Source organism: Varroa jacobsoni, unplaced genomic scaffold, assembly GCF_002532875.2.
Source record: "Varroa jacobsoni isolate VJ856 unplaced genomic scaffold, vjacob_1.0 scaffold_352, whole genome shotgun sequence".
Lineage (NCBI taxonomy): Eukaryota > Metazoa > Arthropoda > Arachnida > Mesostigmata > Varroidae > Varroa > Varroa jacobsoni.
The window spans coordinates 233,302-305,390 of record NW_019213254.1 but is presented as its reverse complement, the minus strand read 5'-3'; the positions used below and the strand labels follow the sequence as shown (position 1 = coordinate 305,390).

The 72,089-nt window shown below is 42.5% G+C and overlaps 1 long non-coding RNA gene across 16 annotated transcripts; it reads right to left on the bottom strand.

Annotated features, from left to right (window-relative positions):
* Window positions 1-25,919: 25,919 nt before the first annotated feature.
* On the bottom strand, window positions 25,920-64,728 carry LOC111259620 (uncharacterized). Of its 16 annotated transcripts, XR_015310668.1 has the most exons (7): window positions 63,621-63,943; window positions 63,054-63,481; window positions 58,730-60,886; window positions 52,303-52,428; window positions 47,728-47,910; window positions 46,852-46,957; window positions 25,920-27,036 (listed from the first exon to the last, which is right to left on the bottom strand). It is a non-coding gene; the product is annotated as an uncharacterized LOC111259620 (long non-coding RNA). The 16 variants fall into 16 exon arrangements; XR_015310666.1 differs by lacking the exons at window positions 63,054-63,481; window positions 63,621-63,943 and adding an exon at window positions 63,959-64,728; XR_002679734.2 differs by lacking the exons at window positions 58,730-60,886; window positions 63,054-63,481; window positions 63,621-63,943 and adding exons at window positions 63,959-64,047; window positions 64,238-64,728 and having other exon boundaries at window positions 47,732-47,910.
* Between the last annotated feature and the right edge of the window lie 7,361 nt (window positions 64,729-72,089).

The window sequence follows — 72,089 nt, the reverse complement described above, 5'->3', positions numbered from 1 at the left end:
ATTATGTTCGGAATCGAGTCGGTGTCGTCTCCTAGCTATTTGTGTAGTAACGAGCAGCAGCGCGCATGTGTAACACCTGATACAGATACTTTGATACCATATCTCAATATCAGCAAAATTCTTTAAAAATATTACTCAATGAAATATTAAGTGTGAAAATGCCAACATTTGAAAGTGTTTGTCGGGATCAACTAGAATAGAGAAAATAGTTATTTTTTCTAAACGTCTCGTTTTTTTGATTAAATGATTTTTAATTATACCAAAAAAGACGAAGATCATTAGAGCCGTTTCCAAGGTGATCGGCATATACATACATACACACGTATAAACACTTAGGCATTAGAAAGAATGAAGTACATCAGCCGATTTCGGCCTATAATTTTTCTGCTGTTAATACTATTGTAATTATTATCGCATTTTACGAATACATGTACATCCCACTAAATGCATCTGATTTGACCATTGCGTTACGGCTAAGGTAGCTAATAGGCAGCAGAAAGCAAAAGTCCGCATCAGTATTCAAAGACCCATATGGCTGCTGCTGTCCAGACTATAAATACAAATAAACAATGTGTGGATACAACAGGGTAATAGAGTGGTCAAAAGTTCCTTAGGGATGTAATGGCACAAACGGTATGGATGGAAATGAAGCGAAGTGCGTGAGTGCTATCAATTGCTTCAATTGCCATCTTGTTCTTGTCCGACTGCTCTAAGAGGTTCTATGCCTTCAGAAGGGAGACATTCTGCGGCAGGGCCTGGCGCTTTGCAGAACAATTCCACTCACTACTATCTATCCGCTCCGTTCTTTCGTCCCCTTTAGTCACTTCCCTTTTTGTAGCAGAGCTTCTTTCTGCTTTCCAGGACGAAACATAGATACATAGATAGTGTCCTGTGGGAATCCTTCAGACTGCTAAAGACGACGCCTGAGCAGCAATGCCTTTTTCTTTTCTTTAGCATTTGGCTTTCTCGGCGCCCGCCCCATCAGCGTCATCGTCAATAGCAGCATCGATAGCAGACAAGTAGCGATGGACACTACAGCCCTTGGGCATTGGGCTGTCGTAGCGTTCACCGCCACTGAAGCCATCGTTGGGAAGTTTGGCTGGCGCTCGTTTCTGCCATCCCAAATCGACGGAGCGACGCCTCGACTGGGCCCGTCGCCCACGGCTGGCCTGTGGCACTATCGCCACCACGGAGACACAGGAGCAGCGACTGTGGCGGTAAGGGCGCCCAGTAGCAAATCGAAACCACTCAGTGGCTTCTTCACCAACAGCTTCTCCCACTTCTCTTCGTTCTTCTTTCTTGTCGGGTAAATCGTCGTCCATTTCTTTGCTGACTACTCACCATGCTGGTAACTCCGCTGCTGCTGCTGCTGCTGTCTTTGTTACTCTATCTTTGTTCATCGTAACAGAAAAGGCGAGTAGCTCTTCTCGGCTTCTTCTTTCTCCTTATCCCATCCTACCCGCCGTTTATCTTCGATTTCCTTGCCCTGGATTCCTCATGGCTCCTATACCACTTTGTTTTCGTCTACATATGTGTCTATCTAAAGTAGACATGTATATGTATGTTCCTTCGCAGCGCTACCTCCCTTAATTTCGGTTTTCCTCAGTCGGCTTTTACCCTTTTATTTGCGAGACGGTCAGTGATAACAGGAGAACAGGCACCAACCACAAATGAGCGTACAAAAAACTGAATTGTATTATCCAACACATCCTACCTACGAGACGAAGCCGTTTGCCTTTCATGCAGGAAAAGCCGGCTTTTTGACGCAGGACACGCATATGTGAATTGGTATATTTATTGGACTGAATTGGCAAGCGACGATTTGGAAAACAGTGCTTATTCCGGAGCGCGTTTATTGGATTGGCCTCTTTTACTTTTCCAATCTTCCCTGTGCACCTTCCTTGATAGGCGCAAAGAAAGAGATGGAGCCAGCGCAAAAGAAAGCGATACTGCAAGCATCTATTAAGAAAGGCAGCGAAAAAGCAGATAGCTCTTTAGCCGTTGCAAAGGCCGTCGAGATCCCAAAACGCTATTTGACGTTTCTCCTCCTGCTACTGAGGTGGCGATGTCGCCAATACGTTTTGAGTCTTCGAAACGGCCGCCATGTGCTACTGTTGGTCCCCCTCTGCAAGACTCTCAACACCTGTCCGGCTGCTACGACTCCTACCCAGGGCTAAAGGTTTACGCGCTCTCCACCTTTCGTGCCAACTATTGGTTAGAAAGAATGGCTTGGGGCGTTAGCGGCAGGTCATTTCTTGGTCTGTAGTAGCTATGCCTCTTCAATAGATGCCGGCTGGCGTCAAGCGAACAAACTGAAGCTGAGTTACCGTTTCAACCGAAACAACCGATCGGAGCAGTGATGGCGATAATCCCCTTAGAATGGTAGAATTCTTCCAAATTGAGGAAATCCGTCGTCCCGAATCCAAACTTTAGTAGAAACGTGGTTGTGGCTTTCTTCTGTAAAAAAAGAAAGACAGAAAGAGTAAATTAGAAAGCGAGAAAGAAATATTACTTAACCATGCTTTTATCAGTCTGTTTGTAAGTGTTGGAACCAGTACACAAGTAGATCTTGCGTCAGGCGTCAAGCAGGTGGTCATTTTATAATACATTTAAGAACTTATGCAGTATTAATGCTCCAATATATCCCCATTCCTTATGATTATCGCTATCCTCTATTGTGAGTCGCCGTTGGGCCACGTGCTTAACAAGCTTGAATATTGTATACTTGGTTTTCTTTTGCTCTTCTTCTCTAATAATCTTTCGTGTTTTTCTGACCTCTGACGCTTTCTCAGAGAGCAAATAATAAATAACGTCTGCCATAAGTACTTATTTCCGGGTTTCCTGCTGAGACTTTTATGGGAAAAAACGACTACAATTAAAGGGTCATAAACCTTACCTTCCCGGTCTGATGAACGATGCCGGCCTTCCAAATTTTACCCAGGTTTTACTGTAAATGGCCCAGCGAAAAATATACTTCTTGCAGTAGAGTGAAAAATCTCTTTCAACGTAACGTGCGGTGTTTCAGACAGTTGGAATCCATATAGATAATTGCACTTGATTTTTTCTATTGCGTTTCAACGCTACCCTGCTATAGTTATAATTGAGAAGCCAGCTCATGGTTATATCGCTAAACTACCTTTACTGGCTAACTTGAAGAGGTAACCTCTTTTTTTAAGTTTTTTTGTAAGTTTTTATTGCAATAATTGTAAAACAGCGGGTTTGCAAGTATTATTTACTATAACGAGCCTCTATGTTAAGCAAATTATCACTGTTATAGCTGTTCTAATGGTTCGACTCAGAACAACGTTAGTCACTTACGATTCACGTACCTATGAACTATATCAGGTTAAGCGTGAAAATCGCTTATTTTTGAGCACTTGAAAACGAACTTCGACTTAAATTAAAAAAAAAATAGCAATCGGCAGTTTAGAAATCAAAATGAAATAGCAAAACGAGCGAAGCGCGAAATTGACACAGGTGAGGTTTAGAAAATGGAAGGCTTTAAATCAAAGGCTGGTGGACAATGGCCAGAGACTGTCATACTAACATTATATACATTTTAGGATACGGTGCTTAGCATTTGTGGTTTTGGACGGGTAAAAAACGACGCTTGAGTCGTATTGCTTCCTTTTCGTCTCTCCTCTACAGTACATACGGCGTCCTATTAACCACCTTTCCTTCGCTATTTTCGAATATTCGCCCTCGTCCTGTTGAAGTCCTTTGCTACGTCTCCGTTCAGCAATGTTGCTAGTTGAAGAACATAATTATTAGAGGGCTTCATCGAAAGATATCAATACCGGACAATGGGGCTATCGAACCACCAGTGTCAATGTAGCGGTGCCTCTGCTACTTCGTTCGAGTGCGCGTTTTTGTTCACCCCAGTAGCAGCAGTAGTAGCCGTAGCAGCCGTCTTGACTGACTAATGGCAGTAGCAGCAGGCAGCAGTAAACGCGACAAGGCAAAAGGCAAGTATAGGATTAATTGATTCTCCGATAATTAATTGGCTTAACAGTTGTCGGACCCTCAGTAGAACGCCGAAGTGTAAGTCTTTAGCTGCTGTCGCAAGCAGAAGCGTCAGAACCGGTACGCTAACAGACCCACTTGGTGTACCAGCGATAATATCAAAGGCTCGGTTCTTCTTTGAGTCCTTCGGCACGGACCATCACGTCAGTAACATGGTAAGAACGGAAGCAGGAGCTGTAGAATCTGACACTACCAGCAGCTTAAGGTCACAAAACTGCTCATAGCCTTGGAGACGAACGGAGCCATCAAGCTTGGTTTTCCTCTCGCTTTCTTCCGCTATTCGCGGAGAGTATCGTCACTGTCCTTTTGATGATGGCCGAAAGCCAGCAGGCGACGGGACTATGGAAAAATGGGGATTGTCGGACGTCGTTCATTGAAATCAATGAATGCTGCTGCTCCAGCTACACCTACATTCAGCCAAGAGGGCTGGCATTCACCCTGCCACCTTGAGCTATTCCAGCACGAAAACCGCTAGGCATTCTCCATACGGACGGATAGTGATACATTGTGGTGTATGGGAAATTTCTTCCACTGGTAACTGGGGTAGTTGAAAATGGCCGGCTGCGACTTATCGAGAAGGACAAAGAGTAGCTTGCGAAAAGACGCAGAAATGGATGCTTGAATAGGGCGAACGCAAATAATTCCCGGAAAAAATGATGTATTCTTCTGATGTGATGACGACGACAATGAGCGTGGATAAAAAGCTGAGAAGATAAAAGTACGTTAAAGGAGTTACCTCAGACCGATCGATAACTATATGTGTTATTTGAGGTATAATTTTTAGGGTAAATAAGCGCCGAAAAAGGATAGCGAAGGAATCGGTATGAACTTTTCACTATAGCAACAGAATCAAAGCGATAATTTACATACAAGGATACTTATCTATGATAATTACAATATTCATTATGTCTGAATGCTGCGAAGGAACTCAGAAGCTTTGAGAAAATTATACAGTAAGACCTTTGTGTATACGGTTGCCACCCTGCAATAAAAATATTGAAAAATGCAAAATATATTAATCCTCTACGTTTTGACCTGGAGCCTATTATTTGAAACCCAAGAAGGTCTACCTATACAACTAAGTGGAATGCACAAGCTGTGAGTGGCTATCTTAACATACTTCATGGTTAATTCTGATGATCGTCGACAAGACATCGAGGGTCAGCCAAGATCCAGTGATTCTTTTGCTTACATTGCCCTTCCCCTCAACAGTATTGTCATTACCCCCCTCCCTTATCATTTTGTCCGCGTTCACCATTTCACAACCTTGTTTTATTTTGATCTATTCTTCGCGTCTTCTCCTCCTACGCTGCCTTCAGTGGAACGAAGGTTGTCCTTTACGGAAGGAAGTTAATAAGCGTTGTGCCAGTTCCAGAAAATTTGAGAGGACTAAGACAAGGTGGCCATGCAGCGAGGAACTGTTGGACCTACGCGACTTCGGTAGCGAGCCCTTGTCAAACGTAGCGATCGGTCTTCTTTCTTCACTGCTGTCGTTCTTATTAGCATAACTACCATTGCTAACGTTTCTAAGCTTGCTTAGATCGGTTGCGCAAACGAAGGCAGCCGAGCAAAACCGAAGTGCTACTCTCACTGAGTGAGTTCTCACACAGTGAGAACGCGCTGTCACCATCCAAGAGAAAATACCGCACTCTGTCTGATCGCTCGGGTATTTCCTCAATTGCCGAGTATGGCAACTGAGGAAAACCGTTCGGTTGCCATACTCGGGACGAAAAGAGCAACAATCCATTATAATTAGCCATCACTTAATGTATATACACAAGTAAACCCCTCAAGAGCACTACAGGCAAGATATTTCTATCGCAGTAGTCATGTCACTGAATTAGTTGAACTAATTAGAGTGTTAAGCTACTACTAGGAAAAAAGTTTTGAAAAGAGGTTTTATAGGCAATCAGTTTTCTTGTGTCAGAAGGGTAAATTATACTACGTTCAATATTTTATCGAAAGTGAGCGGCGCCATAAGTATTAAAACGACTTAAGGAAAATTGACTTAAATATTCGGTCAATTATTATGGAATGGTAAACAGCAACGCAGAATCCTAAGAACGATACTAGCTCTGAATGTGGATCCTTGAGACATTCAGGTAAGGTCCTGCCCGTCTGGTAGTAAATCCAATGCTTTTAATTAGAAAGCTTCCTGTTTCGACTGTGATCTTATGGGTTCTGGATAAGGTTAATTCTGTTAAGTTTTTAGTTTACTCAACAATGCTTAGTCCTCTTTTAATGGTAGAGAAAAAGACTGTAAGCCAGGAAAAGCTAGCAAGGATTTAAAAGGAAGGAATTGGTTGATTCGAGTTTATGAGAGGGCTCAGACGACTCACATTTTAGAAAAGACGGGTGGTTAGTTTAAAAAATTTACCATTACATGGGAAATCCTCGACCTGTTGTTTGGCCGTACTTATTTTTACGTCAATGATTCGGTAGCTTTCTTAGCAGCAGGCCGCTACAACGATCACTAATTTATGACTGGTAATAAGGGACAACGATTGCGATCCAGGCAACATGCAGAATTAATATATAATAAAATATTATATACGTTTGAATATCTACTATTGTATATTCGATCTCTGAACAAATGTTTTCTGGCTTCATTCAGCCCGTATTTAGTTTTGCATGTACCTAAAACTTCACTAAAGTCCGTATAGAAGTCCCGCTGTCGCGTGCTTCTCATTTTTGGTAGCACTATCGCTTGGACTCATTGCACACATCCTTTTACCACGAGTGTTCATTCATCTCAATTGTTGTAAACAAGAGACAAAGTCTAATTGCGACAGTGTAATGCCACGTGTAAGCTTTGTTGTTCTAGATGTTGCTGTTAGATGCGTTTATAAAACAAAAAGATTTAAGAACTAACATTGTCATAATGTGGGTGCTGCGACCATTACTGTGACTAACGACGTATGACCTGACCCACCAAGCACGAGTTTACACGATTCATGATAAATGCATCTGCTGATTTAGGTATGGGCGGTTGAGGAGGAGAAGAATGATGGCCGGGTGCCTCATAAAGGGGAATGGGTCATGGTGTTGCAATTTCCGTCATTAAAAGGCTGGGCCGGAAGTAGGATACGATTGTCATTTGAATTGGCGGCCGTGGAGCTCTAGGATACAAGACAGTCGTCTCTTCCCTGGATGATCGTTACAACAGCTACCCCCAGAACAACGTTGGTTGCAACCTAGGGGACAATGGAATTGGATGCACGATATATTGTTCCTCTGAAAGGTCTTTTTAATCGTTCAGACAATTCGTTATATTTATCGTACTCTCTACGCCAGATAGATGGAACACTTTTGATCTCAATTTGTAGACCGGCAATCAAACGAGAATGTAGAAGAGGTGGCACGATAAACTTTTCAGTGGTTGGACGAAATCAAACGTTTGATAAATCTACGCAGCAGTGCAGTGGTATGTAGTCATGTGGAGCAGTATACGTTCTTAAACATTTACATCGCAGTGTTATCTAGAAGAAAAAAAAAATGAGAAAATACATGGCTGACTTGAAAGCAGTCATATTTGATAAAAGCCCGCGTAGTATCAGAGATCTGGGTCACGGAGATGCAGGTCACCGCGTTAAACGGGTTCTCTACTTTCTGATAGGCTTACATATTACACTATGCTAACATCTTAGCTTGATACCGCATGCAATTATCCGCCGATATTTCTTATACAAAATTATCTCTTCGCGTTTCAGAATGTGTACATTTATATGGTTCTATATCATATGAATGTACACGGTTTCATCATGCCGCAACCCTTATGTTTAAGACCCCTAGATGGAGTCTCGTGCTTATCTTCAGATGAAGAATTTCTAGTCTTCGGTGTTTGTCCGGCTTCTTTTAAAATTTTGACACATAGAAATGAAAGACCCGCCGGCCATTTGCCTGTCCTGTGCTTAATTGGCTAACGACATGATAATGTCCTCTCTTATCTTCCTAAACGTAGCTTCCAATCCGCTGTTAGCGGTGGTCTTCGGTACGCAACTACTCTCAAATAGCGTTTCTTTAGCTGCTGAAAAAGCCGTGAAATGAAGCAGAAGGAAGAAAGTCAAGGGACTCGACCACATCGGGCGTATATGGGTAGCCGCGGATGGCCACCGCCTCGGTTACGAATTTTCTCGAGTGTCGTCTGTTGTGTTCTTCAATTGTGGCGTTGTACCTCCCTGTTTCACGCCACAAGGCTTACAGTGTACTTTGCAGCAGCCGTTACAAGGCGATGTGCCCACAACATCAAAAACCGGCAAGCACATCCATCGTCTGTGCTGTAGTTATTGCCTTCTGAAAAGCCCACTGCATCAGCTCAGCATACGGGCAGAATCCACCGGATAGTCGAATGGCAAGCAAAGTCAAGGTAATATCGCTACGATGAAAAAGGAGAGAAAGAAAGAGCTGAGAAAAGATCTCAAATTAGATTTCGGCAGCGAGGACCGCCGCGGGGCTACGGAGCAGAGAGCAACGGAACATCTTTTCCAATGTCTGGGGAACTATATTATGACTAGTAGCTTCGTAAAACTGTATTTTATAGGAAAACAAATGACGTTCGTTTTTCATAGCTACAATAGATCTTTGGTCTGCGTGCATGGAATTTTCGTGTTGGAGGTTATCTTTGTTTTCCAATAGTGAGGCAAAGTCAAAGCTATTTTTGCCTCGGCAGGACGTGCATTAGTAGCGCACATATGCACGTGTAGGCGTATAATAATAAAAATAATAATGTTGTATATACTAGTATACTGATCCAACCCTATGCATTGTAATATTATAATAACGTTTGTACAAAGATATGTAATAATTTGTTTTATTTACAGGTTTGAAGGTAAAGTACTACATCAATTGGCACGTGCTCAACCAGATTAGATTAGTAGTATAATATATCATATTAATCTTCTCAAGAGTGAAAACAATAGACAATTAGAAACGAACGAGAACTTGACTTCAGTCATCCAGTGTGAACATATTGAGCACGTCTTGTATCCACTGCGTGATATGCATAGTCTTCCATCATCCCTATGCTCTCTATCTACGTAATTTATATGTAAAAGGAGCAGTTTGCCCGTCAGGATGAGCCGATGTTATTGCTCGTCGCCGTTGTGTATATGAAAAGTCGCATTGGTGAAAATAGAATCGCCATAACAGGCTATTGGCGTAGAGGCAAAAATTATTGCAAATTATTTCTATGTTGCATCTGTGATAGCTTTCATTCATTTTTGCATGGTACGCCAGTTCCTGCCGTTAAGTGTGTGTCTATGTGGATGTCGTTATGTTGCTGCTTTTTATATTATGTAGCTGATCTTGTCGTCGGCAGTGATGACAGTATTGTCTACCTTTCTACAATATTCTTGCCCTGCTCGGCCACACTGCCCTGTGGCCATCAGAATGTATGTATAGAGCGCGAACAGGTCAAGGTGGTTATACTTCCTTTTCTATTCGTCCATTTCCCCCGCCGCCTCACCCGTCCTCATTTTTTCTTCGGTTTTGAAACCCATTGGTAGCGGCCAGCTCCATTGAAAAGCCAATGTAAATTATCCAAAATGTTTCTTTGCCCGTGTGTCGTGACGGTAGTCGTTTATTTTCTCACTAAGTCACGCATAGCGTCGAAGCACAGCCCCGCTTCATCGAGTTCGCGTCGCGAACCCGCGAACTTTTTGCTGCTAGCTGCCTGCTTGTTGCCATTCCCTGTCCCGTCCATTCCCGTACCGTTAGACAGTAGCCTTCGCGTTTTGTCATAGTCCTTCCCAGTGCTCCTTTCCACCGTCGACAGTGGTGCTGCTGGCGGAGAACCAAACAGAGCAAGCTTGTCCCAACTTTCCTATTCTCGAGGGCAGCAGCAATAGCAGGTCTCGTTCTGCTTGTGCTGTCGTAGTTGGGACGGATAAAAGGCGCGTCTGCCTGCTTCACTGGCGGCTGACAGGAAAAGTGGATGGACGAGGCCTAGATGGGTGACCTGGTCGATTCTCCAATTCGAGGCATTGGGACAAAAAGAAAGCAAAGACAGAGAAGGAGACCGATGCAACGAAAACGAAAAGGCAAACCTCCACTCACAGTCACGAACTAGCATTTCCTGCGCTGCTGCCATGACCACTTTTGCTGCTACTGTTGCCATTGTAGTTCTGCCTACTGTAAAGGTGTAGTCCTGGGACAAGCAAAAAACCAGTTTGCATCTTGTCCCCTGGCGTTTTAGAACCAAAAGCGAGGCTAGGGACAGTCAAGAACTCTGCAAAACACGAAGGACAGGAAGTCGAAAAGCAGAGAGGCCATACTTAGGGGTGTAGCATGACAACTACATGATTTTCATCTAGTCTTTTTACGTCTTAGTAGCTCAATACACCTTTTTTATTTCTCTCGATGTCCTCCATGTGGTATGGCAATCGAGTCTATACGACTTAGCACACTTCAGAGAGAAGACAAATTTTGAAACAAGGTTGTTAACTCTTGACTCTTGAAACTCATGTCAAAGATCGTATGCAGTGAGATGATTCTCGTGGATCTACGTGGCTAAATATAAAGCTAATGAATCGATCGACAGCGCAGCACTTATACAGATAATCCCCCCCCCCCCCCGCACGTATTGGAAACCCCATACGTACACCAGCGGGACATTACCATATACATGTGTCTTATTTCACACTAGGAAAATATATGTTATATATAATGCTGTGACTATTAATGAACTTTAACCGCCTGAAGCAATGGAAAACGCAAAATGTGGCGAAGGCGCTCTCCGAGCAGAGATGTAAACCACTATAGCTACCATATAGAACCTTATAATCGATTCAATCCACTTGTAACTGACGCTGTTGTTGTTATTTTCTTGAGTTTAATATTATTTTGGCTTCACTTAATGGATCAGCTTATTTCGTCGCTTTCCACTCGATGCACCCGTACCCTGCGTTCATCGATATTTTATGCTGGGTCTGTTTTTTGCTTCTATTTATAATTAATCCGAGGCTTGACAGGTCTAGAAGTCTGTATCACGGGCAAGCAATGAGCTATAAGCGACTACTTTACTGCCTTGTCTATCTAGAGTGATTCAAGATTATCTTCAAAATCGATCAAAATTGCCAAAAGAGTTGGTAGACATGGTTTGTCGCTTCATAGCATCAAACAATTGAATCAAACATGAAAATACTGAATACGTATTTGTGTTTTTTATGTTAATGTATTTTCAAACATACCTTGTTGATAGAAAATTTCCTTACATTAGGCCTGCAGTGTTACTTAAAATGGTTCATACACTTTACCGTTACCTGGCTACTTATAAGTTAATTAGGATTTCATTTTTTTTTACATGTGTTTATCTATCCAGATATCAATCCTAGAGTAAGGATACCGCTCACCGTTTGTTTCCCAATTTGATAAAAAAAAATAACACTTCCCAACATAATAACATTCTGTGTAAAATCCTTTAAGGTTATGCACTTACGTTTCAAATATACACATCTGCAAAAATAGAATCTATTTGCGTTTTATTACGAAGATTATACAATTGAAGATCATTAAATCACGAATGTATACATTTATTTACATATGTACGCAAAAAAATGCTAAGTAATTAAAGCGACCTTGCAGTCTCCAGCAAAAAGATCAAATCAAGTCGGAGCTAGCTGATTTCTCTCAGGCTTTCTCGTCCTACATTGAAGGTGACATATACAAATACACAAAATGATTCTTCACACAAATAAGTTTCTAGCGCAAAACCCCCTATATCTGTAATAATCTTTTTGTCGTTGTTGTTGTTGTTTGTGTGTATACAGAGTTATAACGAGGAGAATAAGAAACGAAATTGGGGAAGAAAAACTGTTTCGAATAGGCTCTGTGAGTGTAAAATGTCTGCGCCGCGTACGACAGATATTGCAGCTAGCTCTGGGGAAATAGTGCCATGACCTCAGCTCTAGAAGGGTAGTTATGGGGGCTTATGACGTGGAAAGACGCAGAAATATAGGGTACACAAGTGACGTTACTGTTGCATCGCCGGTGTTTGTTATGGCTGAGACGGTGGTTACACATATACAGCAACGGTGTCATCTTAGACGCAACTGGACAAAGAAAATCGACTCACTTTCAACAGGTCGCTCTCAGTGCAGCTTATACTTCTCACAGGCCAAATCGGCCCTAGTCATCAGCATGGACACTGATTAAGCAGTCGACAAACTAAACGACGAATAGAATCAGTCAATAGAAGCGAGCTACGATTGTAATGCAGTGAATAGATGTCGCGGTCAATTGGTGACTATGGGTCTCCGTTTATCGGTTTCGTCAGTGCACCGTCTGTTGCTAACGGCAACGACAACGATTCTAACCCACTACCACACGGCCGAATTAACCTCCGCAAATACCGCAGCAGCACCAATGCTAATAGCTACGAAAGCAGAGGCGTCGCCACTCTGGGCCAACGCAGCGTGTCTTGTTGTGTATTAATGGAAAGTAGCACCGCATTCCACGAGCCAGTTCCAACTGCCACCGTTCCCCTACGCAGGCGGTGGGAGTTTAGGGGAAAGAGCAACCATTTAGGACAGCGGTATGGCGTGATCGGTGAAAATGAGGAGCCGCAAGCGAGTCGCACAGGCCAGAAGATATAGAGCAAACTAGGAAGGACCGGAAAGGAAGGAACCACATCAGGACCTAACAAGCATGGACAAACTTATGAGCAGTTTAGCTCATGCGAAGCTCGCGCCGTAAAACGTCATTCATATGCAGAGCCCGGAACAAGATGATTACGTCGTTGTCGAATGAGGTAAGGAAGAAATCAGCGGGGACGTAGTAACGAGAATGCAGTTAACATTTTGCTTCCTTTTTTATTTTCCTATTAATATATAAAAGCCAATGGCAGCCACAACACAGACAGAAAGAAGCACCTTGGTTGCGGACAACACAAGTTGCAGACCGTTAATCGTTCGGTTCGGACGGATTTAAAATAAATGAAGTGTATGAGTAATACTTTGAGGCAAGAAAAAATATTTTAAAAATCAAAATTTAACTGAACCTAGAATAGTTTAGCTAAGCTGAACTTTTTTCTTAGAAAGCCCTTAAAGAATTAATTTAGAAGGTATGTTTAAAACTGAGAAATTTGCAAATTTCTACTCTGGAGTGTAGGCATAAGCTGTAGAAGAATCCACACATGAACAGTTTTCATTAAAATAAAACCTGGATATAATAAAGACAGTCATAAGTATAGCCTGTATTAATAATTAGCTTATAACTAGTCACAGTACCACGAGCTCTATACGTTGACATGCTATCCAGTAGTCCCTGAAAATGGCGACACTAACGATTTAAGCAAATTATGCGGAATAACAATACGGACTCATGTGCTAACACATAAGCGTACCACATTGTACGCAGGAGTAGGATGTTATTATGAATAAGCGGACCCTCAAGCTAAAGCAATGTTGAAGCAATATTCTTTTTTACAATTGGGACCATATATCAGATAATACCATATTCTCTACTTGGCTGACTCCAGCTGAGCTTCCCCTTATCGTTTATATATCGTTCCTATATATACGTTCACTCTATATACGGCAGTCAACTAGAAGCCAGCTGAAGGTAACGTCACCGAAGCCAGCCGAACCCTAATTTCAATCGTACTGCAACTTAACTGTGCGCCTTTTTGTGAGCCTATCCGATTTGTCTAGCGAAGAGCGCCGATGAATACGAATTTCGAGAAAACACGAAGACTGGTTGGCGGCGGGCGCAGTATACGATAGCTTCATTTGACTAGGCAAGTAGACTCTAAGTGCGCTGGATCTAGCCGACTGATTGGCAGTATCTGCGGCCGGCCTGGTAAGCGTCTCCTTTTCAAGTCTAAAAGTTTTTTCCGACAGGGAGCTCTTACGCTTGCTCGATACTGCCAATAGTAGCTAGAGCCGCCTTATTCGGCGGGTTACGTCCGGCCTTAGGTTCGTAGTAGTGGTGACAGTGGTCCGTGGATTCAAAGCGGTTTACAACGACGGAGCCCACGCCGACATCCGACTTAATGATACTACGATGGCTTCTTAAACGCTGCGCTTCACCCCCCGTGAGATCGCCGTTCACCCAACCACTCTTTGCGGTTGCTGGCTTTACTCTCGCCATTTCCTTTCTACGTGGTCTTTTCGTACGAACTCGCCTTCTTCTTCTAGGTTTACCACGTGTCGCCAGAGAGCTAGTTGTGTGGCCCTCATTGCAGCAACGGCAGTACAGGACTGCCCGGTGAAAGCCGAAAAAAGAGCAACGAAAGAAAAAAAAATACTTGAAGACAGGGCTTGACACGTCGACGAGGGGAATGTCGAAGTTGCGCGACAATTTGAATCAACAGAGGAAAGAAAGGGAAAAGGAGGAAAGGGAACTCGGGAAAGAAGAGAGAGCTTGCTATCAGAGGGCGAATGTTGGGCGACGATAATCACGCTAGCGGCGATGGCGGTGAGAACAGGGAAATTTGCCCGCTCTCGATGTTCTACTCTACCATATAAAGAGATAAAAATGGAAAGATGGGGTAGACCGAACGATACCAATTTTGATACGAGTGAAAAGCATGGAAAAAGCAAGAAGATAGACGAGTGAATGAGGGAGACAGTTTCACACACACACATGCATACACACGGAGCAGGAGAAAGTGAGGGGGCCTGCGAGATTCCATTGAGGGGGCGATTGTGTCGGCAAAAAAGATAAAATGCGTCTTTGGCGATTCACGCGCGCGAACGCTCAAATTTGGTAATGGCTTCGGAAGGCAACAATGGGAAACTTGAAGCAAAGCAGAGCATCATTCTCAGTTATCCGTTTGAAGTAAAAAAATATATAGGAAGTTCAAAGAAATAATGGCTCATTAATTACGGCGAATAGTTTACTATTTGAAGAGTCATTTGTCAATCTCTCAAAAAATATTTGCTTTTGTAATAATTAAGAATATGGTCAGATATTTCTCAATGATCTCAGAATTTCACTAGCATTATTATAGGCTGCTTAAAATGCATGTATATTAAACATGCAAAGCGTGAGCTTTTCTCATTATGAGATAATCGAGTTTTCCAGGATAAAGTTTTATCATTAATCTTGTAAGTGCAGCCGTCTTTCAACATCTTTCATATTCTCCATTTTGGTGGGCCTTCACGCAATTTTCACATAAAAGGAAAAATCAAATCTTTGCTTCACACTAACCATAGGGAGTCTAGCAAAGCCATCACACTTTTGTTCACTCTATTTAACAGTCTACAGACCCTTCGAGTAAACTCAACTATCGCCATTAAGCCATACTCTACAACATATCTAACTATACCAGTGAGCCGTTGATCTAATTGTACCAATTTGCATCACTGATATCGATCCAATTCAATTGGGCAACTGTATATCGTTATGAAGACGTACCTAGTACGTTCCGTTGCCGGATATGTACGTCTGTATATAGTGCCACTCAGTCACTCAAGCAGACATATGCACCGATGGGACGGGTTTCAATTGTGCTCTGATACCCATTCAGCTGGCAGGATGAAGCAAAGGGACTGAGATGTTCTCTTGGCACAATGCATTTTTTTTAAATAATTAAATGTTTGCTTTCAGACCACACAGATAGAAACTAGCCATCATCTCTTCCACCTGGGCGGCCACAAAACGATTAGACGATGGATTAAAGTGACATGAAGTGCGGGAAGTCGTCTCGGATGATACCCGACATCACGCATGATGACGGCACGTGACTTAACTGAAATGCCCAGTCGAAACGGTTTTCGTCTCCGAGCAGCAAATATCAGCTGTGTCGTTAATGTCTCGTAGTTACGGACATTTAGCCTTTTACTTGTTCAATGCTTCAAGGTTTAAAGGACGGGTACAAATCCGACCGGGGTTTTGTGGCATATCAGCGCCAGTTCTGAAAATTGTGGCGTGTTCCACATCCGTACGACAGAACACATATAGGAACACAGACACATAGCAGCAATTTCGGGATCTGAGGTTGATGTCGACTACAGCCTCCGTTGGCGCCCACGGACCCGACGGTTATGACAGCAACTTGCGCGAAGTCACGTCGTCACCATAACTCACGCTTAAACAAGCCAAGTCGCGCTTTGGCGTTACGTCGGCTCCATAGACTACCATTCCTTCTCGCAACTGTCCAAATTTGCCCCTATGGTTCACCACTACCGGCACTTCTGTGTCTTACCACCTACCACGAACAGATGTTTGTGGTCCCTTCTTTTTTTTTGGCGCAGTCGTCTTGCAATACGACGACCAACAAGAAAAAGAAAGCCAGCAAGCATATGCCCGAGAGAACAGTTAAATTCGTGAATAGATAAGAGTAGCTCTATAGCATAGGAAGGGCGACGAATTACCAAGCAAATGCCATTTTGAGTTAGAAACATACATTCAAAATACACGAATGCTGAAATGATAAGCTTGCTTGGCTTTTCATGGCTGATATAATGCTATCGTAGGGTAGCACCGACCGTGACAGCCAGCTATGGTCTATAATTTGGTTACGGTACGACAGTAGCAATGACACAAGTCCTTAATCGAAAATATAGTAAACCTTATGAGTCAGTTTGGCTATCACCAATCTATCAAAACTTAGGAAAAATAGTCAGCGTTGCATATCGCGTATCACGTCCTAGACTTACCAGTCTCTAACAACTTCTGTGTTCTCTTTCGCCCGATCGTCCATAGTTCAGTGTTTGCTGTTTGTCTGTTTCCCTCTAAGCAAGCGTGACATGCTCTGCTTTTTTTCGTAGGACTAGTCCTATTTAGTTAGGCCTTACCGCCCTGAGCTAACCCTTTTAAAGGCAACAATTAAAATATTATTCAAGCCAAGAAGTACAGTGGTTTAATAGCTCGAAAAAAAGCATTTTGTCATATTCTAAGCTGACCAAGCGAAAACAACCGCTAGGTGAACTATAACAGTAAAGAAACTTCGATATAATCTTCTATGAACAAAATATTTCGAAATTCTACCGCTTTAATAATAACAGATACATGTTATCGGACATGTTTACTCATAACATTAGTTGATAGCTAAATGAGTGTTTACACATGTAGATTCTTGACCATAATCTTTTATAACTGATTTATAGATTCTCCGCACAGACGACCTTTATATGTTAACGAAGTGAACGTAATCACGCTAGTAATGGGTGCTTTACCATAATGTTATCGCAATCTTAGAAGACATGTAATTTCGACGTTTTTAAGTGGAAAGCCGGAAAGATATCATGTGGAAGTAAGCAACTTCCATACGTTATAGATATTGCTTTACCCAATGTGCGCTGGCAAATGCTTAAGGAGTAAGACCTTACGTTACAAGCGAGTAGAACTTGTTTCTCTGTTGGCAGTGGAAGCTCAAAACAAACAAGTCCGAAATAGGCTACATATTACACTGATAGATTTCTCAGTTTTTAACTCCACGATCCATCTGCTCGCACGAGTGTTGGGTAAGTTGAGGGAAGACATTGATTGATTCAATCCTAAAAGATTATGTATTTCCTACGGCAGGACAAACTTCATAAGCGTAAAATATGACTTAAAAATCTCTTCCTAATGGCTATTAATACCGAAAGTGCGTATTTTATATGAGAAAATCCAGATCCACTATGAGTTCCCTTTCTGATATGAAAAGACGAAGTAGTCCTCACACTAAACAGGAAAGAAATAAAGAAACTGCACACGAAATAGCTAACGCTATCCTCTGCAAGTGACGACTCTTAATAATTCCAGGTACTGCGTCAGGTAAATTTGTTGCTAACTTTCTTCTGTCTAACTCAGCCTATTGAGGGACATCTGTTACTGGCTTCAGCCTACCGAAAACTAAAATAAACGGTGGATTTTTATACAAACGTGGGTTTGGCCACATTGTTGTGCGTGTGCACATTGTAAAGGCCAACGCTGCATCATTTTAAGGCCTTGTAGTACTGCGGGTTTCTATTCTCACGGTACCTATGTACGTAGTTGTACAAAAAAAAGGGAGTCATCTGTGTGTACGTGTCTTTCTACAAGGCCTAATTCATGTCTGTGATTCTTCATCTGTGTGTCTGTGTGTGTGCATGTGAGTGTTAACGTTGTTAAGCAAAGTTAACGTTCAGAGTGCAACTCGACAACTTTGTATCTGGCCTGGTTGGCCTGCCTGTACTATTTCTAGTTGCTTTTCCTCCCTGTTCTCGTTCCCAAAGTTAATCCGCCAGATGCAAGCGAGAAAGAATTACATCATGTCGATATGAAAGTTGTCTGGCTTGGCCTAGCGTTAATTTCATACGTGTGTCTGATGAGCAAGGGGGAGAAGGGTAACGATCGAATGAAACAGTATTGGGAATCGCTATAGCAGTAGAATACGCGTGATTGATAAATTATTACCAGGGCAGCCGACAGTATATTATCAGGCAGGTCTATAGTCAAAGGAGTTTAGCAAAAGAAGAGGAAAGGACCATTGCATACGGTGCTGCTGTTATTGTCGACACCAGCATCGGCATAAATGCTAGTGCTACTGCGCTGCAAAACGTTATAGCCAGGAGAATAAGGTCAACAATCGAATCGTGATACAAGAGGTAAAATGATATATTTGTGAGATTTATGAAGAGAGTCTCTTCACAGTTAGGGGTTGTGATTTTAGATTTTTCAATGTAGCAGGAAGTACATAAGTTACCTTTGTTACCGAAGCAGCCCATTACCAATTTGTCATATATATATATATATATATATTAATAAAAAGAGACTTTTGTCTGTAATTGCCTCGTAAACTGATTTTTTAACTTGCTACAACTGCTTTTACCCTGCGCTTGAGATGGAAGTAATTGGATGATTTTTCCGGCGGTAACTTTCTCTTACCTACAGAGCGTAAGTTTCAATTAGACTAGTTGTCCATTTCGGAAAATTACTATCAACTTACTTAATTATATTCTTTGATTGTAAAGCGTGGTTGTGGGATACCTTCGATGAGATGGTTAAACAGTTGTTAATTGCATTTTCTAAATACACCGTATTCATTTTATACGCTGCACGGTGTGCATAACATAATATTACAGGAAATTCGCTATTTATATATATACATCCGGCTAGTGTATGTCTATTCGATGCAGGAATGTGCACCTATTAATCCTTCTGTAGAGAATCGTTATTGGTACTCCCGATTTTTAGAACTAGAAATGATCTTAGTATACCTATATTAGAGAAAACTTTAATTTGTTCGTGTTGCTGTATATTGCTACACAGCTTTGACAATTTCGAATTGCCAAACTGAGGTACTGCAATAGAAAAAAAGATTTCATGATATATCCGTTGGGTAGAGTGTCTACTGCAAAATGAAGATTTAAGCTTAAACTGAACCGTTGATTGGCACTCGACAAACTACTACTAATTTCGTACACTGCCTTTACAGGACAATTTATCAATCTGCTTGTCCGAAGAAGTGGTGCACTTAAGAAAAAGGCAATACCGAAATCTTTCAGGGATGCGTGAGCAAGGCACATGTGTATTGGTTGTAGCAAGAGCATGGGCGTCTTTGCGACTTGTATTCCTTCCTGTCTTGTGCTTGTATCGCTGAAGGATTCCTTGCCCGTTCCGGCCCTCAAAAAATGTCAAGCTTTATTGAAGTTGACGTTTAAAAATTTAATGTCGTCCCTCGCTACAACAGCAGGAAGATACAAAATTCAACGGATTCCGCCTGAGTGGAGGCTGAGACTGACGAAACGAGAAAGCGCGAGACAAAAGCAGCAGAATGACGAACGAAGGCACTAGTCTAGAAATGTACAAGGCCACGGTAGAACTGACGATCCTTTCCTTATCTTGTCGAAAAGCATAGAGGCTTTAAGGAAAGGAACACCCCCTGCTACATTAACGAGACAAAAAAGACGAGAAGACTACTGCTACCGGCTACATCAATTACGATGAGCTAAAAGTCATAAGTCGAGAGTAGGACCATTGTGCGTGACGGCAAAAGCAGTCAGAGCGACAATCAGGCAAATAGGCCAGCGTTATATCCTACAATCTTGATTTGGAATCGATAACATTACAAGAATAGAGCCATCAGATACCGCGTAAGTGCTCTCATGCCGAACGACTTTTATGGAAACTTTCAAGGAAAGCATGTTACGCCAGAATGGCAGTGGCATCAATTCACGTGAATGATATTATGCCCCCCCACTACAGTATATAGGTGCTCACTCTGATTGTTTCTATATAGTACATTTCTGTTTGTGCTTGTTACGTGGCGCATCTGAGAGTACTAAATCGAATACAACCGTTGTAACGAACTTAAGTAGTATATGAGAATTCTAAGTTAAAAGTATTTAAATAGAGCGCGATTATATATTAAGTATCAGGGCTTGAAATTGATAGCCCTGCGGAGAGAAGTAATGTGAAATGATCAGGGTTGCTATGCAATTATGCCGGTATTTGTCAGATAAGGCATTGGCTGGTTCATTTAAGAAGTTCAGCTTCTTCCACAGTATCCGGTAATTCCGGTTCGTTAGTTATTTGAAATTTAAGTGATGTACACACCATTTGCATATATAATATTTAGTAATTGTTCTATACACCTTAGTTAACTACCAACCTCAAGAACACTGCATAGGTTACTGGCCTGATTAAAGAATTGCATTAGTCTATTGTTAAATATATAGATAGCTAAAGATTAGATATACGTTGTACATGCTATTATCTTTACAACGAAAGGCTCTTATTTAATGTGGCATTCCTTGTACCGTTTTCTAATACGTCTAACGAAATATGCACACGAGGTACAGGTTTCTTGTCCCTCGTCCGACGACCCTCAATAGAGAACTAGGCGACGTGGTCAACACGTACGGAGCCGTGATAATAAAAATTGCAACAATGATGACCGCTCGTTGCCCAAGTCGGCGACAGGACGTTTAGATAAACTAGTATGTAGAAATTGGGCGTTACTTGGCCAAATTTATCAAGCTCGTATAATCTGTGGATCTAGTATCCTGCTAATTGAGATTACTAGAACACAGAAAAAACGTCCACGCCCATCATGTTACTGTCTGATAGGTGTTCCCTTGGGACCTATTTTACGGGTACCATATGCCTATTTCACTTACTGTGCAAATGCCTACATAAGCGATTTAAAATTGACAGTAGATGTTGTTAATGCCATCACAGCTATCGAACTTCGTAGGAATCAAAGCAAAAACAGTGTTATCAATCGGTGTATTTTATGTAAGCAAGAAGACTACTGTATAATCGAGAAAGCTACTTTCCTAAAATAAAATACCACAGAAATACAGGGTGATCCTAGGGATTTAAGGCCTGCTCGAATGGTGCCGTTTATCATAGCTGACACCTGTTACTGCTGGCACTAGGGGATTACGAGTTGTGTAACGGAACTGCAAACTCACAACGGCAGAAGGCAGCTCCTTATTTTTGCAATTTGAGCGAAAACCAGCTATTACCTAACTGTTCGTGCCAGACCAATCTTTACTAAGATAATCAACTCTTTAGATTATTTCTACTCAATTGTTTGCAGTGTTGTAAATTAGCATACAATTGCAGAAGGAGTGGAAGCAGGTTCCAGCACGGAATGGCGACAAATCCAAACTGACAGAGGAATAACAATGTGGATCTGAAGGTTAATCGACGTTCTCGAAACGTGCATTTTTGACGATCATGCTGCTTTTATTAAGTTGTTAGAGAGAAAGTTCGATGTATGTAGCAACATTTTTTATCATGCTTGGTTCACGAAGACCTCAAGGCACGCATCGTATGTTCTAACGGTCAGGCGGATGCTTACCGAGGATTTTAGAACTAAGAAAGACATTCGTTCGATGTATTTTGCTCCTCAGTTCTCTCAAGCATGAAAAAGCAGCCTGTCTTTGATTTCTCTATGATAAATAAATACCTAATCGATACGGAAATGGGCTGTAAGTCATCTACAAAAATGATCGCTGCCTCGCTCATAATCTAGAGAATGAATATATTTCGGCCGATTTCCGCGGTCTGAGTGTGGGTTCTAGTGAAAAAGACATCATTCCAGCATTTCCACTTCTTTCAAAAGGGAAACGTATCAACAGAAAACTTACTTTGTATATCCCACAAATCGTTATGTTAGCTAAAGTGTCTAACGGGGAAAGCATAAGCCCTCTAGCAAGCTGGTAAAGTGACTCAGTCAGCTAATACGGGACTAACTGCTTGAACACACGAACACATTCTGAAACGAGTACGTATGGCCGTCGTACTGACCAAACTTAAATTCGCTGAATTATCACGCATGGAGCATGAACGGGCAAAAACCAACAAGTTCAATAGGACAGCATCGATTCGTCTACTCAAATATATATACTGACACTGTATAATATCACACCTGATCGGAAATGACCCGTTGGCACAAGTCTCGGTGTATTCAATCTGTTTCCTTAATTACACCGACGACCTATCTGTGTGAAATTTGTACACCATTAGCCTTTCTTGTTCTTATAACCCGATCTTGGGCCTTTTCGCAGCAAACTTTATGTTGAAAAAGCTTCCTTTCATTAAGCATCCTTCCGGCACTCTGGAAGCCCACATATGACGTAACCATGCGCAAGTAGTAATTTTGCCGCAATGCTACCACAACTATATGGGATATATTCACCTTAATACTATTGATAGGACCTTATGATATCGAGTGTATATCGTCGAACAAAGTATTTCTTTGAATCATACCCCATTAAAGCCATGTGCAATGCTGCCGTCAAGGTTCGTGTCATCGACATGCTAAGATTCGATGCACGATATGTGGAAGCACACACGTGGAGTGAGCATTCCCTAGAATCTGAGACCGTTCTTAGAGCCCGTCGTGCGTACGCAACGAGCGGGCGAGAAGAATCACTGGAACACTTTTTTTTTTTTTATCATGTAAAGGTTTAAGTAGCATGGATGGCAGCAAAGTAAATAAATGACACCTGGTATGAGAGGTATGTTGGTGCATTATCGCCAGATTGGGACCTTACAAAGATATCAGCGATAGTTTGACGTTTAAGACGCTGAGCTGATTTGGCTGTGCTGTTGTACATGTACAATTACTTTTCATCCCTACTTCTCATTCGAACTTAAGAGTGGCAATTGACTTATACTTACAGCGCTTCATGTAACCGAAGAGCGCTGAATGCTACCAAAATCGTCTGCGTACGTCCGATCAAATACTGAGAACTGGAAACAAACCGACGTCCGACTAATTCGGGAAAATCCATTCGTACAAGTTAAGGTAAAGTGCGCTTCATGAGAGATTTTTACAACGATTATTTTCCTCGACGCTCGCTTAACGAGCCCTAAAGTTTACTATCAAGCGCTGCAGTTGTAGTACTGAATAAATCTATGAAGCTAAGGCTATTTTGGCAGTGAATTCCGCACAGCATACATCCAGCTATTCGACTGGATGGGGAAACAGGATTCATTTTATTTTCATAATCGTTTTATTCATCGCGATTTTTCAAATAAATAATCAACGGAAACCGTTGTTCTCATAGTTCGTTTCAAGTAATACTGGTCTATGAATGTGTGTGGTGAATTTGGGCTTATGACAACTAGCGTGTATGGTCAAAGCAGGGTCCCTGTAATACACAACAGGAACAAGACGCTCTACGGGTTCAACTGACGAATCGTCTTTCCAACAACCCGCGTCTTCCACACTCCTTGCGTATAGATGCTTATTTTACAACAGTGTATACCGAGCCCACACGCAGTCGTCAAAGCACTCTATCTAGCATCGCATTCTCTCTTCCTGCATCATGCCTTATCGAAACGTTCTCGCTAATCATTTCGATTCGGGAATTTAGCTTATAGAACGTAATTATTTCGCGCTACCTACACTCGCACACAGATGATTCGGGTTACCCAGTTTCGTCCTTTCCTTTCTATAGATTTATCCAATCCTTCTTTGGTTTTGGCACATTCCACCCAGTTCCTGTACTGCCACATTTATGGCCTAATTATAATGTCATTAATTACCCTAAACGTCTGTCCTCTACGCCCGTTGTAGTGAGTGCGAAACCATTATAGTACACTCATAGACGCTGAATGAGCGCCAAGAAGCTAGGTTTTACTGTTGGATCGGGCCGAAGATCTAAGCATCACGTTGGGCCGCATGGTCTGAAGGAGAAGCAAATAAGGTTGTCAATTACGAGAAAGCCGCTTGATATAAGGTATGCGTATGACATTAATTTTTCTCATTATTTTAACATAGAGAACCGTGAAATAAAAGACAGGGGCTGTGGGAATTGAAATTTTGCGTATATTTTTATGATCCCTTCGGTTAAGCGGCGTGCAGTAAACGTTGTCGCCTATGGTGTTTCGGGAATTGATCGAGCCGCGTATCGCACACAGTTCAGCATAAGGGGAGCCTAGGCAACTATGTATGCTTGTGAGTCATTATCTAAACATTTCCATATTAAGAAATTACCTGAAATGTATTTAATTGCCGTTCTATATGATCTGAGAATGTATTGGTAGAGCCTATATCTATTGAAAAAGTATTCAATATACATTCATATAATAGATGAGTTGTTATGCTTAATTAACCGAAATTGGATGAATCAGGTCGTGAACTGCTTATATGGAAGGTATCTATATGTAATAAATATAAGCAGTACGGGTGCTGGTCTGAGAAGTTTATCGAAAGAACGAATTGATTCATCATTTCAAACACGTATCTGTTAATGTATGAACGTGTAATTACGTATCAGTGATCTTTATTACTTGCCAACCCAGCGGAAACACGGGTGGCAAAAGCAAAATACTTACCTCCGTATACACAGTAGATAGCGTGCCCGCGTAGAACCTGCTAAAACTAAAGCCATTAATGTTCACTTTATGCAGAACTAGTTCTATATAGCTATACTGGTGGCGTTGGCTGAACGTCGTAATACATGTCCATCAACGTATACCAATTTCAAATACCGCTTAACTGTAATCCACCAGCAGATTGCAGCAGCTGATTAATAAACTTTTTTGTTTTTCTCAATTTAAGAACAGTACGGCTGGCATACATAACGTTTTATAAATATAAAAACAGTTCTTTGTTATTGTCCTTATTATTTATCAACGTCAGTCGATAGCACGATGCAGCTTGCTCTATTGTCACTTGAGAAACACGAGTGAAGACAAATTCAGATGCAGATTGTTCTTCAATGGCCGTCGAAAGTGTCTAGTGGTTGGAGACGATCAACACTGCATAGGACTACGACATGCAACAACCGAATATTGTTTGGCAACGACATAGTGGCCTCAGATACAGGACTTTGTTTAGGTCCACCCTTGTGATTCTTAAGCATAAATTACAGGCTGTTGGAGATGAGGTCTATTGTTACGGAAGCCATTAGATAAACATTTCTTCTTTAGATGTACATTTCAGGGAAACGCTTGTCATAACGTATCCAGATGGTCCAGCCACCATCGTCCAAAATGGCTTGAGAGAGGTGCTTTGTTATCTTAACCAGCAGCTTTTCTTTCTTTTTGTTAACATATATATATATATATATATATATAGGAATAGAATGAAAAGCTGTATAAGCTCAAATTTGTTCGACTATGCCGCATTTTAAAACCGCACAAGTTACGTTCGTAAAGCGCTAAAGCGTTCGCCAGTTTTTTTTTCAGCGTAGTTGAACACGGGTTTTCTCAGACCAAGATTAGAAAAGAGGGCCGGATATTTATCTGAATAGGACTGCATTGGATGGGAAACGTATACTGGAGCCCCTAGTTTCTTAGACAAGCTGAATTAACAACCGATCACAAGTCGGCACAGGTAGATTAGATACCTTAAAAGCTATATATGCTTGAATTTATCCAATAAACTAACCGATAAAACTACCTTCAGTAATGAACATTAGCTTCCAGTGTACTTAGCTGCCCCGTGCACGGCAATACTATCAGATACCCCATGAATATCTCGGAGCAGACGGTACGTAACACAACTATAAGAAGAAAACGCGATCGCCACTGGTAGAGACCTTTATACACACTTTCAAAAGCAATAATCTGCCAAAATATCATCAGCAAAACATTATAGCACGCATGGCTCGAATTTAGAAATATTTCGCTATTCCGCCAGTTGCCTTAAGTGCATTTAGGTACGCCGCGTTTTTATTTAAGGATTAAAATAGCTAACATTACGTACATCTTATCTTATGAAAATGAACGTCCTCTAAATTCTGTAGAATATTCTCTACGGTGTTGCGTTTACCGAAAAATACTTACTTTCAGATTTTTGTTTGAAAGATCTTGTCTCCTAGATAGAGCATAAACATTTAACAACGCAACATCTTAAGTTTTGTCTAGATTTAACGGTAAGTTACATTAAAGTGCACATCTTATAGGTGTTTTCTTAAGGTTTATACCTGGTTCCAGTTTCGAACATTTTAGACAAATAAATTATATGTACGCACGTTTTTTTTTTCTAAATGACCCATCGTATCGTTGAATCATGAACTAAGAAATTTAATGATAGATCAAATGTAATTACATTCTGCGTATGCTTTGCCCATCTAGTAATTAAGTATCATGATTTGATGCATCAGCTGCAATTCTACATGGGTTTTTGGTGTCATCAATGGAGTAACGCAGAAAACAGAAAAATGTAAGACAACAATAAATAACGATGTCGTAAAGTTGAGGCACGAAAAGAAACGTGCAGTGATGCTGATAATGGTCATGATAGTGACAAGTTGGTCGTCGGCTTGCCGGTGTTAAGACGTACAGGGTGTAACAGTTCGGAAAGAAATTATCCTAAACGTGGGATGAATGACGTCGAAGTTAGAAGCTGATTGGGCTAACGCAGCTGCCGTATGGCAGCACAAGGCGGAGGAGTCAGTTGTTTCCTTACGAAGGTGATCGTAGTGCACCCCTAACGCTCAACGATACGAACAACGGCGCGGCGGCGGAGCTGTCGCCCCATCCCCGCCTTCTCTTACCACCTTCTACAACGCTTCTGGCTCTTCTACTGCTACCGCTGCGCGACCATCTCACCTGGTGGGGGTAATCATTATTCATGAGCAGAGTGTTAGCGGAGTTGTACTTTTAGTGCACTGGGAGCGTTGAGGATAGGCGGCGTGTCTGAAAGAGCGTAGGAGAAGGCAATTGCAATTAGATTGCCGCTAGACTCGTCTTCTTCTTCGTCTGCTTCTCCTTCTTAATATGCGTCTTTTGCTCGTTCTTACCCTCTGTCTCTTTCCCTCCCTGCTCTTTGGGGGTCGTTATTGACTAGGTGACAAAGACGGTCGTGAACTGCTGCGGTCTTCAGCGATGCATTCCCCAATAAAATGAACCCGGTATAAAAAAAAAAAAGAAAAAAACGAGATCGTGCCGAACGCACCTGGCTTCGACGCTCATAAGAAAAGCCCTTAGCACCTCTACCATCATAAGACAGTGCACCAGAACGAACTATTACTAGCTAAATAAGGCCCATTGCATCGGACAGTTTTGTCACAATTTGCCGTGCGATGCAGTGAATATTGCGCGTAAATAGAGAGGTTTATTGCCTCTTTTGTTATTATTGAACCTAGAAGCACCATTCACCTGCTTTTATCCTTATATAGGTATGCATCGCCTAATCCAAATCTTTTTCTAATTACTAGATGCAACTATACCTTTCGACCTTAGGGTCACAATTGGTCGAGCAGTACCTAGGCGCAGCCGTTATCGCCAGGGTCTAAATCAGCGTTCAATGAGAACCGCGTTTCACGTAACTATGCACCAAAATAATTATATATGTTACGGTATATAAGTTTCTCTTTATGATAGTGAAAAAAAAAGCTGGTTTTTTTTGTTCTACGAGCATCACTACTTAACGATTCAAAAAAAGCCAGGACGACAAGTTCGGAGCCTACTTCCGTTCAGATGATCAGTCACTCAACACAAGAACGACCCTTTCTTAACTCAACAGCGCTGTTAGTAAACATGAATCTAAACCTTCTCTGATATTCGCACACTCTTGTTATATGTACACTCTCGCGTTTAGGGCTCTAGCCGAGCGAAAGCATCCGAATACCTATATACAAATGTGCTTTTGGAGAACACCTGAAAACATGTGATATCTTGATCCATCCTTGACCGAATCTGGTTCCCTTGTTCCTTTCAGAGATCGATACTATATTATTTATTTGATTGCAACATTTTATAGACCTAATTTTCCAAATCGGTCTTGTTATTATAGATCATTACTCTTGGCAGATGTTAGGTATACAGGAAGAGATGTGAAAAAATGGGCCTAGTAGGCCTGTCTTTGGTCTCAGGCAGTGATCTGTCGCTTTCGCGTGCACACATCCTTCTTTAAGTTCGATTGCCATAGCGGCCACACCTATAGCCACAACCGTTTCCATGGAGTATGGTTGAGTAGCTCGTAATGCCATACATAAGCAGCTCTTTCTTGGTACGCGAGCGGTAGCGGCGTTCCTCACCCGTTTTCGTAGAATGTCAGCTGGGTACTGTTTCCGGCTTGCGAGCCAGAACGGTTTGAATCCCGTCAGATTCCACAGTAGATACTAACCCTTGCCAGAACCACGTCACGCTTCTACTCTTAGCCGCGCATTACCACAGCAATAAAACGATTTTGCAAGGTCTGTCGTGCAATTGGCTAAGTCGCAATCTACCGTTTGTGTAACCGCTACATCAATCATTGATATTGAACTCGAAAGTATTTATCATCTATCTGAGGCAGTTGTGCGCACAGTGGAGGTAGGCTGCATCTGCGTTGTTAATTGGGCCAATGCCTGTCAGGGTGGAAGGTTGTGCTCGGATTGAAACAAGGGTTTGAAGATGGAGACACGTTGTCTGTGTACCATTGAGGGTGAGTCGCTTTGCACGCCATTGTTCTTTAACCAAATGGAAGCATTCCGGGCCAGTGGAATTCAGTTCTGCTTTTAGCGTTCGTGGGAGAGAGAAAGGGAGCTAGCAACCGAACCGCCTTTAGCCGCTGCTACTCGAGGGCAAGGCACTAGGGGCCGATGCCAAGATATGATGAATGAGTCAAGTTGTGTCTGAGACGATTCAAACGCGAAACAGTGCCCTAGAACTATCGATATTTCCCGCCATGAGTTTGATAGACAGAAACTGTGTAATGCGCTTCGTGCAAATACAACGACGACGCTAGCTAACCGAAGTTAACCTAACAGCACTCGACAAAGCACAGGATAGAGCTAGTTCTTGACTAATAATATCTACGGGTTACGTGACCGCGTAATATCTGATTGTAAAAATATTTGTAATCAGGTTTCTGTTCAGTTTGCTGCTTCTGCCGCCTTCTGACGCGTCCGATTATGGAATTCGGAGGAAAATCTCCGTAACTACTTTCCCCTCTCCCGCTCACTGTTTCATTGTATCGAGCTTCGTTTGCCACTGTCTGCGCAAAGTGTTCTCTTTTATGAACTTCCAAGGTTAAAAACTTGGCGTATATGCACTAGCGGACATATACTGAGCATTTTATTGACACTCACATCAAGCACATATGGCAGAACCTGCCAGACGATAGCAGACTATAGCGGCGTGTTGGTTATCCTAGCCCACCGGTTTGCCTGAATGACATCTGGTGAACTTTGACTGCAGGCCAAAACAGGGTCAAAGGCCCTTTTCCGATGTTCGTGCTTGGCGAACTGTGCCCTTCTTGGAAAGGAGTTGGAGGCAGTAACCGCTCGACGCTCATGATTGATTCTCAAATGATGGATCAATGCAAATACCAACTCCTTCTGCTACCATAGATTTTCGTCTAACGATAGCCGGGTGACGTCAATAGTAATTTGACGCATCGTCTTAGGCTTTCGATATTTCCATAACCTCCAGAATCTCGGAACCGTATTGAACGTTATCCGGATCGTAGCAAAAAACTGCGAACCGACGAATATACTAGTTATAGACAGGTCTGATTAGACAAAAAGATATATTAGCTATGTATGGCGCGGATGCCGCCGACACAATCCTATAAGGTCTGCTTACACTGGGATTGCATTTGTTTTGAGTTTAGCGTGGTTGACAGTGAATTTTTCATTGATTTAATGATGATTTTAAAAATGTATCGCTTTCCTAGTGATTTTAGCCGCAGATGAAATTTTAAAAACTTCGACCAGATCCAGTAGAAATGAGACAACTAGAAAATATGTTTAGATGTTCTTACGAGAAAGTAGCTTGAGATATTGCTATTCATCCATTGCAGTGGCGGTGACAAAGTACTAATTTATACGTTCAATAGATACGCTTAGCTAAGCGTGGCTAATAACTCCTCTAGTTAACCAATTTGGTGCGCCACCAGTTATCAAGCTTATTTCTCAACAAAACCAAATACCGTTTTATGACAATGTTTAACCTACTGCAACTTATAAGAGCAGCATTCTAAGTTATAACTACTATTAGACTTCATAGAATAACTGATTGTCTCGGGCTCTTGACCTCGTCGATGACTTAACCAGTAGCTGAAACCGAAGTGGCCTGAATGCGGTACGCTACAACAGTGCATCTAGGTTTGACAACACAGATACGTGTTGTGTCGCGGACATAAATCTCATTATTTTCTTCAAGTTAGCTCTGGGAATTAAAAACTTTGCCCCTGAACTAGCTCACTCTGTGGCTAGTCCATTTACAATGAAATCACAAATGTGCTTACGTTGTAGTATAATTTTATAGGCGGGTCACAGCACTATTTGCTTCGGTGGAGTTCGTCAATCCTAAGCTTATCTACCTAAGTCCTAAGCAAAAAAGGCAACTCCGCTACTGAAATTGCTGTTTTCCAGTCGGCTTCCGAATAGGCCTACCACGTTAAGCATGCATTTAGCTCCATAGCTGATATCATTGACCGCTCACTTGGTTTACCCCGTTTTGCCTGCCTTCCGTCCTAGGATGCCACCGTTTTACCCGGTGACCCATCTTGAGGTGTCCAGAAGTTGTGCAAAGGCGGATCTACGGAACAAATGCTGTTTCTGCTTTTGAGTGTACTTTGCATCCGATTCCGAACCGCCCCACAGTGTCGCTTGGTACATCAATAAAATTTTGAGTTTAGTAAAAAGGCAATCTGTCGAGATAGGTCAAAGCGTCGCCGTCTCAATGCAGTCTCACATGTTCCACCAGCGACATGCCATCGTTGAGGTGGACAGTGTAATATCGCTGAGAGGGCCAATCATTGCTGGCAGACAGACTGTTCCAAATCTTAAACATGGACGCAAAGAAGATGTTTTATGGACATGAAGGAGCCCCACTCACGGTGTATGATAAATAAGCGATATATCTTCTACAAATGAACGCGGTACAAACTTGATTGAATGGATTTTTCTAGCTTCGCTCATATCAAAGCAATCAGGTTAATTCAATAGAGAAAAATTAGCACTTATTTACGTTATTGCATTGCATACAAACTGCATCAAATTCCCACCTCCCGACAGATTCAATAGGCGCAGTATACGACAGCGAACAAAAAAAAAAACAGTGCTCTCTATCTTCCAACCAACGATAACGAATTAAAAATAATATAATCTCTCTGTAAGAGTAAGGTAAACGCTGAGCGTTAAAATCATGATTGTATCTATTATGCCCTATGCCGTCGGAAGGTATTGCGCACTGAATTTTTAATAGTATATTGCAGGGATTTTTATGTAATTTGTTTTTACATAGAAAAGAAATGTTCCGCTATACAAGCTAATAACGGCCAATTTCGTTGAGAAAACGATTTATCTTATCTTCATGTTCTTGGTTACAAATGATATGCGCAAACAAAACAATTTACATAGACTGTAATCTGAGATTAAATCGGATGTGAATACCATTAAAATAACAATACCAACGAATATGGTTTAACTTAAAAAAGTATCTTGTTATCGGTCTTAGCTTACGGTCGAGACGAGCCGACATATAGCCATGTATTTCAATGTATTACTTATCTATAGATCATACTCGTTTAAGCGTCGTCAGAACGCTAAAACAAGTCCCTGGCTTTAACTATACTTTTAATCTGTCTCTGTCGAAGCCTCTTCATCCACAATTACAGCCACATGTAATAACCCGATCAACGCAAAAGCTAAGCGTCCACTACCCTAATTGTTACTTTTCTATAGTTGGTCATTCTTTGTTGTAAAGGTCTTTCTAGAAATCCCCTACAAATATTCTCGGTGAGCTTCAGCTGAAAATGTTGTGTCGGAAACCCTTCAGCGTGTAAAGGTTGCAGCAATGCGTCGTGGTATGTGGAATCACAGAGGGAAACATCCTCGTTACTGGCTTTTTGAGAAACAAAATTCGTGTACCATATATTATCTAGTTTCGATGCTACTTCGACTTCTGCCATTTGCCAAAGTAAAGCAATACTCTAGTAGTGGAAGTTACCGTTGCTAAGAAACCTTGAAACGACCGGTGCCCATTGCTCAGCTTTGAATTCAGCAGCGGTTTTGCCAACTTGCATTCACTAGTAAGTAACGTACATATGCATTGGTCTGATGGATTCATCATTCCAATTTGCGCATTTTCAATGACCCTTCTCAGCAAGATGAAATGTTCCGTATAATCACTCGACTTGTAGCTTAATGGCGTGCCGCATGGGCCGGTGGCCTTGACGCCGGTCAAACATCAAAGCCGTGTTTACGGGATTGTTCGTTGTCGTTCGCGTAGTAACAAGACCTCATTACGCATACGTATCAAAAAAAAAAGATTAAAAAAAAAAGAGCACATCGACGTTTGTAGTGTTTCTCATCCACATTGAAAGGTGAGTTCACACAAGCTCCCGTAAGAAATTGCCTTTTTCAACTGAACTTTACCGTAAAACATATGGTAGCTGTATGCCTTTGTAAATGAACGTTTCGCTTACACTAGCTGCCGCAATACAGCTGCCCCACAGAATACATACGACACCTTCGAATGATATGGCTGTCTCTATTCGGCAACTATTTTATCTTACTTCATAATATATATGTGCTTACAACGTTTTTTTTTTTTTTCGTTTCATAAAGTAATCTTCTCGAACAATATACGACTCAATGTTGTTTGGTTACTCTTGACAAAGCGTTATTCGCGAAGTGATGTCGAAGCTATGCGTGAGGTGTGCAAACCAGTTGTAGCTTTCCCGGCTTAGCTCCGTTACTCTACGTGTGTGTCGATGAGTGTATGGTACGTGGTGCGCTTACCGCTTTAACGGCAATGCATCTTTCTTTCGATGGCTGTTGCTCGCTATTGTCGACTCTCCTACTAACTAGCTAATTAGTGAGACGAAGTAAGCAGCAGGCCTTGGAGCAGGCTCCCCGGGCCCAAGTTGGCCGAAAAGATGAGACGGTAGAGAATGGTGGTATTACAGGGAAAGAAAAATCAAGGTAAGAGCCAGGCCATTGGACTACTGTCGTACAAGAAAGAGACCAGCAAAGGAGGAGAAACAGGAAGCGACTTAGCAGAACAGTAAAGGATAGTACCGCCGACGAGAAGGCCGCGGTGGAGCAGGACGAGTCCGTTGGCTACCTGATTGCTACTGGCGGTCGTCCCAGGCGTACTAGTAACACGGTGAAAAGTCTTAGGAAATACGACGAAGAGCAATCGAGGGATTGAGCTTGGCCTTTAACTAGGTAGGAAAGGTGAAAAAAATAGTTCAACAAAACGAGAGAAGGGCTGGAGGGAGATGTGCTGCCATCTTCTTGGCTTGCGCATCTGCAGGGAGGACGACGACGAGGAGAAGAGGCCATCACTGGAGACGGAAGACGAAAGGAGCAAGTAAAAGCAATACAAACAGTAGGAACTTAACAATGAGTGGACACTGTTCTATATACCTCGCTTTGCTGAAAGCGACCCAGAGTTAGAAACGTGCACTGGCTACTACTTCGTCCCCCAAGATGGATGAGCATAAATCAGAACAGGATGGAAACGAAATCTGGAAAGTCAACGCGTCAACTGGCCGAGCATGGTATAAAAAAGCGAAGTTTGGCAGCAAGTACTTGGCCTCAAGGATTACCTGTTCTTTGCATAGCGGGCGGCAGAGAGAAACGAGGCAGACGAGTGATAGGGCAGTGGAGGAGAGAGAAAGAAAATGGACGAAGGAAGACTAAAAAACCTGTAGAAGAGGAAGCAGGCGAAACGATCTAGGTGAGTTAGGACTGACACTTGAATTCTTCCGAGCAACGGGGAGCGTAGTTATGCAGAATAGAGCGACCGCAATCTGATTGAAAGAAATCGTCTCAGCTTGGAGCTATTATGTATAGATGGGGTTTTTTGCGATCGATTATCTTCATGATTACAGTAAAACATAAACTAACAAAATTAAATAAATTTGAACGTCAGCTACAACATATAACTTTTGGCTGTTCGGACATCACAGAAACTTCGCAGGTATCGTTAGACTGCAGTGGATCAAGGTCCTAGGCTGGTGCAGTTCACCTTACATACTAAAAATCCTAGCACGCACAGGGGGGCTCTTTTATCTTTTGGCAAAAGGATAAGCCAAGCAAATTCAAGTTAAATCAAGTCGCATGTTTAGTCACTATCGGCAAAGCTGTTTTCATTTCTTCTTCTTACACGTCTGGCTATTGTGCACGGGCTTAATTATTTTTTAGTGGTATACTTACCCACGGAGAAGTGACATTGATCCTTTCGTTATTTAGCATGCTTCTCGTCTTCTAGAGAAGAGCAGATAGTGCAAATTAACTGATTTGCTCCCTTACCGTCGTTTTCAACTTATTATGATTATTGAGTATGGAAGTTCTGTCGGTGTATGCAGAGCTTCACTGTAGCTATAGGCTATATTCCCCTTCTAGGACTACTGCCGGCAGAAGGCTGTCAGTGGAAACCTCCGTCGTCAACGATTATCGCTAGTCTCGGCTGTGTTTGGCAGGTCGGAAGCACGTATGGTGACGTAACGTTGTATTCACCGTCTTTTCCTTCACTAGCGCCGGCAAAGAAATAGGACGAGAAGCGGAGCCAAATCAGGTCGAGCTGACTACTGCTGTGTCTTATGTTCTTATTCGGTATGATAATATTAACTTGAGTGGCACGAGAGAGCGGCCAGGACGGGTCGATGCTACTGGAAATATTAACACGGCTGATCTAGCTAGCCCTCCACCCAGTGTTCGTTGATCAATCAGGTATACTCAGCCTCGCGCTGAGAGATAGGCAACGAGAGACAGAGAGAGCTCTAGCGAGACTCTCAACAAGCGCTGAAGATAGCAACGACGGTGTTATGGGGGTAAGATAAACACTGAAAGAAACTGCGATAGAGGATGTCGTTGGGATACAACTTAGAATATTCAAGGACAACATAAAGTACGCACAGCGCTCCGTGAAGTTGGCAAACGGCGTACACTCCTAAGTGTAGCCTAGACCTTACAGCAGTCTATCGCTGAAAAAATATGCTAGTAGACAGAGAACGAGAAGGACAGTTTACGCGGAGAAAACAGGGACAGACGTCAGCGACATCTTTGAATCTTCTCTTTGTATAGATGCGGGTGTCTCAAGGCAGCCTTGCAACGTCTACTATTTTGCATATATGACTGTAGGAACAGAATTATCATTGTGAAAAATACGGCCATCGATATAGACGGCACTACACATCCTTCAACTACATACGTTGCAAGGTACGGATGACGAGTTACTAGTGTCTACGTTCTTTGACATATATATAGGATGAAAAGGTAAATGAGCTCAGTATTCGAGAGAGCGTCGTCGGTGTCCAAGAAGATGAAAGGCCACATGCGACTCGATCCACTCTACTGTTTCGGAGGACCCGTATAATATTTTTCTGCTGAGGTTGCCACAAAAGAGAAGTCCTTGTGATTGCTTGTTAAGTAATAACGTGCTTGCTGATTAATCTACGGCAGACATATAAGAAATGCATATTAGGAAACAAGGGTAGACCTTATGGTTATGTTGAGAGCCAGACACCTGAGGTAGTCAGAGCCCAACGGCAATCCTCGACCCGAAGCTTTGGTTTCAAATGCATTGTATTTTTATTTAAAATCCCCACAAAAATAATATATACATCTCCACGATTAGGTGTTAGTATTTTTGATGGAGGATTAGGTATGTAGAGAACTGAAAGTGAACAAACAATCAATGCTTTGTCGTGTGCCGAAAGAGTATGTAGCGTGAACCGCCAGGATCTCTATATTCACTAATATATTGTAGTATAAAAAAAACTCCGGTAAATATCGAGATTGTTTTTTTTATCGCGATCACTATTCCCAGCTACATAGAGAATGAGCAAGCTCCTACTTTGAACGAAAATGGTCGATGCGCGTTCGCAGACTTTGTAAAAGTGCTGAGTGATGACAATTTGCCTGATGAGCCTAAAAAGCTATTTTCAAACTCCCTCAAACTGGATACTTTAAAATTGAATGAATAGGCTCATGCATTTGCTTTCCTCCAAAGCGAAAGTACGGTAAGATACAGTGGTCTAGTAAACCAACTTGCAGCCAGTATAACATAAAGGCTATTAGTCCGTTTTAAGCCTATCTTGGTAAATTCACTGCGTCACCAAGAGGTTCTTCGCCCACCAAAGTAAGTTGTAAAAGCAGCAACTGATCTATAACAAGTAATAATTAAGTTTTTTTTTTTGTGATGACTAGAAATCAAACATAGGAGTTTTAAAAGAAGAAAACATTTCATTGCATTATACTTAAACTTAACTAAAGCGCCATTAACTTATTCAACTCGTTAACCGTTGAGTGGGTTAAGTGTAGTAACTTGCCGGGGTGTTTGCAGCAATTACTTGGCACTTCCCACCATGTCGGCGTGCAACACTTGCTTGCTTCTAGCTTCTACTTCTACCGTTTGTCTGCAGCTGCTACCGCAGCTTTTATAAGCAGGTAAACGCTTCCACTCGGCCAGACGAACTCGCATACTGCTTGATCTGCGCCAACGAGCCACGTAACTCTGTAAGATCTTTCACACTTCCATTGTTTAATCAGTTTTTGTGGGAATAAGCGATGCCAGTGACCAGACAGCCGTTAAAAATGACTTCGTTGGGATAAGTTAGACTCATATCCACCGAAACAAGGTCTTTGACTATTTGGCTGTTTGTGGCTAGTACAGTACGAATCCACTGATCAGGTTCGACCAACGACTCGTCAGACTTGCCCCTGGAGTGTTTGGGTAAATGTGTCAAGAAGCTGGGTAAAGGTGGCTAGGTCTATAGTGGTCAGCTAGCTATATAGCTACCAAGACGTCCACAACCACACTATTACTCGTAGTAAAGCCAAAAATAGTAATACCTGTAATTGGAGCGAACTTTCGTCGAAGTCGACTGACTTCTTGCCGCTGCTATAGCCTAACGTGGCTGACCAGCCAGGATATACCTTTAGCTGAACAATACCACCGTCAGAGGAAACAGATATAGGCAGAGCAAGAAATAGAAAGCAAGTTACAAGGGGAGATTCTTCCTTCTATGCGAAAATAGTTTCAGATGTACGTGGATACTGCAGCAGGTGGCTGAGGTAAAGGAAAAATGACATTCGTACTTCGCCTATGTTGAGCTGCGAAATCTGCCGAAATGAGCGGGAATAGGCACGGGTAGTAGCGGGACACAGGAAGCCAAGACTATCCAACTACCAGGAAGCTAGCCACCCCACCTACTGCAGTACACTGATGACGCAAACCAGTGTCCTCTCCTCTACCCTGGCTCAACCTGCATCCCGCCTTAGTGTCGCTAGAGGTTTCGTTCTAAAATACACCTTCTCAATGTCGCTTTATTTTCGGCCCTTTTGATGGTTGTTAAGACGACAAGACCCTGATAGGCAGTGAAGACGGCAACAATGGCAGCTGCTGCTCCTACAACCTTTGTCGCTGACTCGTCGCTTTTTATAGCAGCCATAACACGGTGGCATGGCTTCCTCAGTTGTTGTCGGTTCGTTAGACCGCAGATGGATTTCTTTGCGCAGCAAAGGAGGGTTTGTGTTTGCCGAGCTTTGAGTGTAACAGACGTACGTCCTACGATATGGAGTTGTTGCCGTTGTTATTCCTACTTCTTCTTAGCGATGCGGAAAGGGTTAAATGCTGCGTCGTGAAACACGATAACGCTTTTTGAACGCGACTTCCTACAAGGCAGTGGTTTATATGACTTATAAGAACAGAGGTAAAGAAGTAAACGCTCAGGATGACGAACGTAAGAACTGGACATTTATCAGCGTACCAGAAAACCTTGTGGTCTCCTAATACATATTCAATACAAACTGATATCATTATTCGTCATGGACTTTCTTTGAATTAAAATAGGACAATAAAGACGAAAAGGTACAGGAACGCAGACATGAACATACGTAAATCAGTGCAAACAGCTGCGGCATGAAATGGGCTAATCATTTTCCTTAAGCACGAAAAGTTATCGTCCGTTACTAACGTCTATTGTTTCTCATATGGAGCTCGACACAGCGTTACTCGCCGCGCCTTCCATAGCTCGCCGCTGTCCTAGAAGAACGGTTGACTATGTTACAGTGCTACAATGGGTCCCATTTCGTTATCACTTGCTGTAGGAAAAAAATTGTTGTTAACGGATCAATCTCATAAGTGACGCCCAGTAAACAGTCTTTTATATTAATACTCACATAAAACACATGCTTCTAAGTACGAATACATAGCCTTCTATTTTTTTGCCCTATAATAGAGGGCACAGTTACGCCGTTCAGCCTATGGACTATAAAATGACCAGCCAGTAAGTCCTAGCTCCGTTAACAACTTGAAAAGATTATAGTGGTTGAGGCCGATCACTTAAAACATAGGTAAGTTAAACATCAAACAGTCCTCACGAAAGGTTTCGCTTATTCTGGTCTAGTTTAAAATCGCATCCTACTTAAGGTGAGGAGCAGATCTCAAAAAATCATTGAGCCATCCCCGAATAATAGTTATGAATGAACCCCGAGCCACGAATAATAGTTATGAATTACTATTGGAGTGCAGCCAACAACGGAGCTTAGAGATAATATTTACGCTGTGGTCCTATTTTGTTTGCATGAGCTGTGTACGTTACGTGATAGATATCCAAGAGGCAGTCCAAAGCCAATGGGAAGTGAAATCGCAAGCCCAATTAAAACAATGTGGGCAATATTGGCTTGGTATCCTGGCATAATAACGACAAGTGGCAAGAAACAATATTACTCACGATCAAAATTTCTTGTCGAAAGTTTCCTCTAAGACTACAAATGAATATTAGCTTAGACCTTAACCAACAATATACAGAAGAAGCTATTTCTTCTTCTCTTGGCAAAGCTTAATGTTATGATATTATTAGTACTACTACATTACAGAAACTGTCAGTTATCTGCCGGCGCGTCTGGAAGCACCTCCATATTGGGTTGAGCAAAAAGTTCCCGTCGGAGCCGACAGATGGCGCTAGTGCCGGATCGGCTGATTGTATCTAGCTAAAACTTCTCAAGATAATTGTTTTGCTTTTCGGCCGTGTGTCTTGTTGCTTTCATTAAGCCGTTATCGTTAGCAGTGGTCATTCGTTGCATTGAGTCATGAAACTCGTAAAGCTGGATATACGACATTGTCTTTGTTCACTACTTTCGTGTTTGACAAAGTGCTGCCGGGACAAGGAGAATTGTTTGCAAAGCTGAAGGCCAACGTACAGTAAGCATTAGCATTTTCCAACTTTAGCTTAATCGCTTCAGAGTCGAACATTTTCATTTGAACGGCAAATCACGCTCCGTTCACAAGAAGCGAACGACGCCGAATGGTCCTTCTTGCGCAAAATGCGGCGCGGTTAACTCGAGCTACAAGTGACCCATATGGCCGTTGTCAATCGTTTGTTTGTGGTAGCAGAGACTGAAGAGGAACGATAATACACCGTCATGAAAATGGCAAAACATCTGACGACATGCCTTTCATTGGTTGCACAATAAAAAAGAAAGTAATTTACTTACAGGATTGTTACTGATCCTTTGCGACACCCTTAACGTAGACCCGAATGATTAGACACTTCCAGTTCGACGCCGTGAAGAAATATTTGTGCCTAAAAGCTGCACCATTGAATATGGTAACAGGAAAAGGCAGTGTCATACTATGAACTATTCAAATCCCAGGATAAAGCAAAGCGATTCGTCCGTCGAAGGCACGGAATCGACAGAAAGAGACACTGGACTAACAAAGGATTGCTGCTTGGCAACGGTACAACGCATACAGTGCTGATGACCCAACAAGCCATTGGGAAACCCTGCACCACATGGTGTGCAATCCCGGACATCGCTGCACCTGATTCGGACAATGCAGTAGCGCCAAGAAAGTAAACATTTCAGAGCACAGATCGAATTCCGCAAATGAGGCGACAAATGGATGGACCGCAAGAAAGATGAGCGAACGTTGTAGCAAGGGAATAACACTTATTAAAATTAAGATATGTTCACCTGTTTGAAAATTACGATGAATAAAGTAGCTAAAAACAATGACACCTTTTTACTCAGTCTAATAAATCGATTTTTTACCTCCTAGGCGAAATTTCCTCCTTAGGGGGCCTGAATGCGAGGTTTCAGCGATTGATTGAATACCTTTTTTGAGAATGGATAGCTTCCTTATTCGACAAAGCCCAGTTGGGTTCTCAGGCGATTTGCTCCACAACTGTGAGAGCTTCTAGAGCGCCTATGTCTGGAAGTTACTCGTTTCTCAAGCTCTGTAATAACTGAGTAAAAAGATCACTTTTCCACAGTTTTGTTAATTTGGGGTAAATGCAGACACCGATGGAATTCTGTGAAGATGGCTAGGCATTTGTACATGCACTCGATAACTGGCTATATGTAGTATGGTAGATAACCGATGAATCAAGATGAGAGAATGGGTGTGGGGTAGTAGCCAATTACTTCAACAAGTTAACAATGCCAAATCGACAGGTTCATTGATACGAGGTTATAGGTTGATTAATCAGGAAGAACTAGTGAAACTGGATCTTGGCGACACGATAAAGGGGCTACAACAAAGTCCGAGCAGAACTACACCCGGACAACTGTGAAGACTAAGATTTATATTAGACTGCGTGTAACACGAATCTAAATCGATTATATAATTATTTATTATTATTAGAAAACATGCGCATAGAGTAAAGGGAACGAGACAGCAGAATCGTTTTAGATGTTTAGTAGGAAAATGAAGCCATAGGCTGCAACCAATCACGTGAATAGGGTAAGAGGATAACTATGGCAGAATAATAGGATCACTGAGTAAAGGCAATTGACTGAATCAGGAAAACTGGATTACTGCCACTGCCAACGAGTGGTTAGATTGCTCGTAACGCCAATCAAATTCAATTCTAGATAATCGGATTTTTGCAGCTAGGCAACAAGTTGTCAGAACATTCCAATGACAAAAATTCATACCTGCAAAGGTATAACTGTAACTTTTAATAGAGTTATACAATAATGAATCAACGATAGAACGAAAGTCTACTAAGTTAGTTCAATTGGATACTCATTTTCTTGTTTTCTTTTCCTGTTGCCCAAAAGCAAACCGGTCCGATTGATGCTGCGATAATATAGATCCATGACGGTCTTGAAAGCGCAGTCTCATCTGAAATCCTCTATCACCTGATTTTGACAACGAAAACTTAGTATCTCAGCTTTGCTTGGGCAAATAGGTGTAGCAGAAGGCAGAGCGCGTTTATATATAAATGGAGGCCTTTCAGATCTCTGTTACGAATTGTCAATTACCCTCGTGTAAATGAAAATTATCAAACTGTGTTCTTCCTCGATATTCCTGCAACCAAAATGCTTTATTCTTTGCAAAAAAGCCTTTTCGGGTCGGTAGGCACGGGGCTGCAACTGTTTCGAACGCCATGGTCTAGTCAACATATGAGCGCATGCTACAGATTTGTATACATGGCTAACCGTTCTACAGGTTAAGCCTGAGCACAACGTGCTGCAATCCGACTAAACTCTACATATAGATTGTTACCGTACTTCATGTCCATACGTCCTTCTCTTAGGAGATATATAGCTGAGGCCGAGCCGTTGCCAGAGTCAGCCGACGTGCACTTTAGTTCGGGTTTCTGTGGTATGCGAAGCAACTCCTAAACTAGGAATGGCACGAAACAAAGGACGCGTGTAGAATGTGAAGCTTCTAGTGATGCCTAATATGGAGTTGGGAGGCTTAAGGTGGTTGATGTCGGGCGAATGTAATAGGCAGAGGCTCGTCTGAACGAGGTCATCATTAGACTTGATGCACGGATAAATGCTCTTGGGTACGTACTCGTCAACGGATTCCTGTGTCGAGTCAAAGCACTGTTGAGGATTGCGTGAACCCAGCCTGAGGCTGCAATCATGCTTTGCCATTCCAGGAAGATGGGTAAACCATGCAGGAATCCGAAAAAGCTGTACAGCGTATAGTAAAGCGTTTTCACATTGGCCGCGGTGCATACGCTAAGGTCAGGAAAGTGGCGACTCGGTGTGAAAGTTGGCAAAGTTCAAGGCTTAGGAAACCAAATGCGCATACTCGAATGTCTGCTCCGAACCTGCACTGAGAAAAGCGATTGGTTGCAGAGGATGCTGAGATGTGTACCCGCTACGCAGAGGAGAGAGATTTGGTTCGAGCAAACAGAAGAGGCGCTCAATGTTTCATGGACGGTACGCAAATGCTGTAGATGGTCGAACGATTTGCAGCAAACTTTGCTACTTCTCAAGCCTGTCTCATCGCGAGTCACGATGTTTGGCATTTTGAAAAAAAATAGCTTAGAGGGCAAACTGCCCTGGACTATATGCGTGAACGCATACGTGAGTTGCGCGACTGACTGTTAAGGCGTGTGTCAGTAATATATTAAGTTCTAGGTATTTCTGTCGCTATTGTTATGCAAGGACGAGCTGTAAGGCAAATAAATCGAATTCGTGTCGGCACGAGGACGTCGTCGCTTCGACATATGCCTCACATATTTGCCAAAAGATTTGAAAGAAGTTTTCGGCTTCATTTCATTATGCGATCAAGTCAACTGTGGCTAGAACACGACACGCGCTACGGTAGAAGTGCCGGCAGTACGGGCGTACTTTCCGGAAGAGCGACGGTGACAAATTGTCTCTATTATCCTCTTCCGCCATCTACCTTACAGCTCTTCCATCCCCGAAGTTTCCTTCCCCGACGACCGTGTCTTTGCAACCAAAACTTCTCGGTGATGCGTGCTCGCTGCCATTGGCTGTGCAGTTTACTGTCTCGATAGTGTCCACGACAGCCCCATGGTCTAAGGCCCAACGTAATCGTATCGCTCTCATGTTGCTGTTCGTGGTACCAGTCGTGGTTGCAATAACAGAAATGGTTCCTAAAATTGGAGTTTGGTCTTAGTTTCATATTCCTCTCCCGGAAGGCTGATGGACCGTTAGCGCATCTAGAGCCGACAGCTAATGCAACTCTCAGATCTGCCGGTGCGTCTTTACTGTGTTGCTAGGCGCCGTCTGTCCCTATAAACTGACAGGGGGACGCATTTCTCTTTTCCTTCTTCCTAACACTTGGTCGGTCTTCCCCCGTTTTTTTTTGCTACTATTGAGCTTTATTCTATTGCTAAATAGCCTTAAGTCCAGTAGCTGCAGCAGAACTCTAGGGTAAAGGAAACATGTTTGCAATTGATAGCAGTGCAAGTAGAAAAAAGTTCCTCCATGACGAAAGGATCATAGTGAATAAATGATCACCACACACAATGGCATCCGCACCACCTCGCTAATATGCGTATGTGTAAGCCCTAGAAGTGTTTGAACAACAATAAATAAATAGCGTCGAGATGAAAACGAAGGAATGATGCATATAATTAGATGTGGACAACCTCCGTTAGGGCAGATAGTAGACGACACGCGTTGGCATTCGTACGCATTCATGCTAAACATTAATACATTTACGTAATTAGCAGAATCTGAAGTGAGTAAAAATTAGTTACTGTCACTGAATGGTGAACAGTATATATTTTCGATACGTTTAACAGTAAAATGGTATTTGTCGGCTGTCATAGTAGAAAAGAAAGGCAACTCAGTCATGGTGGACGACGTCCGCCAATTTTCGTTGCAGATATATCGCCCGATAAATATAGCTAGAGCTATTCGATATGCATATAGGTACGCGTATTGTAACTTTGTCAACAAGATAAAAAGGAAACACAAAAGGAGTAAGAAATGAATGAAGGACGCCAAGATATGATTAGTTCTCGCGTTCTTATGATATGGTTCTTGACGTAATTTGGTCTTTAAGCAAAGTCTGCAAAGGTACTAAGAAAAATGTTGAGTCGTTAAGAAGCCGAAGTGTGAAAAGGACGCGATTGCGCCCGAAGGCGGTAGCTACGCTTTGTTGCTTTTTACTGTCCATGAGTCGAAGTCCCTCGGGATATCCCATGTGAACGATGTGAACTCTGGTCTCCTCTATAAGTAATAACCAATAACTGCAACAAAAAGCACTCGTTGAGTCCGTTTGAGAGGAAGACGTTTCTTTACGACAGCATCTCTCATCCTCTTCTGCTTGAGCCCCTTCACTAACTCTACTACGTGCTCTCCTAGCTGACTTTTGCTACGCGATACTCTCTTGGGCCACCGGTTGCCGATGCTGCCATTGCTGCTGGCGCCGCCGCTGTGACGGCCCGAAATACCGACTCGAAGATGCGACGTTTGCATTCGAAAGTCATCTCCTCTTTCCTTTGGGTTGACGTCCCTGCTCTGCTCTTGTTGCTGAGATCCCGTCCGCCACTCAGCCGGCCCGCCCAAAAGCGTCTCGTGGCATGGTCGTTCACACGAGCTCACTCTGCTTTTTTCTCGGTGTCACACTTTCTCTCTCGTGTTCTACGTCTTCCCGTCTTTCTTTCTTATTGTGTCACTCTTTTGCGCTTCGGCTTTCAATGGTCTTACCCTGCCGAATGCGGACTTCCACTCTATTTCCAAGGATCGGAACGCATTCCAAGCTTGAATAGGCGGGTCTGAAACTAGCGTCCACAAAGTATCCCGTTTTCCCCATACCTGAGTTTTTTTTGTACCTACTCTAATTGAATACTTTTTGGAGGCAGAAGTGAAGCAAGAGGGTAGATCGAAAATAGCCGAAGGTAGGTAGGTACTGCATCCTACGTATCCTTCAAGAAGAAAGATAAATAGGATCGAGTAAGGACATTCCACGATACCTGACTCTGCTTGATCATTTTCTTCGCTTGAAAGGACGCCGCAAGAACCCTGATCAATTCTCAATTGGTGCCATTAGTTGATTAGATGTTTAGTAGCGTGGGATGTGAATTAAAATCTATCGAAATAAAAATTAAAAAAAAAGTATCCTAAAATATGCATAAACAAGACATTAAGTCGCTTTTGTTTTTCAGAGCGACTGTAAGTTTTTGTTTTGTACTTTTCGTCCAGAACATCCTACAGGTTTCAGCTATAGGATTTTTAGGACACTGATACAGAAGCCATGAGACACGCGTTTGGCCTGGTAGCTACGCAGCCCTTTTACGTCCCTCCGGCATCGTTGACTTAGGACAGTATTTTTCCTCGCATAAGAGATATTTCCAAGCAAGCCTTTGGAAATACGATATCTCAGGTCATAACCATCATTTTCGCTGTGTGGATAAATAGATTTTTGCGAGAGAAATCTCTAAAAAATATTTTCGCAGATGTTCAGATTTGAACACGCAGCGTATGACAAACTGCGTTATAAAATCAAACTCCCGCGTTTCGCCGCGACGCGTATGTCCACACACTGTTGCTTTCTGCTGAAATCCTCTCGATTAATTTTTATTAGATTGCTAATTATGGTCAAAACTACTTGGATTAAATTTTTGTTTGACTGATTAAATAGAGTGCATTATGTTTTGATCATCAAAATATAGTGAACCAGTTTTACCAGCGGCCTTGGAGTGGATACTCTCGAATTGCCAACTTAGCGCGTTTTCCACGCCTATCGACCAGAAATAAATCCAGTACCTTATCTGTGAACCTCTGTTGTTTGACGTGTGACGTAATAACGTACGTATTTGACTCCCCTTTTGCACCGAGTGGATCGAATATCGTCTGACTTTATCAGTACGAAAAAAGAAATCATAGGCAGATTAATTTTGTTATAGCGGTGTTAAAGTTGCAGTCGTCCTTGTCACGGCTCTGGCCGCCTCTTTCTTTGTTATGACGCTGCAGTGGTCCATACTGACTTCAACAAAGTAGTTAATATTACGGAATGGCACTGTTATAGTTAAAACGGCACAATAAAAGCCAGAACCGCTTGCTGGTGACCGTAGCCGTGGTGTGAGTGCTGATGCGCGCTACTCAAACTAAACGCGGTAAAATTCGAAATCGCGTAAAATGAAAGGAGGTTAAGCCCTATATGGGTAGCTAACCGACCGAAAAAAACTGAAAGTCCTGTCTTCCCACCGCTTCTTAGATTTCTCGTATGAAGGCGTACGCGAATTTGCTCATTAGGTCTTTAGCTATCGCTGTAAGCTTGCGAATGCCACTAGTCAGATGGGTAGCGGTCGCTGGGTCAAACGCCCCCTCGGTTGGATCCAACCGAAAGATCTGACAGAATTAGCTTCGTCGTTTTATACGCTCTCGGCCCGGCTACTCAATCCCGAGTGCGTTCCGGTGAATCCTCGCCGCTACCAGCGGCTACACATCGCCAATCATCGGCCTTCTCGCTCGCGTGCATATTACTCTGTACAGTCTATATGATATCACATGTACTAAGCAGGCGAAAGACAGTCCTAGCAACGTAACAGACCGACTATATGGCGACAGGATAACGCTTAGAGGGACTAGGCGAACTTCGAGTAGCAAAACTGCAGACGTCAAATAAGCAGTATCAATAATTCACATGCCTGCGCCATCACGACCTGTCGGGCAACGGGAAGAGGGGGTACAGAGATTTGGAGGTTCAGTAGTCGCTGATGCGTCAGTGTTGCTGGCCGGCTACTGAAAACCGCCACGAATCATCTATCGAGAAAGCAAAAATTGAGGTAAAGCCCATATATAGATACAGGTGCATGCATACTGCTACACTATTTAGACTTACGTGACCCATTGCGATCGGTAGCAAAACTGGTTTCTTTTCAGTTTTTTGTCCATGTTTCTATCGTCGTAGCATTTATCGACGGCAACGACAGACGTTGACGAATCAGCTGCAATTCATGTATTTAAATTATTTGCACACCTCTTAGTATTCTTCCTTGCTCCCATTTTTACCATGTCTCATGATTAATGTACTGTAGGCGTTCCTGTGATAGGCCGTGTGTGGCATGTAAGCGTTGTTGTCGATGCATTGTAACGAGCCAACTTCTATCAAGTTGGCTTAGATAAACCAATGAGAAAAGAGGTCCCCTAGCCAGACGTAGACGGTTAGGATATGATCTTAAAGGTAACAAAACAACTTACCGATACTATCCTTCAATTTCATTTTATAGATCTTTTGCTTACGATATGATACGTACCGTCATGCAAAGAAAACGACCGCTAACTTTCCAAATAAATGCTTTCATATCTTGGTTATCACCAACTTTCTACGATGCGATACTCATACTTCGAGTTACTTCTTATCTAATTTTGTCACTTAAAATGATTCTAGTTGCATTTTAGAGTTTGTGCCTTTTTTTTTCTCGGTGTGTGTATAAAGGGGTGACACTTCAGTAGCTAATGCTTCCGAGGCTAATTTACATGCACCATCTAACGGGACAGCTGTTATCTTGCACCGTTCTATAGACACATATAGACTACGCATGCAAGAGGGGTTCCCATGGCCGAGAACCCTTGCATAGCAGGAGCGGGTTGAAGGGGGTAGGACAACTGACTACCACTACTGTAGCCGCAGGTAAAGGAAAGGCAGGACCATACTTCGCAAAATTGGCAGTGTTACTGCGCATCTTACTATTCTTCTACTGAGGTTCCTACTTACTTACCGCTCGCTTCCAATCGCAAGGGGGTACTTCGTTTTGTCCTTTCTCACCACTTACTTTATCCACCATGCACATCGAAGTAAAAGTCGTGTCGTAGTATACACATCAACGAATCCTTCTAGTAGGCTATGTAAATCCATAGGGCAGAAAACGTTTGGAGCTTAGGCTTGGTGCGACAGCGACTGTAAGGAAGGAGTATAGATAGGACATAATGGGGACAGCGAATGTCGAGCGGGGGTATGCACAATAATAAACACACCATCGGGACTAGCTATGAATAGCTGTGAGTATTCTATGTGCCTATCATTAAGACGCTGTTCCCGCTGGTCGGTTCGGAAAAGCCAAAAAGAGGGCGGTGCGGCGCCCACCTGTAGCGTTGTTGTTGTTGTTGTCGCTGCTCGCTCTACTGGGGCAGCTTTAGCTGCTTGTGATGTTATGAGATAGATTTCCAAAGAAAGGTGATGGAAGAAAGCCTAACACGACACGAACATACGATTCCCTAGACGGTCTAGCTAACCAAGTGCTGCAAGCCAGAGTTGCAGGCAGGTGGCATAGATTGGGTTGGCTTTAGGAAAAGGGATATCGTACATATACGGTAAAAGAGGTAACGAAATGACTTGTTTGTTTGTAAAGATCTATTCGAAGCTACAACACAATCTTAGCTCCTGATTATTTGCGGGTTCTGGGCGATGATCTACTGTTGGTTGATTCTAGCTTCATTTCTATTGCATTTCTAAGTATGGTCGATGATGTTAGGCTTGAACCTATATATCAGTACGCTTATGCATCAAAGGAAACATCCTTAAGATGTATACAATGGCGCAGAGCAAATCTATTACGGTACGTTCTCGAACCAAAAACAAACATTACTTTAGTTGTATCCTCCCTTCTTTTGCGAGAGCCAATCTTGTAACACTAATGCACCCACACTAAGGCAAGGACCTTTATAGTTATTTTTAGGTACATTCACAGGACTAATCTATGAGCTATGGGACCTAAACATTTCGTAAAGTAAAAGGAAGACGAACTATTGAGGCTGTTAAAGCTATTAAGATCATTTGTTGTCCTTTTTAAAAAAATGGTCACTCGACTCTCTTTCTTTTTTTTCTAACCTCGTAAACATACTGCCGAACACAAGATCGCTACATGGGCTACTCTGTTCGGCGCAATTGCACCGGTGGCCGCATGCGGAAAGCTTCGGGCCATACTGTTTATGTGAACGTTACTCATGTAGTCTTCTTCCTATCCTCTGGCGCCGTAGTCTGGCAAGGCTCTATCAATGCGAATCCACAAATAGAGCGTTAAGGCCCCTCAGTCTCACTATAAGCAGTCTACAGTTCGCCCATGACCCATGCTCAGTTATACACTCCGAGGCTCGTCGATCAACCGACTGGAACTCGTCGCAGAGGAGAGAATCCCGATAATCAATACCCTACCTGCTCCGCAGCTACCCCAGTCCCCAAAAGCCCTTACGCACCGTACACATTTATAAGTTGTCTCAAATGATGGGCGTTGCAGAAGAGGCATATATCGCGTCGGAATATGATTTCTAGTTTAGAGCGCCAGCCACAAAAATCCCGCGCTTTAGACACGGTTTTTGGAACCGAAACTAGCACACGATGCCGTAAAGTGACTGTCACAAGCAGAAACACTTATGCGGACTCGTCTGTACCAGCGTATCCTAGCTTGCCGACTGGTGCGTCATCAAAAGAAACAGTAGATCTTGAGATTTGTTATATATTAGTTTAACACCACACAAAGTTTTCTTGCATTGTGGATCGTTCACCTGTTCCAAAAATAACCTCATATGGCAACCTATTTTAAACACAAACTATTTCAACTCTGGCTACTTTATAGCTCGGCCTCTAATTATGTAGACTCGATTAGCAACTTTGTTTTGTTCGGCAAATACAAGCTTTGTGATGTTAGTAATTCCTTTTGACCATCAAAAAATTATAGTGTGGGTAAACTACGATACTTCTTTATGACCTTCGAATACAACACTACCGCGTGAAAAGGTCAAGAAGAAGACTTATGCAGTATTTCGGTTCTCGTTGAAATATGTTCGCGGCAATGTGAACCATAGAGACTGAAATTATATATTCGCAACTAAATGTTTCGACAACCTAAAATTGATTTAATGTTTCAATACAGCTAGGTCAGGCTAAAGCTGGCTGTGGACTAGCTGAAAAGATAAAAATATGGAAGGTACACTCTTCGATCGTCACTGACAGAGAAAATTATCATCGTATGATCCCGTTTGGTCTATGTGGTAAGCCTTCGATAACAAGCAGATTCGTAGCAACTAATCTCGTTCAGGAGCCTTTCATTTCGCTCAGGTGACGCTGGTCATCAATTAATGGACATACAAGCCACGTTAGGGTGGTTCTCATTGTGCAGTTACCTACGGATATGGCTACTGACCAGACGTGGCCTCAGCAGGCCAGCAGTTACTGCATCAGCCAGCCAGCCATCTACTGCATACACACTTAGCTATAATAAGACAACAAAAAATGCTTGAATACGCTGAAACCGCCATCATTCAAGTATACGCTGATCCATGATACTGCGCACACTACAATTTAAGCACCTTATAATAGGACGTACTGGTTCTTGCAGTACTACCACTACAACCGGTGCATTACATCTTAACAGGACCGCAGATGAGCTTTACTTCAATTATTTTATTAATAATATCCAACGGCGAAGAGGGCTATTTAAACTGGGGCGTCTTTATCGCAAGTTTTTTTTATGGGAGACTCTTTTGTAACCTGTTGGGTGTACCTGCAGGACACTGAATCCAAGCACAACGTCTTCCAGAACAACTATATTTTCGTATTTTCACTCTGCTGCCAATAGGTGCGCTCAAAGCACACTAGCTGCGAATTTGGCACGATAAGTTGTACGGTTGATCTATTGTTTATTGACGACTACGCCAATACTCAAGCTGAACCCGAGCTTAGTGAGTATATTTCGCTCATTCAACTATGAACTTCCATAGATGCAGGCAAGAGTATGGATAAGATGATAGTGGTAGCAGATTTCTGACCTTATGTGGCCTCTGACGAGGCACAACGTGCCTAGGCGCTGCTTAATTATGAGTAGTAATGTTATCATTTTTCCTACGTTTCTTTGAAATATTTCAGGCCACAATCGTTTTTACTTGTTTCCTTCTTTTCGCGACTACCGCTTTCCCTCTTGTAGCATCGTCCCCGTGAGGGAAGACTGGGAGACAGTGGTATTATTAGCCCTGTATTCCCCTTCTATGAGTTTGTGTTCGCTACGAATTGTTCCTTCAGAGCACCTGGCAGAGAATTAGTAACGTAGTAATAGGATATAACGTAGCTGCATGTTGTAGGCAGTCCATACTGGCGGCATTGGGTGTCCACAAGCTTCGTTTGGCTTACTGCTTTTGCTGCTGTCAGTGAAGCTGCGGTTGTTGTCTTCGCAATACTCTTCTATTGCTGCTTGAGCCACTTGCGCGGTGGCTACTGTTCCGTTGCAGGATGCTGCTACTGTGACGGATGGCGGCTGTAATTGGTAGGCCGACGTGAGCGGCATTGTCCTGAAGAGACCGCCTTCCAGTTCCAGTCGGGTCTGTCTTCCTTGTTACGTGCCTGACTCGCCTCTATGGCAGGTTCGACAGGTTTCCTTCTCGTTCTCCTCCTCCTAGCCCCCTCTCTCCCTTTCTCTCTCTTCGTTGTACACTGTCAACGAAAATTTCTTCACCATGTTTATACTTCTATTTCTTCACATCCTCTATTTGCCCTGGCTCTGTTAACTTAATGCCAAATCAGATGCAAAGCCCGTGGATACACCAACAACGGGCGGTTGGCGGAGGCGGTGTGACAGGATGGTGTAGAAATGCGGGGGTCACAAGCAGTTGTATTTCATTAACCATAGCGGACGTTGGCGAACGCTAACGTTACATCAGCATATATCCACTTTCGGCTTGTTCGATTACGCCACAGTGACAGAATGGACAAGTTTTTATAGTCGTTTCTTAATCACTCGTTCAATCACGCAAATTCGTAAAGGGGATGGATATGGAAAAGTCGTAACTGAGTGGCAAAGTATGTTGGCGACTCCGCGTGGCGAGCGGGGCTAGCGATGACGCCAGAGTGACACTTAGCATAGCGTGAAAGAAACTCGATAAATATATATATATCCATGGCAAGTAAATTGTTAGGGCACTAACGACAAGTAGCAGAATCAGAAGAAATAAAGCGATATAGAGTGGTGGCTTGTAGATGTCGGGGCAATTATTTCCCTAAATACACGTACTGGCTTGCTCTTAAGCTCGCACTTTCATCCCCCTGCCGCTGGCGTTCTCTTTTTACTTTATATATCTATATATATATATATATATATATATATATGCTGGTGCTACGCAGCGTGCTGCAATGGTGGTTAGGTAATAACATTTAAGGGCGTGCAAAGTAACAAGATATTAGTATCATAACACAAAGAAATACATTTATGGATCAACAATCTCCCCACCATAAATTGCTCTAATTTATGATGCATACTAATGGCGTAAGTAGTAGCAATTTCAATATGAAAAATTAACATACGGTAAACGCGAGTCAGACGACCGTGGCGTAACATGAACTTATTTCGTTCAGCAGGAGTCATATAAAAAGGAGCAGAATGGCTGTTTACGATCGGGGCTACGAGGTTTTGCAAAAAACAGATTGCACCTGTAAACGTCAAAGGCATACAGATTCATAACGAATAGGAAAATTATTTACTTACAGATAAACAAGCTGTTACAGGTGGCATAGTCACCGTTAACTATTTAATCCTCGATTTAGTTTGGATTCTGGACAGAGAACTATTTAAAAGTTCGCTTACTTTATAAACCCTAGATATTGATCATACGATAAAATGTCGAGTGATCGAAATGGCTCTTCTAAGAGAACGAGATCCATATAGAAAATGCTCAGTTCCGAACAACACATTTTGAAATTAAATTTGCTCTTAATAGACAGTATCTCTTGATACAGAGTTGACATCCGGTCGGGTAGGCATTAAAAACTTCGCCGAAAAAACTTCGCCAGAGTCGAGACGAGCTAATGTTACCTCGAAGTATGATAGTTTGTTTGCGCTACCATTGGTTAATAACAGTGTCAACCTTTAGCCTTTAGCCTTAGTTAAGCAAATTTGTTCCGTTACAAAGTAGCTTTTATGTAGGACGCTATTTCAATTTGCGTAGTGATTGTAGAGGTTTAGTTTTACTGACGCAGCGGCCCTTTTTTCTGAAAGCTTAGCAAAGCATCTGACATTTCAAGCATTTTTACCATCAACTGGCCTTTGGCTAAGCATTCTTGAGCTTACCATTTCCTTGCAGCAGTCCGGTTTTGTGCTATCTATCCCCTATTAAGCATTTCCTTAAATAGAGCATATTTCACTTTGATATAGCGCAGGTTGTCTAACGCATATGAGCGTGTGTCATGACCCGCGGTAGCAGTAGTCCAAATCTAAAGGAAGTTACCATTTAAAGCGCATGTTAGCTGGCCAAATAGAAGCTTGTTCTGTGTCCCCTACAGCACACATAAGTGAGACTCATCTGTGCATCGGTATCATCTGCTTGTTCATCACCACGAGTATTCTTTAATTAGTGATTAACCAGATTTGCTTTCCGTTTCTTTTTTCGAAACTGTACTTTGTTTTATATTTATCCTCGAAATAGTCATGATTCGTTGATATGTCGAAGACGGAGATGTCTGAGATTATAGCCGACTTGGAGCAAATCAACACAGATTTTTAAGCATGGAAATAAGTTTTCCAAGCCCGAAGTTTCTCTTCATGAAATTTTCTTTTGTTCACCTGGACCTACCCACTAAGAACGAGCATAATCGCTCCTTGGAAATTACCGTATATACGTAAATACGTAAAATATGTCTCGGTCTATGGAGGATTTCGATTTCCATTTGCACAATATTGCACGTTTACAACACTTTTTATTATTAATTAACTATGATGATCAAAATGCATGTGAATCTGGTTGAATTTGTTAGGGTTCTGTAAATTCTTAAATAGGTAATCGGCCTTTTCAGTCAAATTGAAGAGATACATAGGTTGGGATACATAAAATTAGGGGCTATTTGTTTACCACGTTTATTTTCAGGTTTTCTGGCATTACACACCAAAAATCATTATCCGACCGCTTCGTTTGATCTTTTATTGTCGCTACAATTTTTTTTTGTGCTTGCTATAGCGCTCTTCCCTTCCAAAGCCTTGTCTTGAAATTTATCGCTTCTCCGCTGCATTTCTACAACGTCATTTTTTTCTGTTCTGTAAGGTTCCGTGACGTTTACCGCTCCTCCTTTTCTTTGTTTTGTCACCAGCTGTCAGCCTTTTTGTCTTTGCTCTACTGAAGTACGCCGAACTATTACTACTCCATCCTGGCGCTAGGGTTTAGTTCTCTACCTCCCATTACGTCGTGCTCTCATGCCTTTCCGTATATATTTCTTTATATACGACTTTTTCCTTTGTTTTCCTAGTCTTCTTCTTCAGGGAATGTATGAAAACACGCGTTCTTTTTAGAATTGCCTACCTTTCTCCTCAAACACTTCTCTACTCCCTTAATGCTATAGCCGTTTGTTATATCTCCCCTTGTCTTATGTTCCTTTCATTGACTTCTTTTGTGTTGTTTCCCGTCTCTTTTTTTCTTAAAAAAGTTTCCTTCTTTATTCATGCTCATATTTTTTTCCCCGTTCTCTTCACTCTTTTCGCCTTTTACCACATCATTGCGATGGCTATCATCTCGTTCTCTTTGTTTCCGCTGTTTTAGCTCGGCCGCCGTATTCCGTCACCTCGACACAGATTTTCCCATTTACTTTCTTTCACTCACCCTCCAACCCCTTTTTCTGGGCCTTCGTTCAGCTACGCAACCTTCGCCGTGTTCCTTCTGTACAACCACTTAATCCGTTTTCGCCAGCCAACCTCCGTAAGTTACAGGCTCTTTGTACCTCATTCCTGCGAGTGCCAAATGAGTAACAACTCTGTGCTCCGCTACTCGCTACGGTAGGCCGGCGGCGTACGTTGAACGGCCTAGAGAAACAGTTAGGCCTCCAGGCGTCGCTGTTTATCCTTAGATCTATATAGGTAAGTGAGCCTGTCTTTGTGTGTACTTTACTAACACTCGTTTCGTGTTACTAGCTGTTATATTAGCATTAGCAGCTTAGAAAGTTCATCACTACAAGTAAACGCAAGTGACCAGTCTGCGGAGCCCGTGCGCAAGCTCTGCGGTAAGATCTGATGGGACTTAAACGGACTTTGACGGAAAAGAGAAGCAAAACAAAGGCCAATTTCACGCCTGGCGACCTTTACTGGCAGTGCTATTTACTGAATGTGTGGTAGTGAATCGACGTGTGACTCGGGCGGGCTGCTGCCGCCCAGAATGTCGTCCGGCGATGTCAGAGACACGTTCAGATTCTTCCTAAAATGGATTAGAAGAAAATGCCGCTACTGGGGGAGAGTTCACGATAATTCATTGTTGCCACCATGGCACACTGTTACGACCAGCCGACATAATCAAGCGCAGCCCGGACATGTGGGGTCAAGCATGATCAAGTGCTTTCATCTGTTAGCAGGCAGCACGAGTCGCCGAGATTCGTTGTCTGATGACTCAAACACCTGCACATACACAGACAAACATGTGTCTCAACTTGTAAGCAGAAACTTTTCAACCAGTTCTGTATAAACATGTATTATACAGTTTTCCATACGCATAATGTCAACTAAGTACAAATATAATATCCCATATTTGAAAACAAGTGAAGCTTATGCACATATGTAAACCATCCTAGCAGTGGTCAATTTCACTAAAATATTTGTTTAGAAGTTATGCATTAAAAAAATTGTTGTTAAAGTTAATAAGCACAAAGATAGTTATGCGAACAACCTCTCGGTGAGTAAGTAATCAAATAGGACATTGCAAGGTCCCTACTATTAAATAGATAAAACTTCGTTGTTCTAATGTGGCTTGCATATACCATCATTTGCAGCCGCTTGGGAGTCGCGGCTTGTTTCGCCTAAACATTCACCTTTCTGACTTGCTACTGGAAATGTTTACTAAAAGGTCTAGACTAGCCATGGTAGAGGTCAGGATCTGACGCCTACAGAGTCGATAAGGAAAAGAGAATTTCCCAACCTTCTTTACATAGTGGACGAAGGGTTGCTTTATAATTAGCGACATACCACTTACTTACGACCTCATCCCTTCAGACGAGTTTCAAGACCAGTAAACGCAACCTGTGTTACAATTGTACTGATCCTTAATAAACAATACGGTCTGTCGTAAGCATTTCCAAACAAGCACCAGATGGTATCGCATAGGTTTTGTTTTATCTAACATCATCGCACTTAATTGCAATGGAACTTGATTCAAAATTTTAAAGTTTTTTTTTTTAATTAGGATTAGCCTTTTGTTGTAAAAGAGGAGGCCTGTTCCACCGTTCATTCGTTTTTAATACTATACTTATTATCGCTGGCCAATTTAACCGTTCGTAACTTTTTCTTTTAGAAGCTCACATTTGTAAGTGGTATAACGCTATCGAAACGCCATCGAAAATCTACGTTTAATTATAAAATTAACAGTTCTTTTGAGAATCGGTCGTTTTAATTGGCTTGTCGCCGAGCAGCAGATTGTTAACGTAGGTAATGCTATATCTGTAGATAATGGAGCCTTTATTTTGTGTCCACTGCACAGAGAGGATAACTAGTTTTATGACACAAGACGGTAAAAAATTCTATAGTAGGCAGACAAATTGTAAACGAGGTGAGAAGCTTGAACGGCAGAAACGCAAAGGAATTCATTACGGATCTTTATTTATCCTTTTATTTCGATTCAACTAATTCAAACATTTGTTTTTCCTTTGTTGGTTCTTACTCATTGTCTAGCACAGACAAGACTTTGGTATCAAAGCCTAGTATGTATTTGAGCGTCCGAATGTATGAAAAGCAGACGCCACGAGTCCGGGCCTGGTAGTGACCTGGATCGTCTGCGCCTATCCACCCAAGTTGCTGATGAGTCCGCCTTCCTTCAACACCTATTCGCTTTTTGCCTTTTCTAAATAAGTCTCACTCTGTCGCTTTGTTTCCATCGCTACCAGCTGATATAGTTACAATATTACAACGGATGAAGCCAACGCGTTCGGCCGTGTTTCTAGCCCGTGCAGCTAGCCAGCCAGCCAGCTAAACTTCATAAATATCGCGATAGCGGTAGTCAGTTGTAGTAGCGACTGTAGTCGCCTTCATGGTAGTCGTAGAAGGAAAAAAAGCATCGGACACCTGCACTGTCGAACTTCTTTTTCGCTAAGTTCGCTTTGTAACAGCGCTAGACGCAACAAAAGGCTCTGGCGGGGAAGAAAAAGAAGTAAAGTGAAACATCGAGAGAGAGCGAGTAGACGGTAGGACGAGATATAGAGATGCCGTGGAATTGAGGCAACAGATTCTTGTAAAGAATGAGCATCACCGCCGCTATGTGTGCCGTACACTATAGCGGTCGACAGACTCTCTCCTAAGTGGTGTAAGGGTTGTCTGTGCGTGAGAGGAAGCGTCTTAAGCAAGAAAAAGGAAACGAAAGTGAACTAGACAGATGTAATACGACTAGGCCAAGACGGTCAGACCGTCTTGGGGTAGCCGCTGCTGGCGGGCGTCACCGCAAGTGTAGCCGATTCGGCCCCGCCTACTTAAAGCCCTCAGGGTGTCTTTTCCGTCAGGGGGTGCAAACAAAAGTTTGCGCTTGACTCTTGTTTCTTCCGCTATTGCTCGGAAACAAACTACTCGCTCTCGTGGGGTCGTTGCGGTGGGAGGATGAGACAGTCCATGACCGCCGTCCTAGTCAGTCCATGACACTACTGATGTCGATGCTACTTCTAGGCGAGAACAGCACTAGCAGCAACAACAATACGAACAGCAACAACAACAACAATACCAACAGCAACAACTTTGACAGCAGGAACGTCTACGAAAGCGATGACGACGAGACGGCTATCATCTTGGCGGTATTCGTTCCTTTCTTTACTGCTATGGTCGCCAGAGCCAGCGAAGTTGTTGCCACCTCCTCTTCAAGTGTCGGTGTTCCCTTAAGACCCGCTATTTCGTCTTTCAACAAACTAGGGCAAACTCTTTAGCCCCGGCGAGTACAGTGAATGTATACGGGAGCCCCCGTTGCCCGTCTCTGTGTTGTGTAGGTTTGTAACTGAATATTAGCTAAGACAAAGGCGGTCGCATCAGGAGCGGGTTGTTTCAAGGCTATACTATCCGTAATTATAATGAAAGATTGCACCAGCCCGTTGTTACTGTCATCGTCTTCGTTGTTGATTTTCTTTCGTCCTCTTGGCTCAGGAACTTGTTTCCTGACTTTTAGTGGCAGGCTCTATCTGCAAGAGCCATTTATTAGGCAATCAAATGAGAAAAAAGTTCTGCCTATTATGCAGCGTACGTAGTAATCCTGCGTTACATTATATGTGGCTATAGAATCAGCCTATATGAACTAGGATTTGAGAAACGATAAAACACACAAACGGTCGGATCATCAACATATAATATCAGTCAGCTGAACAAAGATTTTGCATTGGAAGCATCGTAATCAAATGTCCCAATAACCAATGATAAATAGAGCACAGTATACTTTTTACCGGGATCACGATGTGAAATCATGTAGGGCTATAGTTAAATTCTTGTCAAAAACGTCCTCTAGAACCAATTTTTTTTTAGACATACGGATTAAATAATGATTACGTACCTCTCAGCAATGTACTGTTCCTAAACAAGAATATAGACATAGCCGTCAACGAAAGACTATTCAAGCGCCGCGTATATAACTAACGTTAGCTCTAATCTAGTGAGGCGCCTTCTTACTCGAAGGGTAAATACGATATGTAACTTGTCCGGAACTCTAGTCTCTCCAGAGCTAGAATCTCTAGCTCAGATAGTCGCATATATATAACATTACCTAGATAGGGGTATCGATGCAAGATGCACACTTACGGAAAGTTGCTTAGTTAAAATAGGATGTGCACAGCCATCACCCTCTCATGGGAAACAGAGGCAGGCTTGAACGAAAATTAGTAAGCTTTGCCATTGAAAGTATACAACGCCGGTTCTATCAAAGCCGATGACCACACCGTATTACGGGCGCGCCTGTGTTGATGGGCCACGTTCCGTTGCCAGTCCAGCAATGACGCCTCATACCTGCTCCGAGTCCGTCGCCCTTTAAATTAACCCTAGACTGGTTTAAGTGCGTTTGACACGAGCGTAGCTGGCCATAACTATTATTATTAGTAATTTTCTGGCTGCAGTTCTTCCATTATCTTGTTTTAATAATTCCAGTGCGTTATTCGAGTTATTCTGTTACTTTACGGAGTTATCCAATTGTTCTCTTCGAGCAATTGATATGAAAACACCATGCTCGATAAACGTATTTTGCTCTGCTGAGTAAAAGGAGGTTTTTTTCATAATAACTCTAATGTAAATAGAAAAGAAACTTATTTGGGCAATTGTTTCAATAACGATGAAGTATCTGTGAAGCATAGGTATGTAAAAGTTGTTAGACCTTTCCGATTCTACACTCTATTGGGCAAGAATTAGATTTCTCAAATAGAATTCATGGTTCGTATTTTCTCTCGAGCAAACCAATACGCCGGCCGGCTGAAAATTTCTTAAATATATCAGTGTTTTTCGCGCGTGGTATCTATTCCAGTAGTGTCTATTTCAACGCTGACTCACAACTATATCAGTCGATAATTTTAATACTCTTCAAATTAATTGGTCCGTTTGAAGCCCGCCTACTTAACGGCAGTACCAGATGTGAGACTCAAAGCATGTAGATCAAGTGTGCTTACAGCATATCTGCGAGTGGCTATTTCCAAAACAGTTTATTTCCAATTCATAACATTTCTCCTATCATGCTATTGATTGAAAGGTCTTGCGTTTACCATGTTAGATCATGATGCCGATATACTTGATCTTCTATTCGATTCGACCAACCGGGCCACAACCTTCAACGCAAGAGGCCGACGTTTTTTTTTTGATAATTGAACACTTTTAAACGATACGTATGTGCGATACATATAACCCTCCTTAGCTTAAGTTAATTAGTTCACTCTCATCATTACGTTGGATGGCAAAATTGATGGTCATACCATTTATTGCTTCGTTTCCCTCTAGTTGTCTCGCATTAGCTCGTTGAATTAATAAGGCCGGCAAGCGTCTGAGAATAACTATTTAATTTTAACTTCAAAGGTTCGCATTTACTTTTTTTGTTAGATGAATATTCAGTTAGAAGATCACTAGTCTTTTCAACAATTTCGTGTTCCCTACGCTTGCTCTTCCCTCCGACTTGGAGCAGGTTAACACATTTGCTGATTAGTATTTTGCCTTGACAGTCTCATGGCCTCTACCTTAAGGGCAGAGTTAGTACTACTTGCTGTTTCCGATGTGTCTACAGACTTGACCGAATTAACAATGTTCAATTCACTGGAGTAAAACGCAATTTTGTTCGCGTTTACTATTTTTTGGTCAATCTCTGCCAGATTTTACCCCGATAAATTAGCCACTGATCTTTTTCACCAAAGCATTTTTACTACTGTTTACGAATCTGATGCTGCTAACTGCAGTCCAGTGTCTCTTCCTTTGTTCAAATGATGTACTGTCGTCACGTTTGACAGCGATTCTATCGGTTTCAGACCCCCTAGGGATCCGCTAATGAATGTACCTACCTCCATATACAAAGATTTACTCGGCTGATGGCAAAGGCTAAGCATTATTGTCAACGGTGTTGTCACTTTCGGTGCTGCCGTAGTCTAGAGGGGTTAAAGCTAGTTAAATTCTAAGTAGCAATAGCAGCACAAGCTGGGACGCGGAACATTTCACCCAACGTCCGCCCGTTACTGCCTGTAGATTGACGACACCTGGTGATCACCTGATGATCCATCAACTCTGCGGCCGGGGCTGTTTACCTCCCAGCGGAGCAGAGTTCACCGCATCATTAAGCCTGCTGTTCCTTGCTTCGCACTTTGCACGGATCATCTATCTGTGGCATATCACGCTTCGAGGGCCGCCGGCCAATCACCCTAGTGTAGCGTGTCGGCACGGAAGTCGAGTGGGCGCCAGCTGCGTCACCGTCTCGCTTTTACCATCCAGTTGCTGTAAGAGTTTGAGCTCCAGCGGCTAAGCCACCACTTTTCTCCATATATGTGTCAGTTTCTTATGTGTCACTGGATAAGACTAGCTAAACTTGGTTATGTTTACTGTGAAGCTTGCTAAGCCCATTCATTATTATATTTCGCAGAATAATTGCCTCTAACTTCACTGGCTATTGACTACTACTACGTTTTTTACATACTACGTATAATACCTTTGTGATACCAACACTTTGCGCATTCAATACCTACGATTATGTCTAGAAATAGCTATACATATTAGCAAGGATAATACCTAAAACCTGAAGCGAACGTGTTCTGAAATATATGTGACACAGTTTATGCGATATATATATATATATATATATATATATATATATATATATATATATATGTAGCACTCTCTTAATCATAATCGTGTCTGCTCGTAAAAGTAGAGCGTTATATTTCGGTATATAAGATCGCTTCGAACGAGCCGTTTCGGCAATATCTTCCTAGATTCGCACTCTCCTTTGTTGATGTTACGTTATCTTTAGGCTTTATCTTGTTCTTTGTGTCGGTTAAGGTTACTTCCATTTAATCTTCCTACTTGCCCTTCCAGAACCTTTTCTAGTTCGCACTTACACCTTTCCTTCTTTAAGTGGTACAAAGATTTAATTGCTTACATGTGGTTACGTCCGCGTTAAATCGACACGTTGCCCCCAATGCGAGTGGCGCCTGTGTTTATTTTGTGAAGCCTGAAATTCGCTGGCCCTTTGTTTCCGCCCAAACCGGTCGCTCTGTTGCTTAACGTGCCGTGCTCAGCAGCGTTCTGAGCGCTGTGCTGGCCGTCACTTGCTGTTATCGAAGCGTTTTCTGCGCTCGCTCGCTTCCCCTTGAAACCGAACTTACCTCATATGCGGCCTGCCACCTCTCTCCCTCGGCCTCCCTTTTTCTCGCTGCGAGTATCCTCTCCGCGTTCAGACCACGCCGCTGTGTCCTTGCCATTCTTAGCGTAAGTTCATTTTATTGTTTCTGCTACGTTTGCTGCCGGCGGGGGTGTCTCGATCGCATCCTACTCTCGCTGTAGTCGATGGCCCACTTGCTCCTTGTGCTTCTCACTGTCAGGCCTTCCTGTCCTGTTGTTCTGTATCGCTCCCGCCGAATTCATCCCTCTTCTTCCTTGGCTTGGTGTCCCCGTTTTTCTACCTGATCTCCTTCGCGCATCACTTGGCATCGTATCCGTTCTAAATTCTTAGTTTGAGAGCCCCAACGTATCGCTCACTTATACGAGTTCTCCCTAGCACGACACAAAAAAAGTTGGGTTTGTCATTCCACGTTCTTCTCTCATCCTTGACTCAGCGCTCTTGGCTACTGCCCGCCTGTCACAGTAGCTATTACCTCCGCAACTACCTTCACCAGCATCATCACTGGCCTGTCTGAACCCGGCCAGTGTAGCTGAGGCTGATGGGCGCGGATCAAGCCTATGCAGTTCATTTCGCTGGTCTCGTTGATACGTGCGTGGACGTCCTCAGCGCTAGCGCTTTTTTGGCTCCGGAGCGATCAAGATTGAACCTCTCGTTACCACGTCATCGGCAACAAACGCCCACAGCGCGAGCGGAAAACAGCCGAGGCAAAGTAACCTCTGCGGAAACATCAACAGCTACTGACTTCAACCGCTAATCTTATGTTCCCCTACTCCTATACGGATATAAATTCTTGCAGCGTATTTACTAAACAAAACCAAAAAATTACGTCGTAACAATTTCCATTCAAGTTCAGTGGCATTATTAAGAGCCATGCCTAAACGTTAATTTTTTGTCATCATTCATTTTTGAAACTGCTTCCTATCAGAGTGTAAGTGACAACTACATGATGTGACGGGTCACAATTGCTTTGTTGCGGAAGCCTTTAATTTGGCGGAAGTGCAAATCAGTGAGTCGATGTGTCTGTTTGGGTCTACTGGCTGCTTTTCTATGTGCTCCTTTCCCCTTATTTTCTGGACAAAGCCCAGTAACTCGAAGATTGTTATGCTCCTGCCGATCCCTGCTATCTTTCCTATTCGAATTTGATTCTTACGCTAATCCTTTCGAATTGTAAGGTGCAATGTTTATTCGTGTTCTCGTCTTCTACGCCGCTTCTTCTAAATATGTAGCCTTCTTGAGAGGATAAAATTAAACTTCCTTACTCACTTTCAGCGTATATGGTTTGCACAAGTTCGGGTAGAGCTCAGTCTTCAACAAGATCTTTGCGCGCTATTGCGAACTGGAATCACTTCGCTCGGCGCGTGTAATAACAGCCGAAGGTGTTACCGCATGTACAAGATAGCGTTGACGCAACCACTGTTTATCACTACAAATCTTGTCTATAGCTAAGCCTGAGGTATCTACAGTTATTTCGCTCAAATTTTGAATTTGAATGTACATGGCAGGTCATAACTGAAGAGAAATCTGCACAGAACCGCGTTTATATCGAACGGGGTTCCCAGTGCTTCGTCGACCTTTATTTCTGCTCTCTCCGCGAATCAAACGCAGCCGCTGTCCATGCTGCTAAACAAGGCAAGCTAATATCCCGTGGAAACGCCAGCTGAACGAGAGGGGGTCCATTCACAGTTAATTACCTATTCGAAAAATATAGCAGCTTTGTTGACCGTCGAAACGAACTTTCACATCTACTTCATACGCCCTTTAACTAGTTATAGGTGCTGACACATCAATGATAGATTAACCTCACCATTCGGGTTTTGTTCTTCTGCTAACCTTCTGTGCATTTTCTCGCGATCGCCAAGTGAAGCCGCCAGCGTATTGATTAGCGACTACTCTCGCGTGAGCACTGAGCCTGTCAATCCTGCTATTCCAGTTGTTCTTCACAACGAGAGGTCCTATTAGACCGTCTAGCTGCTAGTGGTGTCACATATATAGTAAGCGCTGTATTAAAACATTGGCAAGTCCAAAGAGAAAAACTATTTCTCAGGTGATTTATCATCGCGGTAGACGATGTCCTGTACCATCGTAGATATAAGAAATTCCGACCCACTTATCATATCATTTTCCTCAAAATAAACCGACGTAAAAGATGCATTTTATAGTTAACTAACCTTGCTGCAGCGCTTAGAAAGCCTACTTTCCTCTTCGACACTATCATTGCGGCTTCCGATGGCGTCACACGACCGTCGCTTAGTTTTTCCTAGTTTCAACCACAAAACAAGGCACTTCTATTTTGCATCTTTGTTTGAAACCTGTCTCGCAATCCTATCCTTGGAAGATTTCATACGCATACAAACATATATACAGAACTTACTTTTAACTTATTTTAGGATTTTTTGAAGAGGCCTACTGTTAAATATATGAATTTGTTTTATAGATTGCGTACATACAACGCAAAAAACAGGGATCTGGACCGACGAGATACATAGCAGCATAGGTAAATTGGTATATAGGCAAGTGACCGAAGTAACGGAAATCCATCTAAAGCAGCCTATTTCCGGTAGCTTCCAAGGGTGCAGGCTTCTGTGTGCTTTGGCTTGTACACGTTTAAATAAACCTATCCAGCCATTTACCGTAGCTGCTGCCAGTCGCGTTTATATTCCCCTGCGTTCAAATTTAGAGTTTTATACCAGTAGGGGAAACTGTTCCGACTGAACTCGATGCAATTCAACTTCCAACTTTCCTTTTTCTTTCCGTAGCTTTGCAAATTTCTATAAGAACTACGTCACCATCTATCAGCCACGTACAGTCTTGGTAATGACAGCGTTAGGCCTTGGTGCCTATCTAAGAGGTATAACCAAGCCGGTTTGCCTCATTCATAGAAAGATAGACGCATACACAGACGACGCTCAAGTGGTACACTTACGAAATGGAACAAAAACTGCCGTAACGTTCAGCGTGCTTCACTATTGCAACAATGATATGGCAGAGGTATATTTTTGTCCCCTCACCCATTTCCCTCCTCGCGGTGGGGGAAACGCACTGCTTCTATGCTTCGTCGAGATCGTGTCTCGACAATATGGTGACTGTTATTTTTTATTTGTCATCGCACATACACACACAAACACGCGCAAAACGCACGTAGTACAACTACGGTTTGCTTAAGAAGATGATAATTACAATATGGTGATGGCGTATGCACTGAGGGGGGCACTGTTCATAATGCAAACGTTCCTGTACGCTATGGTGTACTACTGGCGTCAGTCGATGTCGGCTGGGAGAAGATGCGCTCAAAAGGTCAGGCGCTGAAAGATCGCGCTTCAGGTGCTAGTCGCCTTTGTAGTTTGCCTAATTTAGCATGATATCTACATTAAAATACAATAAAAGGTAGGCATCAAACAGGCGATCAAAGAAATCCTATATGTTAAGGTTGCCAAAAAAATACTCAGTATTTACGCATTGGTAAACTGGAAATTAACCACTTTCTAATTCTTGAATTATGTGCACTTATTTGAATAGCAGTGGCTTCATTTATCGCAAGTCTGATAATAGAATTTATATCAAGCTTGCTTCCTGAAATGAAAATTATTAGGTAGGTAGGTAGGTAGGTAGGTAGAGGTCGATTGCGCTGAGCCGAATATGAATTTTTCCGTTTAAAATATTTAGATATTATTCTTTGACCTACCAAGGTAGTTTCTCAACCGCTTATGACTAGTTTAAAGGTACCGCTTCTAAACCACATGTAGCTCAACTTATTTCGAACATCTCGTGGCCTTTAGGTACTAAATTTCGGCAGAACTGTGACATGTACAAGTATTAGATTGTTAGAATCCAGAAAAACGTCCCGTGACCAGCTGTTTGAAAAAGAACTCAAATAAATGAAAGTTAATAAATAAACAGCAAAATAGAAAATTGAATAATACTCTTAAACAAAAGTTGGCAAACAAAAGTGAAGGTGCCGAAAGGTGCAAATGATCACACTAAGGAGTCGATTTAATTGTCCAACCATAACATGGCAGATTAATACCACATCTATAATTCCTATAATAGCGTATCTATGTGCCGTAATGTCTAAAACGCAATGGCTTCTGTGGTTGTTCGATTTATATATAGATGGTTCTATCGACTCATATCATTATGATTTGCAGTATGCTTTGAACTAATCATTAGTGTTCTATAGTCATATAAAAACCGTCACCAGAAGTTCCTGGCGACTTGTGCGCTTTTTTGCGCGTTTAGGCTTGGCCTGCTGCGAAAACATCATAATAAATAACCAAGACAGATCTGGAGAAGGACTTTTCTTATGCTGAAAATGTAACCGCTAATGTAAGGTAGCAGAAAGAGCATCTTTCGCAAGTGTAACAAAGATGAGGATTTTATAACATAAGTGTGACTATGTCGAGTTCTACAGCGGGACAGATACAGAACTGTGTTTTGAAAGTAGACTGATTCTCCTTTTTATATTCTGCCTTAGAGTCGAGAATGGTACTCTATGCGATTGGCTCTAAGTAACGGTTGATGTTTCCACATTGCTCACTTGACTCATCTGTTAAGGCGCCTGATATTAATATAAGATTACCTATATGAATATTATATGTAAATTTAGCTATCTCAATAAAGTTAGTTAATATTTGCGATAGAATATATGGACCAGGAATAGAAGTTAGGTAGGGGAATGACTAAAGTAAGGTGACTGAATAGCCAACTGTACCGGGTCTACTGAAACAGGGTGATGATGGCAGAACTGCTACGGAACATCGAGTGCAGCAATAATGGGGTAATAAAAGAAATAAAATAGGATAATAGCTCAATGGATAATGGTAAAAACTGATGCTCAAATTTAAGTGCAAAGTTTTGTTTAAAAGGAGTAAAAAAAATATTATTAGGTAACATCTGCTATCTATACTTAATGCAGACTACATGTGAAAAAGAGATGACCCTCGCGCGTTCATGCGTGAAAGCGGACAAATATTGTAGGTGTGTAATGTTTCCCCTTACGACATTTACTCAGTAAAGACAACTGCTCAGTCCCGAAATCAGTGATTAAAGCAACAGCGATAATGCTTGTACGACCACGATCTAAAAAATTTGAAATAGGTGCGGTCCGCCCCTTTTACGCCGAACGTACACTGTGTATATAAGGTCTTCCCTGCAAGACCTCAGCCGTTTTCCAGAACGCTGCTTCCACTTTCCTGTTTTTCTTCTTATGGCTGCCGTTCGACTTCAGTACGGCGTACGGCGCCGATAGGTGAGTTCATTTGTAGACAGTTGGGGCGAAGAAAATGGAAAGAAGAAACGTAGTCGACAGCAGCATTTGTTAGCTGAATTTTGCTAAGACCGAGTTATCCCCCTCCTTTTCGGAGTTGGCTGGCCCCGACCAGATGATTCTGATCACGTCTAAAGCGTCCGTACTGCTCCATCCGCTGACTTACCGACCCCACGGAGACCGTCCCCTTCGTCCCATTCCGTCCGACTAGTCAACTAGGCGACGCTTCGCGCGTTAAACTCTCTGCCTTACTCGCAATACCCTGAGCAACTCCGCTCCTCAAACTATCCGTAGCATCACCACGTTCGTACCCGTGACGGACCCGCCGGCGGCGGCGCCACTTCTGCTGCTCCCGCCGTCCTGAGTTGTGGTTTTTAATCAAAGAGACAGCCACGGCCCGCCTTAGCTCTTGGTGAACTTCATTCCCTTCTGCCCGCCCGTCTTCCTCTCACACAAAGGCTTGTGTACGTGAACATCAATGGCAACCGCTATAAATGTAACCGCTGCTGCTGGATTGGCCGCAGTAGACTTTTGCTGTTCCCCTTCTGCTGCTGTCTACTCATCCTGCTGGTTGACGCTTTCTGCTCATCTGAAGAACACACACCGACTGCGGTGTGTACGCTTCACTGAGAAAAATGTAAGCTTTTTATCATTGTTTTGTGGCTTTCTCCTGCGATGCAGACACAGCAAGAAAAAAGCGGCTGCAGCCGGTTTCGACTTGTATGATTTTTAACCCTAGCCATGTCCGTTTCAGTCCAAAGCCAATGCATCCAGCAATTCAATAGCAATGGGAGAATATGTAGCTCGTCTCAACTGAAACTAACTGAAGAAGAGTCGGACGGAATGGGATTAAGCTAGCCTCTTCTCAGCGCTCTAGCAGAATCGACAATCAACAGTATTTAGTCAGTTACGTTTATCGCTAACGAACGCCTCTACATAAGTAACAGGTGTTAATGTATGCAAAGGTACCTCTTCACAGTTACTCTACCGAAGCTATCGCCACTGCGCTACATGAACTTCGTACTCTACTACGACATGTTGCAGTATTGCTCAGTACTTGCAGCGTAGCTAAGAATAATCACTTCAGTCATAGCAGAAACGGCATACTTTTGGCATTATCACACGTCGTCACGGTCCAACTTTTTGCAATAAGCGGTAATGGAAAATGATACCTTGCTGCTTAGGCCGTCAGGAGAAGCCTAAGGCTTATGGCAAATGATGTTAGAGCGATTTTCTAAATCGATAATGACCATTTTAATGCTTTTGCGTTTTACTTACTTATGGACTACACCGGGGTAAACTATAACATCGGATTCACCTAACCTGGATTATTAAGACTGAAACCAGTTGAGTCGTTTTTCCCTTTAGTACTTCACCCTCTACATTGGAGTTGGTCATTAAGCATCACCTAATTTTTGCTCAGTTCGCGTTAGTTATATCCGTTGAAGTGTTGGATCGTTTCCACGGTTCTCCAATTTGCACGACTTTTTCGGCCAAGTTGTGCCAAATCAAATAATTAGAACAAGTGGATAAACGTTTCTGTCAGGCACATTTTAATCCTAGCACCCCAAACGGGCTGTCGTTTCATCCGTCTAATCTGATGGATACATAAGTGGGAGCAGCCGGACAAATGAACTCTATACACATAGTTGTCAAGACGGCTCATTTTTATGTAACTGAGTATAGCCAGTATGATGGTTAGATATGTCTAGGCCCTTCAAATGCATTCTTTACGAAAGTATTGCATCTAATTGAAGTGGACATTAGCGAAACCGCGGTGCGGTATATTCCACTTACTCACTCTATTACGTTACACTTATTCAAGTGTAACGTAATAGAAATCAAATACGTTTAGATGTGTCAATCGTGACTGTTGCTTTTTCGGGCACGAAAATAAAGTACGTGTATGCTGTGCATCTTGATGTTTAACATAAAATTAATTTTCTGTTTGCCTGCGTGCCGATATTGATTGGACTAATTTAATAAGCATCTGACCGAAGCTCACGTCTCTTCCGTTTACTGGTACGTGCACATATTACCACGTATCCTCGTCAGCCCGCCTTTGCATGTTCGTAACAAGCAATTACAACTACGTCGTTATATTGCTTACACCGTTTCGTTTACGCCCCCGAGCTTGCAACTACTGTATTATATTATATAAACAGTCAAAACAGTTCCACAGACCGAAGCAGGCCGAAAGCAGAAATTCAATAGGGTTTATCAATTCTCTTTGAGGACTTCTTATAGACGAGCGTATCATCGTTGTCTTTATAGCCGAAGTCCTTTTCTGTAGCGAACGTGTGAAATACCGGCTTCGCCTTTCTCGTATGCTCTTCTCCTTAACTACGCTGGGAGACGCCGTAATGGGAGAGGCAAAAATGAGTAGCCTTTGATGACAGGGGCTTCAGTGGCAACATATTGAACACCGCTGCTGGTAACGATACGACCAGTGCTAATTTTCTCTCTATTTATCATTATACCGCGTACCATTGGTTCTGCCAGTCATTTACAATGTAGCTTAAAGAGAGAAGAGCAGGTGCATGGTGCGGTGATGGAAAATCAGGCCACAGCGACGCAACGAAATAATCTGTCTAGTGCTATCAATGTCGTCTTCGGGTAACTTGTGTCAGCTAGGCGAAGCTGAATTGGGCTTGACGGCTACTGCGGTCGGCCGAACGGCAAACGTTGAAAACGATTCCTAACAGCTCGTTTCCACTGCTTGTACTGCAGCGTCGGTGACGGTAGGTTGACTGATGTTTTCAGCAGCCATTCTTCACAAATGTTTGGCCCCGTTTTTCGCCGTGCTTTATTCATGATGGGTGAACTTCGAAGTGTCCATTCTCTATTTTCATTTGCATTTTTTTGTGGGACTGATGCGATGTCGACTTATTATGATACTAAAAGATTTTTTGCTTTGGATCAAATGGGTTTGTGCAGCATTCAGAGTTTGCCAAAACTCCAAAAAGTGTAACGCGTTTAGCTAATATATCAACTCAATTGTGTTACTATAGTTTACACCGGAAAGGTATGGGTGCGAAGAGAAAAACCTTCGAGGGAACACGACGCTGTGGATTAACAATAACGCTCAGTCTGTTGTCAGCCTTGGATAGATTAAGCTAACGTAGGCCACTTTTCATTGACACAAAGATCCAACTATACGCACAGACGGTTATCTGTGTCTCCTTGCTAATGGTTTCTTGTGCCTCGGGAATGTTGAAACAGTTGATCAGTTGATATATGTATCTTTGCCAACGATTATAAATCCCTTGCGTTGGGCTTGTATTCCCCTGAATTAGTAGGGGAATGAGCTGTCAAGTTTCCATAAATTACTGCACAGAATGATCTTTCTCGGAATGTGGACGGCCTGACCAGATGATCGCTCAACAATCGTCTTATGCTGTGCGTTGCCTTCGTGACTTCTGTCGCGTACGTACGTACGTTCGTACTTCCAACTTTCGTGTGGTCTGTGTTCTCCTTGTTCCATGGCTCGTCCTAATTTCTTATGAGCATTAGAAATAGCCACTCCAGCAATCAGTCCTTCGTTACCATCTCAGGTTGAGTTGGTGCTGTTCATCCCAACCTTCTACCCTTTAACTCACTTCAGGTCCTTTACCGGTCTCCGAACATAAACTGAGCAACAACCAAAAGGGCTTGCACGGCTAAAACAAGCCGAAGCGTACTTCGCACCTGATTCGATGTGTATATGTTGCAGCCAATGATAGCCTGAGGGCAAGAGAAGCGTGTCTACCGACCAAACGGCTGAACACGCAAACAGGCCGACCGATGGATGAAGGGACTAGTTCCAGATCGCTTGATGGCGAGGTTGAAGCTCACGGCGTGCGTAGAACGGTGGCAAGTTCGGTTCGTTCTTTTTCCAGGCAGCGGCCTATAGCTTTGGACCGTTGTCTTCTGTTTCCAACGCAATGAAGAATAGAGAAAGAAAAAAATAGCGGACGCAAGTGGCGAGAAGCTTCATCTTGTTCGATAAATGCTAAAGCCTTTGTGCCAGTCCTCAGCTTCGGTTGACGCTCTGAGAGATGTTTTTTTGTGAATGACTGAATATCTATAGCTCCATGATAGCGTATCTGCAGGAGACAAAGCGATGAAGAGGAAGGATATGGCAAAGTGTATCTAAACTTCGAATGAGGGACACCGTTTCAGCTCGTAGCCGAGTACATGACGAATAATGATAATATCTTAATTTGCCAGTGTATACGTAGTCGGAATGTATGCATCTATGTGGAGATTTTCGTTCGGGTGGATTCAGCTGATAAACGATGTAGTTATGAGGCTCGTTCAGAACAAGAAGTGATACTGTGAACGTTAAGAAACAGTCAATTTCCTACGTAAACTATAGACTGCGAAACATCGTTTTTAGCACAAATTACAATTGCTTTTGGAATTCTTAAGGCTACTAGCGTAATTTCCTAGAAAAATGAAACTTTTTTTGTAACTGCATGTGCTAAGAGGCCATTATTAGCAGGTTGACACGTCGCCGTTGGTGAACGGCTGTGAGAGGAGTATATGCCATGTACAGCTAAGCACGAGGTAAAGTGTTTTAGATGGAAAATACAGTGCCGGAACAATGTTAAAATCTGTGAACGACTTCGGTGTTTCCTTTGGTACTTAGCTGTTACAATTAGTTCTTTCGAAACCCAAAGCCATTATTCTATTGCAAACGTTAAACATGCAATCAGATATGCGGATCTTCCTGACACTCTGTGCATTATATCAGTATAGGTAAACAAGTGAAGAGTGATTATTTAATGAAAGTGATACGGCTTTTGGGCATTATTGCCTTTCGAGCTATTTAAAAAGTGTACCTTTAAACTTCCGAATGTATCGTGGCCCAGGTTCAAGCTTATGACGCTCTACTGAACTAGCCATGTCAAGGTCACGCCACATAAAGATATCGCGGTTCTACTAAATAATTCACAATAGGAATGTTTAACTCACAAACGCCTGGGTCTGCTGTCGGCTTTGAAAAACCGATACGTCTGGCTTCGAAGAAAGTGAGCGAAATGGGTCAGCACAAA